General features: G+C 53.1%; 1 protein-coding gene across 3 annotated transcripts; it reads right to left on the bottom strand.

Moving 5' to 3' along the window:
* Nucleotides 1-4,940: 4,940 nt before the first annotated feature.
* TONSL (tonsoku like, DNA repair protein) lies at nucleotides 4,941-39,796 on the bottom strand. Of its 3 annotated transcripts, none has more exons than XM_075352786.1 (26): nucleotides 39,639-39,796; nucleotides 34,900-34,995; nucleotides 27,482-27,624; nucleotides 24,877-25,057; nucleotides 24,567-24,696; nucleotides 19,431-19,602; nucleotides 19,241-19,355; nucleotides 18,830-18,975; nucleotides 17,827-17,979; nucleotides 17,543-17,668; nucleotides 14,047-14,230; nucleotides 13,914-13,969; nucleotides 13,742-13,831; nucleotides 13,594-13,666; nucleotides 12,216-12,379; nucleotides 12,016-12,139; nucleotides 10,697-11,544; nucleotides 9,836-9,930; nucleotides 9,336-9,492; nucleotides 8,024-8,102; nucleotides 7,639-7,946; nucleotides 7,394-7,565; nucleotides 6,949-7,118; nucleotides 6,770-6,843; nucleotides 6,565-6,698; nucleotides 4,941-5,599 (listed from the first exon to the last, which is right to left on the bottom strand). In XM_075352786.1, exons 1-26 carry the CDS (start codon nucleotides 39,658-39,660, stop codon nucleotides 5,415-5,417), a joined length of 4,197 nt encoding a protein of 1,398 aa, XP_075208901.1. In that variant the 5' UTR covers nucleotides 39,661-39,796; the 3' UTR covers nucleotides 4,941-5,414. The 3 variants fall into 3 exon arrangements, with proteins under 3 accessions (XP_075208901.1, XP_075208903.1, XP_075208902.1); XM_075352788.1 differs by lacking the exon at nucleotides 39,639-39,796 and adding an exon at nucleotides 28,715-28,786 and having other exon boundaries at nucleotides 34,900-34,967; XM_075352787.1 differs by lacking the exons at nucleotides 34,900-34,995; nucleotides 39,639-39,796 and adding an exon at nucleotides 28,715-30,844.
* Nucleotides 39,797-64,694: the final 24,898 nt, after the last annotated feature.

Here is a 64,694-nt window from a genome sequence, read left to right as displayed (position 1 = left end):
GACTATGCAGGGATAGTATGGATGTCACAATGGTTTCCCAGTTTAGGAGATTTGTGACAGGTTATGGGGCCTGAGTCTCATTTTGCCATGTCAAACTCTTCATATGAAATGTGTTTCATTTCCTTTGTTGCATTAGTGGTTAGTGTCAGTTTTGCTGCTAGTAGCTCCTTTGTACTTCTGTTCAGGTGCAGCTGATCTATGACCACGCCCACCTCCTTAAAATAGTCACATGACCCATCACCTTACGCTGGTGAGAGAATTTCATTCGGTTCAGCCGCCTGGGTGGAAGGAGCTGTTGAGAGCACTAACTAGTGACTCAGAGTCTGGCTGCAGCCATGTTGCTGTTATACTTTTTGCCTTGTCTCTTTCCTTCCCTTTGTGTTTATTGGTGCAGTGGTGAGACTAGTGCTCTCGCTGGCCCTCACTAGTAAGGGTTAGCGAAAGCAAGGGTCAAGATACGTGATCGGCAATGGGGCGAAAGAACTTGTATAGGAAATGCTAGGGAGCTCAGGGTACGACTGCAGGTGAGTGCAGGAGATGTCCCATCACCCCTCTCCCTAGCGCCTGGACCTACCGTTGTTATAGTGTTCCTGGTGTACCCTTGCTTATTGTCTTGTGCCCCGGCCAGCCGTAGATCTGTGCACAACTGTTACGCGGTATATTCGGACATGTCATTCCAAGCATGGCAATGGAGTTGTAGGAGCATAGGGCAGTATAGACTTGTGTGAGCTTATGGGGGACAATATGGAGTTGTGGGAATGTGTGGGGCCATATGGAGTTGAGGAGGACAGTTTGGCACTATGGGAGCATGGAAAGACAATATGAAGTTGTGGGGGGGAAGCACGGTGTTGTGGGAGTGTGGGTGGAGAGTATGGAGTTGTGTGGGGATAACATGGTGTGGTGGGAGCATGGAAGGACAGTATAGAGTTATGGAAGGACAGTATGGAGAGGTAGGGGTTAGTGTGGAGTTGTTCGAGCGTGGGGAGACAGCACAGAGTGGTGGGAACATGGGGGCAGTATAGAGAGGTGGGAGAGTAGGGGGCCAAGAACAGAGGACAGTGTTGAGGTCAAAGTTCGCAAGGGGCTTTATGATACAATTACCTTAAAAATAAAAGTATCAGAAAGTGCATAAGAAAGAAGACCGGAGAAGAGGGAAGCCTGCAGAGATGAGCTCTGAGCAGAAATCTCATCATGGTGTTTTTACCATATGGAGACAAAAGGGATGGGCATGATTTCAATCAGAACATGTCACCTATAAGGTACCTGATAGTAAATGATTATTTATGATCCTGCCCGAGTCTCGTCAGTACTGTGGTTCCTGTATGGCAAGCAGTCTGATAATGGCTGGTAACAACTTGTAGTATCGCCTTACCATTGTTAAAAACATACTGGGAGTTGTAGGTTCATGTAATACAAAGCCATATGGAGCTGCCCTAACATTGCAATTGATCACTGTACTAAGCTTGTGATGATTCCTGTACTGATGGAAGGTTTGCTGCTATTTTCCTTTACTGACGATGGTTCTGGCAACGCACTCATGTACCGACGGTGGTCCTGGATCTATATTCATGCACTAACTGTGGTTCGAGAAATGTCTTCATGTGCTGGTGGTGGTTCTGGTGCTGCATTCATGTACTGAGGGTGGTGTTGGTGCTGCTCACATTCCTGGGGCGCCCTCCTAGGACATTGGCGGCAGCTTCAATCACCAACTTTTCATTTCCTTCCAGTGAAGTGAGAAGACGTCACTGCCTCAAGGGCAGAGCCTTAAAAGAAGAGTCGCAATTTTTATTTTTGTATTAATAATTACTGATATCACAAAATTAAATATCTTGTAACAGTTTTTTATCTTTTTTTGCAGCCACTGGGGGCTGCCATTTTTATTTGTTGCTGTATAAGGGTTTGAGCACATCAGACATGGCAGCCACCTGGCATAGACCGAGCATATCTCCTATACTGGGGCCGACTCCACTTATGAACTGGGCACATCGCAAAGGCTGTCCCATAACAGGTGTGGGGGGGGGGGGAGCCAGGTGCCATTTTGGTATAGCCCATAGAGATGCTTAGATGCACTTGTTATAGAGCTCTGCAGGACGGTTTGCTGGGGAAAAAGCGGTAGCGATCACCCCCAGCACAGCTCCTGCTCCTCCCTCTCTTTTTCACTCTCAGGAGCTGCAACTGCATGGAGGACATTACACAGCACAGCTGAGCGGTGCTGAGCAGAGTCCAGCTCTGCTGTGGACAATGACACTTGTTACAGAGCTTTGAAGGACAGTTTTCTGGGGAAGGAGCTGCAGAGATCGCCCCAAGCACAGAGGGGTCTCCTTCTGTTCCCCCACTTTTTGACTCTGAGGAGCTGCGGCTGCATGGAGGACATTATACAGCACAGCTGAGCGGTGCTGAGCAGAGTCCAGCTCTGCTGTGGACGATGACACTTGTTACAGAGCTTTGAAGGACAGTTTTCTGGGGAAGGAGTGTCCGAGATCGCCCCAAGCACAGAGGGGTCTCCTGCTGTTCCCCCACTTTTTGACTCTGAGGAGCTGCGGCTGCATGGAGGACATCATACAGCAGAGCTGAGCAGAGTCCAGCTCTGCCGTGGATGATGACACTTGTTATAGAGCTCTGCAGGACGGTTTCTGGCTGCCTCGGTCTGTCCATTTCCAGTTTCTCACTCCTCCCCATCCATGATGTCCATTGTTCACAATAACCCAGACGACATGGTAAATGACAAAATCTCATTGGGCGCAGCTGAAGGGCGAGGTGCTTTACGGCAACATGGCTCCCGACAATCTTGTGTCTTCCGCGGACCTCGGTGGAGGAGCTCTGCTAAGGCTGAGTCTACACCAGCTGATCAGCCAACCAGTGAGCATCTGTCAGTCAGGCCGACCGCACGTCCATGTGCACGGAATGATCATCGCAGAAAATACCGGCGCTCTCGGCACCATTTACACAGAACGAGGGGCTTCCGAGAGCGATGATTTCTAAGTGCGCTAAATGGTGCCCGTCACCACGGCAGAAGGGGGCGGTTTTTGTTCTTAATCCTGTTGCTCCGTAATATGGGAGTTTTTTTTACTTTTAAAACTGCCATTTGGCTCCAGACTCATTAACTAATGCTAATTTTTATGGTCTTAACCAAGGGGGCGGTGCTCACAGGGTAATAATGCAGAACAGCCTAAGGCCACACCCCCTTGGAAAGACCATTAAAAAGTAGTAACAAAAATAGCCAAATTTCTGGCTCCGTATTGTGGATATAAAAAATAAAACAAACATCGCTCCGGGGAATAAAAGAAGAGGAAAAACTGGACATTTGTGATGCAGTGACTGAGCATCTGTAGAAATAGTCTCACACAAAAGCTGAGTGCTGCACTCATGACTGCAGCCTCCTTGGAGAGGCCGCAGAGAGGAAGTGGTCGGGCAACAGGCAGAAAGGAAGTGGTCAGGCGAGACAGGCAGAGAGGAAGTGGTCGGGTGACAGAGGCAGAGAGGAAGTGGTCGGGCAACAGGCAGAAAGGAAGTGGTCGTGTGACACAGGCAGAAAAGAAGTGGTCAGGCGAGACAGGCAGAGAGGAAGTGGTCAGGCGAGAGAGGCAGAGAGGAAGTGGTCGGGTGACAGAGGCAGAGAGGAAGTGGTCGGGCAACAGGCAGAAAGGAAGTGGTCAGGCGAGACAGGCAGAGAGGAAGTGGTCAGGCGAGAGGCAGAGAGGAAGTGGTCGGGTGAAAGAGGCAGAGAGGAAGTGGTCGGGTGACAGAGGCAGAGAGGAAGTGGTCAGGCGAGAGAGGCAGAGAGGAAGTGGTCAGGCGAGGGAGGCAGAGGTCGGGTGACAGGCAGAAAGGAAGTGGTCAGGCGAGAGAGGCAGAGAGGAAGTGGTCAGGCGAGAAGGGCAGAGAGGAAGTGGTCGGGTGACAGAGGCAGAGAGGAAGTGGTCGGGTTACAGAGGCAGAGAGGAAGTGGTCAGGCGAGAGAGGCAGAGAGGAAGTGGTCGGGTGACAGAGGCAGAGAGGAAGTGGTCGGGCAACAGGCAGAGAGGAAGTGGTCGGGTGACGGAGGCAGAGAGGAAGTGGTCGGGCAACAGGCAGAGAGGAAGTGGTCGGGTGACGGAGGCAGAGAGGAAGTGGTCGGGCAACAGGCAGAGAGGAAGTGGTCAGGTGACACAGGCAGAAAGAAAGTGGTCAGACGAGAGAGGCAGAGAGGAAGTGGTCAGACGAGAGAGGAAGTGGTTGGGTGACAGAGGCAGAGAGGAAGTGGTCGGGTGACAGAGGCAGAGAGGAAGTGGTCAGGCGAGAGAGGCAGAGGAAGTGGTCAGGCGAGAGAGGAAGTGGTCAGGCAAGAGGCAGAGAGGAAGTGGTCGGGTGACGGAGGCAGAGAGGAAGTGGTCGGGCGACTGAGGCTGAAAGTAAGTGGTATGATGACAGAGAGGAAGTGGTCAGGGGACAGCAGGCGAGAAGTCCCACATCATTTCATTTCAGGAGAGAATCCTCCGGGCCCGTACACAGCACAAAGGGTGCTGTCCGGAGGGATTACCAATGTCATGGTGGAATGTTGTTCTGGTCTCTGTGGATGGAGCACACAGCACTCGCTCTTCCCCACCATCCTGGGGATTAGGCTCTGTGCTGCCTGCTGGACGGGTCCATCTACGTTTCGCCTCTAGAAGGAGTAGGTGGCTAGCGAGCGCAGGTGGCCTCCCACTCCCGGTCAGCGAGTGCAGGTCACCTCCCGCTCCCGGCCAGTGAGCGCAGGTCACCTTCCGCTCCCGGCCAGCCAGCACAGGTCATTATTCATCTCTCAGAAGCCACGCATCCTCTGCCTTTGGCTCCTCTTCTTTGTCCTCAGCCAGCCGTATCGTGTGTGGAGAAGACTCCTGGGATCTGTCAATGTGTGATGGGCAGTCATGGGACAATGTGACGTATCAGGGCCGACGCATAGATGACACCCCATCCCCCAATATCAGTTTATTTACAGTGAAAAAATAGACAATTCTGAGAACAGAGCCCAACGAGCATAAAAACAGCAAATGTAAAAGCGAATGTACAGAAGATTTACCCCGAGAGGGGGCAGAAGGCAGGACCGAATGTGACCCCTACATCAGGGCCGAATGCAGCACATGATCACCTGGGTCCTGTTCTCCTGTCATGGATGTACTCCCCCCAAAACATCACATATAGCAGCAGGACACGAGCCCTAAAGTGCCGTTGATCTCAGTCTACCCCCACCCATGAGGAAAGCCGGGAGCAGAGCACGTCCGGATATGAGGGGATTGGAAAGGTCGCCCCGTACAGAGGAGGCCCAGAAGGTGCAGCAGCTCGGGCCCGGAGCAGACATGAGCATCATGGCAGAGTATGGTGATCTCCTCGGGGACCATGGAGGATTCCAGCCTCACGTCCTCCCTTCGGAACACAGATGTCCCTGGTGGGATCCTTCACGTCATCCTCTTGATGAAGAGTTTGCTCCGTTGATCTACGATCAGCGAGTCCCCGCTCCAGGCCTGAGTCAATGCCGCTCTATCATTCTTGGATAGGCCGTGGGAGCCGAGCCGGAGCTCCTGGAGGACGGAGGACAGTGCTTCCAGGGTGCGGCCATGAAAGGGGCCCCGGATACTACAACCTGAAAAACAGAAGCTCTGGTCAATAGGCAACAAAGCTTCCCCTGCAGGACGAGCCGATGTCACCCCCTGCTGGTACCCATAGCCTCCACTCTGGCATTAGTGGAGCACGCGACACCTCTGTGCTCTCCAGTCTGCGACCTCCAGCAATCTCCAGCACCAAGAGCCACAGAGACAATGGTGTAGACGGTTCTGTCACTAACGTCCAGGGACGGGCAACCTGGAGCAGCTGGAAATCAGCAAAGGTCGGAGCTCAGGAACTCTCCGGAACGGATAGATATCTCTTCTAACATGACCACCCGGAGCAAGACCTGATCCGACTGCTCCAGACAAACCATAAGAATCCTCACAGAGAGGACAGACGCTGCGAGCCTCGTTCACGTAATGGCCCAACAAGTCATCCAGGACGGGGCAGGATCACAGGGTCCGGAGAACAAGCTCAGGGGTCCACCAGGAGCAGGGTGAGGGGTTTGTGTCACAGCCGGGGGTCGGCACACATTGAAGAGAAAGCCAAAACACATCACAGAAAAAGAAGCAGCCAAGACCAGGTCAGGACAACAAGGCACCACAGGGTAGGCAGACCCCCATGAAGAAGGCGGGGGCAGCACAGGTGCCCTGCTCACACCGACTATTCATGGGGGGCTGCCTGAGACTCACACCAACCATTGATGGGGAAGGCTGCCCGAGACCCCTGCTTACTATAACCATTCATAGGGGTCTGCCTGGTAAAAAGAGCACAGATGTGGCACGTCCACGGTCAGAGCCCTCACTGACGGGAACAGAGTCTATGGTGGGCACGTCCCGGGCTGAAGCTCTCACTAATGGGCCCAGAGTCTACAGTGGGACCGTCCCCGTCTGGAGCCCTCAGTGATGGGCACAGAGTCTACGGGGTGGCACGTCCCAGGTTGCAGCCCTCACTGATGGGCACAGAGTCTACAGTGGGAACGTCCCAGGCTGGAGCCCTCACCTGTCAGGCTTAGTTCTTGCATTTCTCCGTTTCGTTGCCGGATCCCATTCAACAGACAGTGAAATCCTTCAGCTCCAATTTTTGGATTTCCTGACAGATCGAGCGAAGTCAAAGAGCCGCAGACGGGGAGACACCTGCAGAGAGAGCACAAGATGTCACTGCCTCCCGCCGGCAGCCCCCAGTCACCGGAGTGACAGCCACTCACCTGGCCAGATCCCGCACACAGTCATCGCTCAGGTAGTTACAAGAGAGCGTCAGGTGGGACAAGGCGCAGCCGTCCTGCAGGGAGAGAGCAGAGCGGGTAAGAGGGTGGGGGATCGCGGGTGAGGGGACAGATCACGGGTCGGGGGGCACAGATCACGGGTCGGGGGGCTCTCTGCTTACCTGAGTAAGGTATCTTATTAGCGGTTCTGTGATAAGAGCGTCAGATGTGACCACCGCACCAAGCTCCAGGTGGGAGACTGTCTCATGGGGGAGGGTCTTCAGCACAAGCTCCACCCCCGTGGAACCCAGAGGATTGTGGGAAAGAGAGAGAGTCTTCAAATGAACCGCACCTGTCGGACAACACAAGAGAAGGGACTGATGTTCTCAGCAGGAGCAGATGGAGAGGAGGGGGATGAAGCTGCAGGTACTGGCCGAGTGCAGGACTCCTCCTGTGATACGGAGGCTCGGTGCTCACATAACACAGGTAACAGCCCACTGCCATTGCTCCTACCAAGATCCTTAAAGAGACGGGGTTCATGGTACGACCCATTATACATTGACATGCCCAGAGCAGGGGTCCGCTGGTGTCAGAACAGTGGGTGAGGATTATGGGACACAATCAAACCTCGAAAGGCGTCAGCCAAGAGAAGGCGGTGCTGCTGCAGGAACTTGGCGGAGAGCTGGCAGGCCTGCAGGCGCAGGGTGCTGAGCACCGGGCAGTGGAGCAGCAGCGCTGCCAGAGGCTGTGATAAGCCATCGCCCAGCGGGTTCATGCTCAGGTCCAGCTCCTCAAGGTTCTAGGAGAGCAGACAGGACATGGTTAATGAAGGGCATCGCCATCATCATCATCATCCACAGCCACAATCTCACCTCCATGGCCTTGTAGTCCGGTGTGCCCGCGGCCGGCACCAGCCTCCTGATGCCCTCATGTGTCAGCCGGTTAGAGGACAGGTCAAGGTGGGTGAGGTGCGGCATTGTCCCCAGCATGGACAGCAGCTCCTCCACCTCAGCGTCCCCCAAGAGGTTTCCGCTGAGATGCAGCTGGCGCAGAGAGCTCTGCAGCTTCAGAGCGCGGATCAGCGGGCAGAGGTGGCGTCCGGTCAGGGCCAGGCGGCAGAGCCACATGGACGAACCGGTGTCCTGCTGCTCCAGAGCCTTCCGCACCAGACGATTCTCCTCTACAAAACGAGTGGCCAGATATTAGAGGCATATGCAGAGGGGAATCAGCGGGGTATCAACGGGGTGCGGCCCTTACCCACAGCCAGGCTCTGGCAGGCCTTCTTGTAGCGGTCAGTGAGGGGCGGCAGGTCCCAGGAGTGCACCTCAGCCACAACCTGCAGAGAATCAGGAGGCGGAGGAGAGTCACCAACCAAGGTCCTGGAGCCAGAGCTCAACTCCGCATGGCTCCCCTCCTCATCACACCGCACCCCTCCTCGACGCACGGCTCCCCTCCTCGTCATCGTTGCGCCCCACGGCTGCCCTCCTTGTCGTCGTCGCCGCACCCCACAGCTGCCCTCCTTGTCGTCGCGCCCCACGGCTCCCCTCCTTGTCGTCGCGCCCCACGGCTCCCCTCCTCGTCGTCGCACCCCACGGCTGCCCTCCTCGTCGTCGCACCCCACGGCTGCCCTCCTCGTCGTCGCGCCCCACGGCTCCCCTCCTCGTCGTCGCGCCCCGCTGCTCTCCACCTCGACATCACGCCCCACGGCTCCCCTCCTCGACGCACGGCTCCCCTCCTCGTCATCGTTGTGCCCCACGGCTGCCCTCCTCGTCGTCGTCGCGCCCCACGGCTCCCCTTCTCGTCGTCGCACCCCACGGCTGCCCTCCTCGTCGTCGCGCCCCACGGCTCCCCTCCTCGTCGTCGCGCCCCGCTGCTCTCCACATCGACATCACGCCCCACGGCTCCCCTCCTCGACGCACGGCTCCCCTCCTCGTCATCGTTGTGCCCCACGGCTGCCCTCCTCGTCGTCGTCGCGCCCCACGGCTCCCCTTCTCGTCGTCGCACCCCACGGCTGCCCTCCTCGTCGTCGCGCCCCGCTGCTCTCCACCTCGACATCACGCCCCACGGCTCCCCTCCTCGACGCACGGCTCCCCTCCTCGTCATTGGTGCGCCCCACAGCTGCCCTCCTCCTCGTCGTCGCGCCCCACGGCTCCCCTCCTCGTCGTCGCGCCCCACGGCTCCCCTCCTCGACGTCACGCCCCACGGCTCCCCTCCTCGACGTCACGCCCCACGGCTCCCCTCCTCGACGTCACGCCCCACGGCTCCCCTCCTCGTCGTCGCGCCCCACGGCTCCCCTCCTCGACGTCGCGCCCCACGGCTCCCCTCCTCGTCGTCGCGCCCCACGGCTCCCCTCCTCGACGTCGCGCCCCACGGCTCCCCTCCTCGACGTCACGCCCCACGGCTCCCCTCCTCGACGTCACGCCCCACGGCTCCCCTCCTCGACGTCACGCCCCACGGCTCCCCTCCTCGACGTCGCGACTCACGGCTCCCCTCCTCGACGTCGCGCCCCACGGCTCCCCTCCTTGATGTCGTGCCCCACGGCTCCCCTCCTCGTCCTTGCTCCACTCACCTCCTCGTTGCTCTGCAGCACATGGAGGACAAGGTCCTCGGCAGCCAACAGGGCCCCCTCCTTCTTCAGGGTGAGGCGCGGCAGCAGTCCACAGCTCTGATAGTATCGCTGGGAGGCTTGTTCCGCCAACCAGGACACCTCCCGTGTGGCTCCGTCACTGACAAAGACCCAGAATGATGAGCGTTAGAGCACATAGAGCGCATCTGCCGCCGCCGATCGGGACGTGGCAGACCCTATACACAATCATTTCCCACCGCTGCCCCCAGTGAACGTTACACATTTACAGGATGAAAACCTTGTCTTGATTATTTCTGCTCACACAGCGGAGGGTTTGTTACACTGTATCGGTGCAGACAAACCTGTGAGGTGAAAAACAGCAGCACGAGTCCTCCTCCTGATCGCTCATCTGCGCAGAACACTGTAACGACCCTGCAGCTGTGCGAGCAATTAATATTCTGCGGAGACTGCAACAACTGAAGCAGCAGAGCGGCGAGTCCTACCTGTGCGGGATGGGGATGAGGAAGACGTCATCCTGAACTCTGACCCGCACTCTGATTGGTGGAGGCAACGAGGGGTTCACAGTCACAGAGGGGGGCTGGGGAAAAAAACAAAAATATACACAGACAGACAGGATCAGAGGACGGGGCGCGCTGGAGCAACGGAGAGACTGCGCAGTCTGACGAGGCGGCCGGAACACCCCACGGCATGGCAAGCGGGAAACCTGACAATCAGGAACTCCTCAGGCCATGCCTCTGTATCTATGCGGGATGTCCCGGGTCGGGGGATGGCGGCGGGTGAGGGTGCAGAATGGCAGCAGTGACTGTCAGCGGGTGAGGGATGTCGGCGGGCGAGGGCGCGAGATGTCAGCAAGTGAGGGATGAGGGCGCGGCCTGTCGGCGGGGGAGGCCCGTGATGGCGCGGCATGTCGGCGGGGGAGAGCGCGGGATGTTGGCTGGGGAGGGCGTGGGATGGTGGCGGGGGAGGCCCGTGATGGCGCGGGATGTCGGCGGGGGAGGGCGCGGGATGTCGGCAGGTGAGGGATGTCAGCGGGTGAGGGAAGGTGGTGGGTGAGGGCGCAGGAAGGTGGTGGGTGAGGGATGTCAGCGGGTGAGGGCGCAGGAAGATGATGGGTGAGGGATGTCAGCGGGTGAGGGCGCGGGAAGGTGGTGGGTGAGGGATGTCAGCGGGTGAGGGCGCAGGAAGGTGGTGGGTGAGGGATGTCAGCGGGTGAGGGCGCGGGAAGGTGGTGGGTGAGGGATGTCAGTGGGTAGGGCATGGGATCGCTGCTGGGTGAGGGATGTCAGCGGGTCGGGCACGGGATTGCTGCTAGTGAGGGCGAGGGATGGTGGTGGGTGACCCACCTGTGCAGAGCCCGGCAGAGCGCTGTCCACACTTGTGACGTGTGCTCTTGCGGCGTCCACAATGCGGGGGATGGCGACATTCTGGCAGCTGCTCTTCGTGCGCCCGACCACAGCTCTGTCCACAATCTGAGTCAGCTTAGTCTGGCGGGAGCGTTTCCGGCTGAGGGCGTTTCGGGCCGGCTTCTCTTTCCTGGGGGGCGCTTCCTCCTCTTCACTGTCCTCCTCGGCCTCCTGCGCCTCCAGGACATCTGAGGATCGGCGATTTCTCTTTCTGGAGTGAGACTCCATCATTAAATCATCTTCTAGCCAATCATCTCCAAGGTAATGGTCCGAGGAGAGCAGCGCCCCTGTAGATGTCGGCTCCTCGGGGGCGGGCTCAGGCTGCGCTAAGCTCTGGCTCAGGAGGCGGGACTTGGCACTGCCCAGGCCTTGCATGGCTTTCTGGTAGGCTTCTATCCCACCCTTGGAAAGCGCGATCTCTGCAGTTCTCTCCTTGGTGATGTCTGAATCAGAGGATGACCTCGGAGCCGCATGTCGTGGCCTCTTCTTCACCGGTCTCAGTGGAGTCAGCAGCTGCTCGGCCTCCTCTGTGGGCGGAGCCTCAGGGCAGGTTAGGGAGATTGAGCGGACCGGTGAGGAGTGATGAGACGTGAAGTCCTCGTCCTCTCGATCGGACAGACGCAGATTCCTGGACACTCGATGATCCGGACGACTCTTCACACGAGCAGAGTTTTCTGGCTGAGACTCAGAGGGGAAAGATGGCGGCACGATGAGCGACTCCGAGCCCTCCGCATCGAACAGCTCGCTGTCCTGAAGCTCCTTTGCCGGGCGGGGAGTGGAGGAGACGACTGAGGACAGAAAGAGACGGATCACAAGGGGCGGAGCGAGGCCAAAAGAGACCGGGCCCACGGGGCGGAGCGAGGACACAGGCAGCAGCATGGATGCCAAAACGCCTGGAATAGCGGCAGCCATGTGCAGACAGTGTTTCCACTGAGGAGCTGGTGCTACAAGCCCCTGCTCATGGGAGGAGCAGAGAGTCCGCTTACTGGCATGTAGCCCCTCTATCTGACTGACTCCGCCCTGCTGAGTTCCACCCCCGCTTTTAACTCCGCCCCTCATCCTTGGCGCTTACCCCTGCCTTGGCTTTTACCCTGTCCTGGAGCTTACCACTGCCCAGTCTCTTATCCTGCCCCTGGATCTCTCCCCCACCCCTTATGTTGCCCGTGGTGCTTCCCCCGCCTTGGCTCTTACCTTAGAGCTCAACCCCTGACTTGGCTCTCACCCTGCCCCCGGTGCTCACTCCTGCCTCTGGCTCTTACCCCGCCCCTCCAGAGCATCGCGCAGCATCTTCTCGGTCTCCTTACAATCCCGCCTCGTCTCGTGGTCCAGGTGCTTCCCGTACGTGTGGATCCAATCCTGCAGGCTGCCAAGAGGGGACACTCCCTGCAGGGGACACAGTGAAGATGAGCCTGACATGTTCTGCTGTCTCCTACTATGAGCGCAGCTCAGGGACACGCACCTTGGTGGTCTTCTGGGTGACAGACGCCCCTCTCCTAATCAACAGCTGAGCAACGTGGAAGTTACCGCTGGACAGAGCGTCATGGAGGGGGGTGATCCCTTCACATAACGGACCCCCCGGATCATTAATGTTCACTCCTCTGTCTAACAGGAACTGGACAATATCTGGGGATAATACAATTATCAGAGACGCCAAGAAAACAGAGGCCGCGGGAAGGCAGGGAGCAAAGATGGCAGAGGCTACGGGAAGCAAAGAGGCCAGAGGCCGCGGGAAGGCGGGGAGCAAAAAGGCCAGAGGCCGCGGGAAGGCGGGGAGCAAAGAGGACAGAGGCCGCGGGGAGCAAAGATGGCAGAGGCCACGGGAAGCAGAGAGGCCAGAGGCCGCGGGAAGGCGGGGAGCAAAGAGGACAGAGGCCACAGGGAGCAAAGACGGCAGAGGCCACGGGAAGCAAAGAGGCCAGAGGCCGCTGGAAGGCGGGGAGCAAAGAGGACAGAGGCCGCGGGGAGCAAAGAGGACAGAGACCGTGGGGAGCAAAGAGGTCAGAGGCCACGGGAAGGCGGGGAGCAAAGAGGACAGAGGCCGCGGGGAGAAAAGAGGACAGAGACCGTGGGGAGCAAAGAGGCCAGAGGCCACGGGAAGGCAGGGAGCAAAGAGGACAGAGGCCACGGGGAGCAAAGAGGACAGAGACCGTGGGGAGCAAAGAGGTCAGAGGCCACGGGAAGGCGGGGAGCAAAGAGGACAGAGGCCACGGGAAGCAAAGAGGCCAGAGGCCGCGGGAAGGCGGGGAGCAAAGATGGCAGAGGCCGCGGGAAGGCAAGGAGCAAAGATGGCAGAGGCTGCGGGAAGGCAAGGAGCAAAGATGGCAGAGGCCGCGGGAAGCAAAGGCGGCAGAGGCCGCGGGAAGCAAAGAGGCCAGAGGCCGCGGGATGCAAAGAGGCCAGAGGCCGCGGGATGCAAAGAGGCCAGAGGCCGCGGGAAGCAAAGAGACCAGAAGCCACGGGAAAGTGGGGAGCAAAGAGGACAGAGGCTGCGGAGAGCAAAGAGGGCAGAGGCCAAGGGAGGGGAGGAGCAAAGAAAGCAGAGGCCACGGGAAGCAAAGAGGCCAGAGGCCACGGGAAGCAAAGAGGCCAGAGGCCGCGGGAAGCAAAGAGGCCAGAGGCCACGGGAAGGCGGGGAGCAAAGAGGCCAGAGGCCACAGGAAGGGAGGAGAACAGAGGGCAGAGGCCACGGGGGGGTGAGGAACAAAGAGGACAGAGGCTGTGGGAATGCGAGGAGCAAAAAGGGCAGAACCCGTGGCATGATGAGGCACTAATCGGACAGGAGAATGCGATAGGCAGATGTGAATGAAGAGGATGCATACACCGGTTGGTGGTCTCACCTAGATGTCCGTGGTTGCAGGCTTCGTGAAGTGGTGTCCACCCGCAGTAATCTCGAGGGTTCAGGGGATGGCCCTAGAATAGAGGTCACATGGATAATACAACAATGCCCCCCGGTCCTCATGGCGCACAGAGGTGGTCCTTACTCACCTTTTCCAGAAGGCACTGCACCATCTTGGCGTTCCCGTCGATACAGGCGCGATGCAGAACCGTCTCCCCCTTCTCATTGCGGCGATTCCACTAATGAAGGACAGCGAGGGTTAATGGGTTGAACATGGAGGGTCCATACTTCTCTGGTCCCAGGAGTTTACACTCCACTCACCCGGGCGGCCTTCCTCCTCCCCGGCACTGACTTCTCGTATCCCTCCAGGTCGTCATCTTTTGTAAATCACAAGAGCCGCCGTCAGAAGGTGAAGAGATGGAGGAATGCAGTGCGGCGCTGCGCCGTTACCTACCGCTCGCGGACAGCTCCAGCTCGCTCTCCTGCAGGGGCTCGCTGTTCTCCATCTCCTCCTCCTCCTCCTCACTGCTCTCACCAGTGTCACCGCTGCACAGGTCATGTAACTCCGCCTCTGTGTCCCCCACGTCAGGGGCCCCCCACTTCTGCTGCACGGCGAGGAGCTGACGCAGAACTTTCCTCTGTATACGAAAAAAGAGGGGATCGGTGTAAAAGACTAGAGACCGTGTCCAGACAACATGGGACGCAGTACGGCGCCCCAGCCAGGGGCAAGCTCAACGTACGAGCTCACGAGTGATGACCACCCATCAGATCATCTCTGGTAAAGGGCATGAATGATAACGGTGGGCGGTGTGTTCTTGGGGGAGCACACGCACCCAGACACAGGATAGGGATGACGGTAGCGTGGATCACCGGTGTAGGGCAGTGATTGAGGACGGGGACACCCCATGAGCATCCAACATTTATGGCCACATTGGCTTCCGACTGTAATGACACCAGAATGCACCCAGGACCGTGGAAGAGACAAGACGTGTAAAAAGGTACGTGGCCGGCAACGCTAAAGTCTCCATACTTTACTTTTATGGATATAAATTACATTTTTTGTTATCATGAATGGTGAAAGCCGACAGCTGCCCCCAATCTCGCACTTAACTCTTTACAAGACAAACCATAATCTGAGTAGGCGTGATGGTATATCAGGCTCTACAGGCAACATCTTCACCAAAGATCCAACACGAATTACATACAGGATCAAAACTGAACTTCCTACACAGATCCAGAACCAAGCTTATTACATGGATGTGGAAAAATAACAGCCCTAACAGATACTGGAACAGAACCGAGCCTACTACATAGAAACACAAACAGAACTAAGTTTACTACACAGATACAGAACCAAGCTTATTACATAGATATGGGAAAAGAACCAAGCTTATTACATAGATGTGGAAACATAGCCACCCTTACTACATAGATACTGGAACAGAACCGAGCCTACGACACAGAAACACAAACAGAACTGAGCCTACTACATAGAAACATAAACAGAACTAAGCTTACTACACAAATACAGAACAAAGCTTGTTACATAGATATGGGAACAAAACCAAGCTTACTACATGGATGTGGAAAAATAAACGCCATTACTACATAGATACTGGAACACAACCGATCCTACTACATAAAAACACAAAAAGAACGAAGCTTACTAACCACAGACACAGCACCAAACTTATTAAATAGACGCAGAAACATAACTTAACATGTAGATACTGTAACAGAACAGAGTCTACTACATAGATACTGGAACAGAACCAAGCCTACTACATATAAACATAAATAGAACCAAGCTTACTACACATATCCATAACCAAGCTTACTACATAGACACGGGAATAGAACTGAACTTACTACATAGATACTGAAACAGATCCAAGCTTACTGAATATCTTACTACATAGATACAAGAACAGAATCAAACTACTACATAGATATGGGAACAGACCCATGCTACATAGATATGGGAACAGACTCATGCATACTACATAGATACAGCAACATAACCAAGCTTACTAAATAGATACAGATCCAAGTTTACTACATAGATCCAGAGCCAACCTTACGACAAAGCAAGAAGCAACCTTACTACATAAATACAGGACCGAGCTTACTACATAGATAACGGAAATAGACCCGTCTACACTACATATAGACACGCACCCCACATCACATACAGTATCACACACGAGGACTGGGGCAGATACACGCGTGATGACCACCCATCAGATCATCTCTGGTAAAGGGCATGAATGATAACGGTGGGCGCTGTGTTCTTGGGGGAGCACACGCACCCAGACACAGGATGGGGATGACGGTAGCGTGGATCACCAGTGTAGGACAGTGATTGAGGACGGGGACACCCCATGAGCATCCAACATTTATGGCCACGTTGGCTTCCGACTGTAATGACACCAGAATGCACCCAGGACCGTGGAAGAGACAAGACGTGTAAAAGGTACGTGGCCGGCAACGCTAAAGTCTCCATACTTTACTTTTATGGATATAAATTAAATTTTTTGTTATCATGAATGGTGAAAGCCGACAGCTGCCCCCAATCTCGCACTTAACTCTTTACAAGACAAACCATAATCTGAGTAGGCGTGATGGTATATCAGGCTCTACAGGCAACATCTTCACCAAAGATCCAACACGAATTACATACAGGATCAAAACTGAACTTCCTACACAGATCCAGAACCAAGCTTATTACATAGATATGGTAACAGAACCAAGCTTACTACATGGATGTGGAAAAATAACAGCCCTAACTACAGATACTGGAACAGAACCGAGCCTACTACATAGAAACACAAACAGAACTAAGTTTACTACACAGATACAGAACCAAGCTTATTACATAGATATGGGAATAGAACCAAGCTTATTACATAGATGTGGAAACATAGCCGCCCTTACTACATAGATACTGGAACAGAACCGAGCCTACAACACAGAAACACAAACAGAACTGAGCCTACTACATAGAAACATAAACAGAACTAAGCTTACTACACAGATACAGAACAAAGCTTGTTACATAGATATGGGAACAAAACCAAGCTTACTAAATGGATGTGGAAAAATAAACGCCATTACTACATAGATACTGGAACACAACCGATCCTACTACATAAAAACACAAAAAGAACGAAGCTTACTAACCACAGACACAGAACCAAACTTATTAAATAGACGCAGAAACATAACTGAACTTACTACATAGATACTGTAACAGAACCAAGCCTACTACATATAAACATAAATAGAACCAAGCTTACTACACATATCCAAAACCAAGCTTACTACATAGACACGGGAATAGAACTGAACTTGCTACATAGATACTGAAACAGATCCAAGCTTACTGAATATCTTACTACATAGATACAAGAACAGAATCAAACTACTACATAGATATGGGAACAGACTCATGCATACTACATAGATACAGCATCATAACCAAGCTTACTAAATAGATACAGATCCAAGTTTACTACATAGATCCAGAGCCAACCTTACGACAAAGCAAGAGGCAACCTTACTACATAAATACAGAACCGAGCTTACTACATAGATAACGGAAATAGACCCGTCTACACTACATAGAGACACGCACCCCACATCACATACAGTATCACACACAAGGACTGGGGCAGATACAGCACTCGCCTCTTGTGGGGCCCGTGTCCAGCCCAAATGTCTACATGACAACACTTCAGAAGACGCGGCAGCCATCACACCCACATTTAAGAGACACAGTGCAGATCTATGGACATAAACAGTCTGACCTGGAATAGGGACCTGCTGCTGCGCCCCGGTAAAGGGAAGTGGTGCTGTGCGCTAGTAAATGGAAGAACAGGACACAGCAGCACAGCCTCAGGTTACGCAGTGGGCCACATAACCATATAATGGGGTTCACACTATATTATTACCTGCAGGTGGGGGTCTCTGGTCTCTCGGGCGCACGTCATGGCACTGGACAGACAACTTTGCACCTCATGATACCCCTGTGTGTCCTCCTCCACCACCACCGCCATGTTCATCCACGTCTTACACTCCTGGAAGGGCAGAACATCCATCAGTCCTGACACGTGTGGCGGTGCTGGATGTCTCCCCAAAACATCAGACCACATTGTACATGATACCACCAGACACATCAGCCTGGAGAGTCTACAACCCCCCTATAGATATATCTTCCCCCTCCATCCCCCATCACCTCACGGGGGTTGCCCCTCCTGAATCCCAGCTCGGCTCGATAGTGCTCCATGGCCTGCCGGTAGTCCTTCAGGTCAGTGAACGTGGCAGCCAAAGACACGTGGATGACAGCGAGCTCCCGGTCCGGACGGCTCATGGATTCCGCGCAGTGAAGCTGCAAGAGATCATGGCGGTGGTCATCAGCAGGAAAACAAAGACCTGAGGTCAAGGATGGAGGTCACCTCAAGATCCAGCTAAACGTCAGAACAGAGCTGACCCAGACCACAGAGACTGCTCAGCCTGAAGAACAATATCCATCAGCTCCACAGTCCTACACCCTCCCATTGGCTGCATCACCCCCCTGCCGGCTCGATGGCCCCCTGCCTGTATGTCAGCTTTATGGCCTCTCCCACCCGTCAACTCCATCAAACCATCCTGGCCAGTCACCTCCACCAGTCTGATCCACCACACCCTTTCCCGCCAGTCATCTCCACTGCTTGTTCGTCAGCTGCACTGCCGCACCCATCTGTCGCCTTCACCGCTCCCCGCCTGTCTGCCCCACCATCCCCAGTCGGCTCCATTACACCCTGCCAGCTCTACCACACCCCACGCCGGTTCTATGGCCCCCGTCTGTCCGTCAGCTTTATAGCCCTCCCCCCACCTCCATCGACAACCCGCCACCGAGCAGTCACCTACACCCAACTGCTCTACCATCCCCATTTCCGCCAGTCATCTCCACCGCTTGTCCGTCAGAGCCAACATGCCCCACCATCTGTCGAATTCACTGCTCCCCGCCCCACCATTCCCAGTCAGCTCCAGCACCTCTTGCCCGTCCATTCCACCACCCCCCGATAGCTCTACCGGCCCCACACCCACAGCTGGAAAGTTGTAGTGTGAGAACAAGAATGGTGTTTCTGAAGACTACGCTGGAGCTCGGTGCAGCCGCCATTCACTATGGCCATGGTACAGGTTGCATTATACAGGACGCACCGCATCCCCCCAGTGATGCATATCTCCCCTCTCACCTGCAGCTTATAATGCTCCACAGCTTTACTGTAACAGCCGACCTTACAGTACAGATCTCCCAGCTGCTCATGCACGGACAGCGCCCCCTGCAGGTCACCCTCTGCCAGCTCCGACAACGCCTCCTCCAGCTGACAACCTTTAATGGCTGAAAGACACAGAGGGGAAGATATCAGTGGGGGGAGGGGATAGTGATGCGATATGATGTCAGGGGCCCCCATAAGGAATTAGGTGACTGTCCTGGGACCTCCTGCTGTCATATTTGGCAAATGTCATATCGGACCCCGGAGGGAGAGAAGTCTTGACCAGTGTGGTAGGAATTCTGGGGTCTCTAGAAAGAGATGAGTGGGCAATGTATGTCTGGCCTCAGGATGCAGCGGTATGCGGAGCTGCACACGTGGAGTGGCGCTCACCATGCTTCAGGCTGCGCCGCACTGTGTCGCGGTCGGACTCCTGCAGACTGCCCAGAGCGAAGGCTTTCTTCAGCGAGCGCTTCCCCGCAGAGAGGTCTCCGAGAGACAGCAGAGTCTGGAGAAGAAGAGACCGTGAGCAGAGGACAACGTCTTGACGGTGCATGTGACTGCCGCTCTCCAGCGCCCTCACCTGGCCGATACTGCAGTAACATTCACTCTCCATGTACTTGTCGCGCATGCGCTGTGCACACTCACGGGCGGCCTCCCAGCAGCGGATGGCTTTGGAGTGCTCGCCATTGCGCAGATGGATGCTGGCAAGGTTGGCATTGGCTCTGTACAGATCTTCGTGGAGCTGAGTCTGTCTGTGGAAGAAAGAAGGGAGCTGAGCAGAGGGCATAGGAGGGCGGGAGCGCAGGAAAAAGAAAGAGAGAAAAGGGGCAAAGGGAAGGGCGGCGCGCGGAAGGTCAGAGGGAGGGGCAGTGTGCGGAAGGTCAAAGGGAGGGGCGGCGCGCGGAAGGGCGGGGAGTAGAAGAGAGGGGTGGAGAGCGGGAAGAAGGGAGAAAGAAGAAGGGGCAGAGTGTGGAAGGGCAGAGGAAGAGGTGGAGAACAGAAGAGAGAGGGGTGAAGTGCGGGAAGAAGGAAGATTGAGAAGGGGCAGAGGAAAGGGAAGCCAGCAAGGCTGGGGGAGAGGCGGAGTGCGGAAGGACAGAAAGAGGAAGGGAGGGGTGGCGTGCGGAAGGTCAGAGGGAGGGGCAGCGCATAGAAGGTCAAAGGGAGGGGCGGCGTTCGGAAGGTCAAAGGGAGGGGCGGCGCAAGGCCAGAGGGAGGGACGGCGCGCGGAAGGTCAGAGGGAGGGGCGGCGCGCGGAAGGTCAGAGGGAAGGGTGGCGCGCGAAAGGTCAGAGGGAGGGGCGGCACGCGAAAGGTCAGAGGGAGGGGCGGCGCGCGAAAGGTCAGAGGGAGGGGCGGCGCGCGAAAGGTCAGAGGGAGGGGCGGCGCGCGAAAGGTCAGAGGGAGGGGCGGCGCGCGAAAGGTCAGAGGGAGGGGCGGCGCGCGAAAGGTCAGAGGGAGGGGCAGCGCGCGGAAGGTCAAAGGGAGGGGCAGCACGCGGAAGGGCGGAGAGTAGAAGAGGGGTGGAGAGCAGGAAGAAGGGAGAGAGACGGGGCAGAGTGTGGAAGGGCAGAGGAAGAGGTGGAGCACAAAAGGGAGGGGCGAAGTGCGGGAAGAAGGAAGATTGAGAAGGGGCAGAGGAAAAGGCGGACAGCAAGGCTGGGAGAGGGGCGGAGTGCGGAAGGGAAGGTTTGAGAGCAGGAAAAAAAGGGAGAGTGAGGAGGAGCAGAGCGCGGAAGGGCAGAGGGAGGGGTGGAGAGCAGAAGGTAAGGGGGGGCGGAGTGCGTAAGGGAGGCTTGGAGAGTGGGAAGAAGGGAGAATGAGAAGGAGCAGAGCATGGAAGGGCAGAGGAAGAGAGCGGAGCGCAGAAGAGAGGGGCGAAGCACAGAATGAACGGAGAGTGAAAAGGGGCAGAGCACGGAAGGGGCGGAGAGTGAGAAGGGGCAGAGGAAGGGGTGGAGAGCAGAAGAGAATGCAACTTTATTGGAATGAATTCTTGAGCAATTTAGTTTTCTCTTATAGAAGGCTGCAGATCTTCTCTGTGCAGCGTCCAGCAATCGTTCCCCATTATCTTGACATCAGATCTTCCTTGGTATCGTCCCCCATCACCTTTACCTTCCATCTTCCTTGGTATTGTCCCCCATCACCATCCATCTTCCTTGGTATCAACTCCCATCATCTTCACCTTCCATCTTCCTTGGTATCGTCCCCCATCATCTTCACCTTCCATCTTCCTTGGTATCGTCCCCCATCATCTTCACCTTCCATCTTCCTTGGTAACGTCCCCAATCATCTTCCATCTTCGTTGATATCGTCCACCATCATCTTCACCTTCCATCTACCTTGGTATCATCCCCCATCATCTTCACCTTCCATCTTCGTTGATATTGTCCCCCATCATCATCACCTTCCATCTACCTTGGTATCGTCCCACATCATCTTCACCTTCCGCCTTCCTTGGTATCGTCCCCCATCATCTTCACCTTCCATCTCCCTTGGTATCGTCCCACATCATCTTCACCTTCCGCCTTCCTTGGTATCGTCCCCCATCATCTTCACCTTCCATCTTCCTTGCTATCATCCCCCATCATCTTCACCTTCCATCTTCCTTGCTATCATCCCCCATCATCTTCACCTTCAATCTTCCTTGGTATCGTCTCCCATCATCTTCATCTTCCATCTTCTTTGGTATCGTCTCCCATCATCTTCACCTTCCATCTTCCTTGGTATCGTCCTCCAGCATCTTCACCTTCCATCTTCCCTGGTATCGCTCCCCATCATCTTCACCTTCCATCTTCCTTGGTATCGTCCCCCATCATCTTCACCTTCCATCTTCCTTGGTATTGTCCCCCATCATCTTCACCTTCCATCTACCTTGGTATCGTCCTCCAGCATCTTCACCTTCCATCTTCGTTGATATCGTCCACCATCATCTTCACCTTCCATCTACCTTGGTATTGTCCCCATCATCTTCACCTTCTATCTTCTTTGGTATCGTCCTCCAGCATCTTCACCTTCCATCTTCGTTGATATCGTCCACCATCATTTTCACCTTCTATCTTCCTTGGTATCATCCTCCAGCATCTTCATCTTCCATCTTCGTTGATATCGTCCTCCAGCATCTTCACACTCCATCTACCTTGCTATCGTCCCCCATCATCTTCATCTTCCATCTTCCTTGGTATCACTGTTCCATCTTGATATCCTGATGAAATCTCTCTCCTTGTTCTTCGCTATCAGCACTGACATTTTTAGGAAAATTGTCCAAATGGAATGTAAAAAAAAAAATATACCTTCAAATTCACCAGACACTCCAAGGTTTGAAAACGTTTCTACATGTTCTCCATGATGGACCTAAATTTTGGATCTTTGTTGTTACTTAGAAATTTCTTCATGACTTCCTGAAAAGATGCCCAACCACTTTTTCCACAGAAACATTTTTATTTCGATCATGTCGTTGTTCACGAGTTTTCGAATATGGGCCTTCCTTCAGACAGTCACTGAAACTTGGTACACAGGTAAAAGTTTCTCCTACTTTCAGTGGAGCTTTCACTAACGGCTTCATCAGTCCAAGCTTAATGTGAAGCGGTGGCCGGAGAACTTCAGTGGAATCAACTCAACTGTCAGCAACTATGTTCCTAAGGTCAAGGTCAAGGTTGTACAGATGTTCCTGTTGGTCAACTTTTTGGCTCCAGTGATGTCCTATCCCGGCTGACGCATCACATAGAAAGCATGGAGACTTTGTGTATCCTCCTCACTGACCAAGGTTCTTTTCCTTTAGTCTACAGCCTAGAAGTTCTGCAGAATGTTTAGGAATCTCCAACTCCCGGACTAAGTCATTTAATCTGAGGTGAGAGGAGGAGCATGGGAGAAGGAAAGGCGAGAAGAGGAGCGTGGGAGAAGGAAAGGCGAGAGGAGGAGCGTGGGAGAAGAAAAAGGCGAGAGGAGGAGCGTGGGAGAAGGAAAAGGCGAGAGGAGGAACGTGGGAGAAGGAAAAGGCGAGAGGAGGAGAGTGGGAGAAGGAAAGGTGAGAGGAGGAGCGTGGGAGAAGGAAAGGAGAGAGAGGAGGAGCGTGGGAGAAGGAAAGGTGAGAGGAGGAGCATGGGAGAAGGAAAGGTGAGAGGAGGAGCATGGGAGAAGGAAAGGTGAGAGGAGGAGCGTGGGAGAAGGAAAAGGCGAGAGGAGGAGCGTGGGAGAAGGAAAAGGCGAGAGGAGGAGCGTGGGAGAAGGAAAAGGCGAGAGGAGGAGCGTGGGAGAAGGAAAGGCGAGAGGAGGAGTGCTGGGTGCCGGAGGCAGAGAGAGGAGTGGAGCACTAGAAACAGAGGGGCAGCTGAACGAGGGAGAGGGGGAAGGAGAGGAGGAGCGTGGGGAGAAGGAGGAGTACTGGGCAGCAGTGGCAGAGGGAGGTGTGGAGCACCGGAGGCAGAGGGGGTAACCGAGTGCAGGAGAAGAGGGAGGGAGTTGAGGCAGAAGCAGAGGAGGAACATGGGGACAGGAAGAGGGTGGGGAGAAGGGGAAGTGTGAAGAGGAGCACTGGGCACCTGAAGCAGAGGGACGTGTGGAGCGCTGGAGGCAGAGGGGCGGCCAAAGGTGGGGAGAAAGGGGAGGGAGATGAGGAAGAGGATGAACATGGGGAGAGGAGGAAGTGACAGGAGGAGCACTGGAGGTGTTATGCGCTGAAGGCAAAAGGGCGGCTGAGCCCAAGGAGAGATGGAAGTGAGAGGAGGAACGCTGGAGGCAGAGGAAGGTGTGGAGCACTGGAGGCAGAAGGACAGCTAAGTAAGGGGAAAAGGAGGAGGGAGAAGAGAGTGGGAAGAAGGGGAAAGGACAGGAGGAGCGCTGGGTGCTGGAGGCATATGGAGGTATGGCGTACTGGAGGCAGCGGAGTACAGAGAAAAAGATGAGGGAGAGGAATAGGGCGGGAGAAGGGGAAGTGAGAGGAGGAGCGCTAGGTGCTGGAGGCAGATGGAGGTATGGAGCACTGGAGGCAAAGGGCATCTGAGCAGAGGCAGAAAGATGAGGGAGAGGAGGAGTGTGGGAGAAGAGGAAGTGAGAGGAGGCAGAGGGAGAGGTGGGGCAGAGGAAGGAGGACTGAGAGGAGGAGAGCTGGGTGCCGGAGGCAGAAGAAGGGGCAAAGTGCTGGGTGCCGGAGGCAGAAGAAAGAGCAAAGTGCTGGGTGCCGGAGGCAGAAGAAGGAGCAAAGTGCTGGGTGCCGGAGGCAGAAGAAGGGGCAAAGTGCTGGGTGCCGGAGGCAGAAGAAGGGGCAAAGTGCTGGGTGCCGGAGGCAGAAGAAGGGGCAAAGTGCTGGGTGCCGGAGGCAGAAGAAGGGGCAAAGTGCTGGGTGCCGGAGGCAGAAGAAGGGGCAAAGTGCTGGGTGCCGGAGGCAGAAGAAGGGGCAAAGTGCTGGGTGCCGGAGGCAGAAGAAGGGGCAAAGTGCTGGGTGCCGGAGGCAGAAGAAGGGGCAAAGTGCTGGGTGCCGGAGGCAGAAGGAGGAGCAGTAAGTGAAGGTAAAGGGAAGGGTTGAGCATACGGGAACAAGAGGCAGAAAGGCAACTGAGAGCGGGGAAGGGCTGAGCATAGGGAAAAGAGGGAGTGAGCGGAGGAAAAGGGAGAGGTTGAGTATAGCGGCGTCAGAGGCAGAGGGGCGGCTGAGTGAGGGGGATGGGTAGGAGGAGGAGGACTGAGGGGGGGAGATTTGGGGACCGCAGGCACATTACTCTGCTATGAAGATGCTCTTCTTGATGTAGAAGCTGCACTTTTCCGCTTGCGCCATGATGTCGTACAGAAAGCCGAGGTTCAGGAAGAGCCGAGCCCGCATCTCACTCAGGTCCCGCGACGATACCTTACCTGGGAGACACAAAGAATCAGCCGCTGACAACCAGCTACATATGAGGAGGTTGTCAGATTCCCACCACCACCAAACTACATGCGTTACACCGGAGCGTGGCTCGAGGTTCTCGACCCCTCAGCGTGGATCCGCGGGGCTCGGAGCGCTGCGGCATGATAACGACGGCACAACCTCCTCACCCTCCAGTTTGTCATCCACGATCTCCAGACTCCTCAAGAAGGACTCCTCCGCCGGCCGCCGAGCGCTCACATCCCCCGCCTCACACATGTACAGGTAAGTGCGGCCGATGGTGGCGAGAGCCCGCTGCTCCTCCACCTCCGAAGAGACCGACTGCGCCAAGTCCAGGTGAATGCGCTGGTGCTGGAGAGACAACCGGACAAAAATCAAAAGACAGAGGAGACAGAGAGCGGTCACACCCAGGATTCTCTACAGTGAAAGCAGCTCCCATCCCCAAGTAAAGAGCGGTCACACTATAGAGCTCTGTACTGTAGAGCGGTCACACTATAGAGCTCTGTACTGTAGAGCGGTCACACTATAGAGCTCTGTACTGTAGAGCGGTCACTATAGAGCTCTGTACTGTAGAACGGTCACACTATAGAGCTCTGTACTGTAGAGCGGTTACACTATAGAGCTCTGTACTGTAGAGCGGTCACACTATAGAGCTCTGTACTGTAGAGCGGTCACACTATAGAGCTCTGTACTGTAGACCGGTCACACTATAGAGCTCTGTACTGTAGAGCGGTCACACTATAGAGCTCTGTACTGTAGAGCGGTCACACTATAGAGCTCTGTACTGTAGACCGGTCACACTATAGAGCTCTGTACTGTAGACCGGTCACACTATAGAGCTCTGTACTATAGAGAGGTCACACTATAGAGCTCTGTACTGTAGAGCGGTCACACTATAGAGCTCTGTACTGTAGAGCGGTCACACTATAGAGCTCTGTACTGTAGAGCGGTCACACTATAGAGCTCTGTACTGTAGAGCGGTCACACTATAGAGCTCTGTACTGTAGAGCGGTCACGCTATAGAGCTCTGTACTGTAGAGAGGTCACACTATAGAGCCCTGTACTGTAGAGCGGTCACACTATAGAGCTCTGTACTGTAGAGCAGTCACACTATAGAGCTCTGTACTGTAGAGCGGTCACACTATAGAGCTCTGTACTGTAGAGCGGTCACACTATAGAGCTCTGTACTGTAGAGCGGTCACACTATAGAGCTCTGTACTGTAGAGCGGTCACACTATAGAGCTCTGTACTGTAGAGCGGTCACACTATAGAGCTCTGTACTGTAGACCGGTCACACTATAGAGCTCTGTACTATAGAGAGGTCACACTATAGAGCTCTGTACTGTAGAGCGGTCACACTATAGAGCTCTGTACTGTAGAGCGGTCACACTATAGAGCTCTGTACTGTAGAGCGGTCACACTATAGAGCTCTGTACTGTAGAGCGGTCACACTATAGAGCTCTGTACTGTAGAGCGGTCACGCTATAGAGCTCTGTACTGTAGAGAGGTCACACTATAGAGCCCTGTACTGTAGAGCGGTCACACTATAGAGCTCTGTACTGTAGAGCGGTCACACTATAGAGCTCTGTACTGTAGAGAGGTCACACTATAGAGCTCTGTACTGTAGAGAGGTCACACTATAGAGCCCTGTACTGTAGAGAGGTCACACTATAGAGCCCTGTACTGTAGAGCGGTCACACTATAGAGCTCTGTACTGTAGAGCAGTCACACTATAGAGCTCTGTACTGTAGAGAGGTCACACTATAGAGCCCTGTACTGTAGAGAGGTCACACTATAGAGCCCTGTACTGTAGAGAGGTCACACTATAGAGCCCTGTACTGTAGAGCGGTCACACTATAGAGCTCTGTACTGTAGAGCAGTCACACTATAGAGCTCTGTACTGTAGAGTGGTCACACTATAGAGCTCTGTACTGTAGAGAGGTCACACTATAGAGCTCTGTGCTGTAGAGCGGTCACACTATAGAGCTCTGTGCTGTAGAGTGGTCACACTATAGAGCTCTGTACTGTAGAGAGGTCACACTATAGAGCTCTGTACTGTAGAGAGGTCACACTATAGAGCTCTGTACTGTAGAGTGGTCACACTATAGAGCTCTGTACTGTAGAGAGGTCACACTATAGAGCTCTGTACTGTAGAGAGGTCACACTATAGAGCTCTGTGCTGTAGAGCGGTCACACTATAGAGCTCTGTACTGTAGAGAGGTCACACTATAGAGCTCTGTACTGTAGAGAGGTCACACTATAGAGCTCTGTGCTGTAGAGCGGTCACACTATAGAGCTCTGTACTGTAGACCGGTCACACTATAGAGCTCTGTACTGTAGACCGGTCACACTATAGAGCTCTGTACTATAGAGAGGTCACACTATAGAGCTCTGTACTGTAGAGCGGTCACACTATAGAGCTCTGTACTGTAGAGCGGTCACACTATAGAGCTCTGTACTGTAGAGCGGTCACACTATAGAGCTCTGTACTGTAGAGCGGTCACACTATAGAGCTCTGTACTGTACTGTAGAGCGGTCACACTATAGAGCTCTGTACTGTAGAGCGGTCACACTATAGAGCTCTGTACTGTAGAGCGGTCACACTATAGAGCTCTGTACTGTACTGTAGAGCGGTCACACTATAGAGCTCTGTACTGTAGAGCGGTCACACTATAGAGCTCTGTACTGTAGAGCGGTCACACTGCGGAGCTCTCCCTCCTTGTATATCACTTATCAGTCTGGACGAGGGTCTTACATCGCGAGGAGACCACCCACCTTAAGAGCGGCCTCATAATTCCCCATCTCGGCGTAGCACTCTCCGATCCTGCGGTTGGCGACGGCGCGGCCGATCACGTCCCCGAGCCCCTCGCAGATGGCCAACTCCTGCCGATGCTCCTCGATGGCATCCCTGAACCTCCCTGTGCAAGAAGAAGGGGCGAAGGTCAGGGACCCCACAACATACTGCAGACAGTGGCCCCCCAGACACCGAGGAGGAGCCCCCCGACCCCACAGCCGGACACCGAAGAGGAGCCCCCCGACCCCACAGCCAGACACTGAGGAGGAGCCCCCCGACCCCACAGCCAGACACTGAGGAGGAGCCCCCCGACCCCACAGCCAGACACTGAGGAGGAGCCCCCCGACCCCACAGCCAGACACTGAGGAGGAGCCCCCCGACCCCACAGCCAGACACCGAGGAGGATCCCCCCGACCCCACAGCCAGACACCGAGGAGGAGCCCCCCGACCCCACAGCCAGACACCGAGGAGGAGCCCCCCGACCCCACAGCCAGACACCGAGGAGGAGCCCCCCGACCCCACAGCCAGACACCGAGGAGGAGCCCCCCGACCCCACAGCCAGACACCGAGGAGGAGCCCCCCGACCCACAGCCAGACACCGAGGAGGAGCCCCCCGACCCCACAGCCGGACACAGAGGAGGAGACCCCCAACCCCACAGCCGGACACAGAGGAGGAGCCCCCCAACCCCACAGCCGGACACAGAGGAGGAGCCCCCCAACCCCACAGCCGGACACAGAGGAGGAGCCCCCCAACCCCACAGCCGGACACAGAGGAGGAGCCCCCCCGACCCCACAGCCAGACACAGAGGAGGAGCCCCCCCGACCCCACAGCCAGACACAGAGGAGGAGCCCCCCAACCCCACAGCCGGACACAGAGGAGGAGCCCCCCAACCCCACAGCCGGACACAGAGGAGGAGCCCCCCCGACCCCACAGCCAGACACAGAGGAGGAGCCCCCCCGACCCCACAGCCAGACACAGAGGAGGAGCCCCCCCGACCCCACAGCCAGACACAGATTAGGAGACCTCGTCAAGGTATATCTCTATATTGGGGTCCCTAGCTCTGTGACCCTAACTGTGTGTCATCTCATTGCAATTAAAAACTGCTGTGGGTGGAGAGGGGTAACTAAGGACTTTCTTATATAGGAGATGGAAAAAACATGGCCGAAAGGGGCGGAGCTGTGTTCACATTCAGAAAAAAGACTAAATTACTTACCGGTAATGGGATTTTCCTGAGTCCACGACAGCACCCACGAGAGAGGGATCCGCCCCCTTCAGGACAGGAAACCTACAGATAAAAAAGGGGCGGTCCCCCTCCCTCATCAGTTGGTTGCAGAGAAACGGGAGAGGAACCGCCAATGAATTAATACACAAAACAGACGAATCCCAGGACACCGAATGGTGAAAAACAAACAAGAAATGGCAGGGGTGTAAAGGGTGCTGTCGTGGACTCGGGAAAATCCCATTACCGGTAAGTAATTTAGTCTTTTCCTTTCGTCACGACAGCACCCACGAGAGACTTAGAGAGAATACACTCAGAGGGTGGGATAACCGCGTGAAGGGCCAAGCCTCCAACGGAAGATAGTGGAAGAACAAAGGCCAGCCGGCAGAGCCCGGAAAAGGCGGACGGAGAGGACCAGGGCGCAGCCGTACAAAAACCGTCGATGGAGACACCGGCCACAGTCACCCAAGGGGGAGGCCACCGCCCAGGAGAAGGATCCGTCACCGAGGAGGCCAGAGGAACTTGCTTCACCACAGATGAGACGGAAACAGCATCCCACAGCCATCGGGACAAGGGACGCAACGCCACGCGAGGACCACAGCCGGAATCCTGAAAGACAAAGAACAAAGACCAACCCCGCCGCCAGGGGGCCGACCGAGCGACATAGGCTAGGACAGAGCCCCCCACGATCAGGCAGAAAAACGAAGGAATGGAGAAAGCACCCAGCGCGGGAAAAAACCCGGACGCCATCCCGGGCAAGACACCCTGCTCGGCAGAAGAACAACCTGAACCGGAACACCCCAAGGAAGGGAGGACCAACGGACAGGGCCGGACGGGCGCTAACATGCCCGGCAGAAGCAAGGGCGACCAAGAGACAGAGGAACAGGGACAGCACCGCACCGGACGAGGAGGAGAAGAGAGGGCATCGTGACCACAGCAGGGGAGGAAGCAGGAAGGGAGGCAAGGAAAAACATCCACAGCCGACCAAAGGGCAAGTGGGGAGGGGCCGTCAACCAAGCAGCAAGGATGGGATGGCAGGAAAGTCCGTCAAAAGGCACGCCGGCAAGCGGGCCCCGTGACACGGCGAGGAAGGAAGACACAGGGACAGGAGGGCCGGCCGGGACAGAAGACCCCAGGGGCCCAGGACAGGCACGCGACGCAGGAGGGAGAACCAGGGATGCCCGGGCCCGAAGGGAGCAGGAAGGAACACCGGAGCCAGGCCCTCCCGCTGCCCCGAGAGAGGGAGCCGCCCCGGGAGGCCAGTCCGAAGAAAAGGGCGGCACAACACCCCCCCTCCTATGCCGGGACGCAAGACCAGAGACTCAGAGGCGAAGCAGGAAGCCCGAGGCGCCAGGCCAGGAGGAAGGTCAGGGAGGCGTAAGGCGTCAGAGGCGCAAGACAGGAGTGCCGCAAGGAGCAAGCACAAAAGCGCAAGGCCTAGAGACGCAGGACCAGAAACACAGGCCCACATGTCCAGGAGGCCCCGAGGCACAGAGGGCAAGAGGCACAGAGGTCAAGAGGCACAGAGGCCAAGAGGCCCAGAGGTCCAGAGGCCCAGAGGCACAGAGGCACAGAGGCCAAGAGGCACAGAGACCAAGAGGCACAGAGACCAAGAGGCCAAGAGGCACAGAGGCCAAGAGGCACAGAGGCCAAGAGGTCAAGAGGGACAGAGGCACAAGGGCCAAGAGGCACAAGGGCCAAGAGGCACAGAGGCCAAGAGGCACAAGGGCCAAGAGGCACAGAGGCCAAGAGGCACAGAGGCACAAGGGCCAAGAGGCACAAAGGCCAAGAGGCACAAAGGCCAAGAGGCCAAGAGGCACAGAAGCCAAGAGGCACAGAGGCCAAGAGGCACAGAGGCCAAGAGGTCAAGAGGGACAGAGGCACAAGGGCCAAGAGGCACAAGGGCCAAGAGGCACAGAGGCCAAGAGGCACAGAGGCCAAGAGGCACAAGGGCCAAGAGGCACAGAGGCCAAGAGGCACAGAGGCACAAGGGCCAAGAGGCACAAAGGCCAAGAGGCACAAAGGCACAGAGGCCGGAGCCAGGAGGCCCAGAGGCCAGGAAGGCCCAGAGGCCAGGAAGCCACAGAGGCCAGGAAGCCACAGAGGCCAGGAAGCCACAGAGGCCACAGAGGCCAGGAGGCCAGGAAGCCAGAGGCCAGGAGGCCACAGAGGCCAGGAAGCCACAGAGACCACAGCGGCCAGGAGGCCCAGAGACCAGGAAGCCCCGAGGCCAGGAAGTTACAGAGGCCAGGAAGCACAGAGACCAAGAAGCACAGAGACCAAGAAGCACAGAGGCCAGGAAGCACAGAGGCCAGGAAGCACAGAGGCAAGAGGCACGAGGCCAGGAGGCAACCGAGGCACGCGGCCAGGAAGCACAAGACACAGAGGCAGGACACACAGAGGCCCGAAGGCAGGAGGCACAGAGGCTCGAGGCCAGGAGGGATAGAGGCCCCAGGCCAGGAGGCACAAAGGCCCGAGGCCAAGAGGCACAAAGGCCCGAGGCCAAGAGGCACAAAGGCCCGAGGCCAGAAGGCACAGAGGTCCGAGGCCAGAAGGCACAGAGGCCCAAGGCCAGAAGGCACAGAGGCCCAAGGCCAGAAGGCACAGAGGCCCAAGGCCAGACGGCACAGCGGCCCAAGGCCAGGAGGCACCGAGGACCAAGGTCAGGAGGCACAGAGGACCAAGGCCAGGAGCACGAGGCCCGGAAGCACGAGGCGAGGAAGCACGAGGCCAAGAGACACAGAGGCCCGAGGCCAGGAGGCACAGGGACCAGGAGGTCAGGAGGCCCAGAGACTCAAAACCAGGAGGCGCAAAGGCCAGGAGGCTCAGAGGCCAAGAGGCCCAGAGGCCAGGAGGGCCAGAAGCCAGGAGGGCCAGAGGTCACAGAGGCCACAGAGGCCCAGAGGCTACAGAGGCCAGGAGGTCCAGAGTCCACAGAAGCCAAGAGGCCCAGAGGACGCAGAAGCCAAGAGGCCCAGAGGCCAGAAGGCTCAGAGGCCACAGAGGCCAGAAGGACACACACCGGCCACATGGGCCAGGGTACAGAGAGGCCAGAGGGGCCAGGATACACAGAGGCCACAGGGGCCCAGAGGCCACAGGGGCCCGGAGACCACAGAGGCCACAGGGGCCAGGAGACCACAGAGGCCACAGGGGCCAGGAGCCCACAGAGGCCACAGGGGCCAGGAGCCCACAGAGGCCACAGGGGCCAGGAGCCCACAGAGGCCAGGAGCCCACAGAGGCCACAGGGGCCAGGAGCCCACAGAGGCCACAGGGGCCAGGAGCCCACAGAGGCCACAGGGGCCAGGAGCCCACAGAGGCCACAGGGGCCAGGAGCCCAGAGGCCACAGGGGCCAGGAGCCCACAGAGGCCACAAGGGCCAGGAGCCCACAGAGGCCACAAGGGCCAGGAGCCCACAGAGGCCACAAGGGCCAGGAGCCCACAGAGGCCAGGAGTCCACAGAGGCCACAGGGGCCAGGAGTCCACAGAGGCCACAGGGGCCAGGAGTCCACAGAGGCCACAGGGGCCAGGAGTCCACAGGGGCCAGGAGTCCACAGGGGCCAGGAGTCCACACAGGGGCCACAGGGGCCAGGAGTCCACAGAGGCCACAGGGGCCAGGAGTCCACAGAGGCCACAGGGGCCAGGAGTCCACAGAGGCCACAGGGGCCAGGAGTCCACAGAGGCCACAGGGGCCAGGAGTCCACAGAGGCCACAGGGGCCAGGAGTCCACAGAGGCCACAGGGGCCCGGAGTCCACAGAGGCCCGGAGGCCACAGAGGCCGGGCCATAGAGGCCGGGCCATAGAGGCCGGGCCACAGAGGCCAGAAAAGGCCCCGAGGCCACAGGGGACACAGGGGCCAGGAGGCCCAGCCGCCGTCCATGCGGCAGAATCCTAGCTCCAAAGGCCCGCTCCCGGGCCTGAAGCAACGCACCGACCCCGGACGGGCGGCAGGGGGAAGGGCAGGCAGAGACTCTTTGATGATCCACCGTGCACTGCCGGGCCACCGTCGAGGAGACAGAGCGCGGACGCGGCCCCGGACACATCGCACACGCCGTGCAGCCGGAAGGCGCAGCCCGCGACACAGGGAGAGGCGCCGGCCTCCGTGCACTGCCGGCGACAGACAGCAACTTACCGACCATGCCGCGTACGGCTCAGGAAGGAGGGGTCCACGGGCTTCACTAGGAACCTTCCCGGTCCACTCCCCCGGAAGTGCTCCTGTGCACTTCCGGGACACGGCAGCAGAGAGCGCGCGCTGACGCGGCAGGGCCCCCCTTGCTGCGCACGAGCAGAGCAACCCGGAAGAAGCAGGCACGCGCATGTGCAGGCGTCATTTCCCTGGAGGCAAAGCCGGACCAAAGGAAAGAGGACGAGGTGCACCGGAGGACGGAGTCCACGAGGGGAGCTCCACCGACCGTGCTTCTGGACCCTGAGCTCCGCCGTTCCCTCGGAGACCGCACGGACTCGACCGCACGGACTCAACCGGACCCAGGTACTGTAGGTTCCTCTCCATGCAGGACAGGAAACCATCTGATGAGGGAGGGGGACTGCCCCTTTTTATCTGTAGGTTTCCTGTCCTGAAGGGGGCGGATCCCTCTCTCGTGGGTGCTGTCGTGACGAAAGGAAAAACTACATATAACTGAATAGCATAACTGAAGTGAGCACTAATATATATATATGAGTGCAAGCCAAAACTTACATACTATAGGAGGATAAGGCTGCACATCAAACTTAGATAATGGTATAATGCCTCAAGCATATGGAAAAATATTGGAATATACAATGAAAAATGCTACTTGCTAATTTGAACATGTGAATAATGAATTGCATACCTGCCATGAATATTAGGAAAAAGGAGATATTTAGCAATCGCATTGATCAATGTAACTGAGCCCCAAAACCTCGTCAAGGTATATCTCTATATTGGGGTCCCTAGCTCTGTGACCCTAACTGTGTGTCATCTCATTGCAATTAGAAAAAATTTTCTGAATGTGAACACAGCTCCGCCCCTTTCGGCCATGTTTTTTCCATCTCCTATATAAGAAAGTCCTTAGTTACCCCTCTCCACCCGCAGCAGTTTTTAATTGCAATGAGATGACACACAGTTAGGGTCACAGAGCTAGGGACCCCAATATAGAGATATGCCTTGACGAGGCCTTGGGGCTCAGTTACATTGATCAATGCGATTGCTAAATATCTCCTTTTTCCTAATATTCATGGCAGGTATGCAATTCATTATTCACATGTTCAAATTAGCAAGTAGCATTTTTCATTGTATATTCCAATATTTTTCCATATGCTTGAGGCATTATACCATTATCTAAGTTTGATGTGCAGCCTTATCCTCCTATAGTATGTAAGTTTTGGCTTGCACTCATATATATATATTAGTGCTCACTTCAGTTATCCTATTCAGTTATTTGGACACAGAGGAGGAGCCCCCGACCCCACAGCCGGACACAGAGGAGGAGCCCCCCGACCCCACAGCCGGACACAGAGGAGGAGCCCCCCGACCCCACAGCAGGACACAGAGGAGGAGCCCCCCGACCCCACAGCCGGACACAGAGGAGGAGCCCCCCGACCCCACAGCCGGACACAGAGGAGGAGCCCCCCGACCCCACAGCCGGACACAGAGGAGGAGCCCCCCGACCCCACAGCCGGACACAGAGGAGGAGCCCCCCGACCCCACAGCCGGACAAAAAGGAAGAGCCCCCCGACCCCACAGCCAGACACAGAGGAGGAGCCCCCCGACCCCACAGCCGGACAAAGAGGAGGAGCCCCCCGACCACACAGCCGGACACAGAGGAGGAGCCCCCCCGACCCCACAGCCGGACACAGAGGAGGAGCCCCCCCGACCCCACAGCCAGACACAGAGGAGGAGCCCCCCTGACCCCACAGCCAGACACAGAGGAGGAGCCCCCCGACCCCACAGCCAGACACAGAGGAGGAGCCCCCCGACCCCACAGCCGGACACAGAGGAGGAGCCCCCCGACCCCACAGCCAGACACAGAGGAGGAGCCCCCCGACCCCACAGCCAGACACAGAGGAGGAGCCCCCCGACCCCACAGCCGGACACAGAGGAGGAGCCCCCCGACCCCACAGCCGGACACAGAGGAGGAGCCCCCCGACCCCACAGCCGGACACAGAGGAGGAGCCCCCCGGGGGGCTGGTCAGGCTCCGCTCACCGGCTCGGCTCAGGAGCTCCCCCAGCTGGTTGCAGGCGGCGGCCTCGTCCCTCAGGTTGTGGCTTCTCTGAGCGCGACATTTGTCTTTCTCCAGCTCTGAAAAGAGAAAGAGAAGAAGAACTACAAATACCAGCACAATGTACAGTCATGGCCACAAGCTTTGAGAATGCTACAAATATTAATTTTTACAAGGTCTACTGCTTAGGTTTTTCTAATGGCAATTTGCATACACTCCAGAATGTCATAAAGAGTGATCAGCTGAACAGCAATTACTTGCAAAGTCAATATTGGTAAGAAAATGAACTTCAACCCCCAAAACACATTTCAACATCATTGCATTCCTGCCTTAAAAGGAGCAGCTACCATTGTTTTAGTGATTGTTCCAGTAACACAGGTGTGGGTGTTGATGAGGACAGGGCTGGCGATCAATCAGTCATGATTAAGTAAGCATGACACCACTGGACACTTTATAAGGAGGCTGGTGCTTGGTATCATTGTTTCTCTTCAGTTAACCATGGTTATCTCTAAGGAAACACGTGCAGCCATCATTGCTCTGCACAAAAATGGCCTAACAGGGAAGAGTATCGCAGCTACAAAGATTGCACCTCAGTCACCAATCTATCGCATCATCAAGAACTTCAAGGAGAGAGCTTCCATTGTTGCCAAAAAGGCTCCAGGGCGCCCAAGAAGGACCAGCAAACGCCAGGACCGTATCTTGAAACTGTTCCAGCTGCGGGATGGGACTACCAGCAGTGGCGAGCTAGCGCAGCAATGGCAGCGGCTGGTGTGAGGCTTCTGCACGCACTGTGAGGCGGAGACTGCTGGAGCAAGGCCTGGTTTCAAGGAGGGCAGCAAAGAAGCCACTTCTGTCCAGAAAAAACATCAGGGACCGACTGATATTCTGCAGAAGGTGCAGGGAGTGGACGCTGAGGACTGGGGTAAAGTCATTTTCTCAGATGAATCCCCTTTTCGATTGTTTGGGACATCTGGAAAACCACTTATTAGGAGAAGAAGAGGTGAGCGCTAGCACCAGTCTTGTCTCATGCCAACTGTTAAGCATCCGGAAACCATTCATGTGTGGGGCTGCTTCTCAGCCAAGGGAATCGCACCACTCACAATCTGGCCTAAAAACACCGCCATGAATAAAGAATGGCACCAGAATGTCCTCCAAGAGCAACTTCTCCAACTGTCCAAGAGCAGGCGCCCAACAATGCCTTTTCCAGCATGATGGAGCACCTTGCCATAAAGCAAAGGTGATCACTAAATGGCTCATGGAACAAAACATAGAGATTCTGGGTCCATGGCCTGGAAACTCCCCAGATCTTAATCCCATTGAGAACTTGTGGGCAATCATCAAGAGACGGGTGGACAAAGAAAAACCAACAAATTCTGGCAAAATGCAAGCATTGTTTATGCAAGAATGGACGGCGATCAGTCAGGATTTGCTCCAGAAGATGATTGACAGCTGCCCGGGAGAATTGCAGAGGTCCTGAAGAAGAAGGGGCAACACTGCAAATACTGACTTGCTGCAGTAACTCATTCTAATGTCAATAGAACCTTCTGGTCTCATAATATGACTGCAATTATATTTCTGTATGTGATGTAAACATCAGACAACACAATTATACACCAGAGGGCGACAGATCATGTGAAAATAGCATTGTGGTGTCATTCTCAAAACTTCTGGCCATGACTGTACAAATACCAGCACCATATACAGCGGAGGAGGCACGGCAAGGGGAAGGGGGTCTCTATTATTACAGATGGGGGAGGGGTCTCTATTATTACAGATATGGGGAGGGGTCTCTATTATTACAGATATGGGGAGGGGTCTCTATTATTACAGATGGGGGAGGGGTCTCTATTATTACAGATATGGGGAGGGGTCTCTATTATTACAGATGGGGAAGGGGGTCTCTATTATTACAGATATAGGGAGGGGTCTCTATTATTACAGATGGGGAAGGGGGTCTCTATTATTACAGATGGGGAAGGGGGTCTCTATTATTACAGATGGGGGAGGGGGTCTCTATTATTACAGATGGGGGAGGGGTCTCTATTATTACAGATGGGGGAGGGGTCTCTATTATTACAGATGGGGGAGGGGGGTCTCTATTATTACAGATGGGGGAGGGGTCTCTATTATTACAGATGGGGAAGGGGGTCTCTATTATTACAGATATAGGGAGGGGTCTCTATTATTACAGATGGGGGAGGGGTCTCTATTATTACAGATATAGGGAGGGGTCTCTATTATTACAGATGGGGAAGGGGGTCTCTATTATTACAGATGGGGAAGGGGGTCTCTATTATTACAGATATAGGGAGGGGTCTCTATTATTACAGATGGGGGAGGGGTCTCTATTATTACAGATATAGGGAGGGGTCTCTATTATTACAGATGGGGGAGGGGTCTCTATTATTACAGATGGGGAAGGGGGTCTCTATTATTACAGATGGGGGAGGGGTCTCTATTATTACAGATGGGGGAGGGGTCTCTATTATTACAGATGGGGGAGGGGTCTCTATTATTACAGATGGGGGAGGGGGTCTCTATTATTACAGATGGGGGAGGGGGTCTCTAGCGTTACAGATGGGGAGGGGTCTCTATTATTACAGATGGGGGAGGGGGTCTCTATTATTACAGATGGGGGAGGGGTCTCTATTATTACAGATGGGGAGGGGTCTCTATTATTACAGATGGGGAGGGGTCTCTATTATTACAGATGGGGGAGGGGTCTCTATTATTACAGATGGGGGAGGGGTCTCTATTATTACAGATGGGGGAGGGGGTCTCTATTATTACAGATGGGGGAGGGGTCTCTATTATTACAGATGGGGGAGGGGGTCTCTATTATTACAGATGGGGGAGGGGGTCTCTATTATTACAGATGGGGGAGGGGTCTCTATTATTACAGATGGGGGAGGGGTCTCTATTATTACAGATGGGGGAGGGGTCTCTATTATTACAGATGGGGGAGGGGGTCTCTATTATTACAGATGGGGGAGGGGGTCTCTAGCGTTACAGATGGGGAGGGGTCTCTATTATTACAGATGGGGAGGGGTCTCTATTATTACAGATGGGGGAGGGGTCTCTATTATTACAGATGGGGGAGGGGGTCTCTATTATTACAGATGGGGGAGGGGTCTCTATTATTACAGATGGGGAGGGGTCTCTTATTACAGATGGGGAGGGGTCTCTGTTATTACAGATGGGGGAGGGGTCTCTATTATTACAGATGGGGAGGGGTCTCTATTATTACAGATGGGGAGGGGTCTCTATTATTACAGATGGGGAGGGGTCTCTATTATTACAGATGGGGGAGGGGTCTCTATTATTACAGATGGGGGAGGGGGTCTCTATTATTACAGATGGGGAGGGGTCTCTTATTACAGATGGGGAGGGGTCTCTGTTATTACAGATGGGGAGGGGTCTCTATTATTACAGATGGGGGAGGGGTCTCTATTATTACAGATGGGGGAGGGGTCTCTATTATTACAGATGGGGGAGGGGTCTCTATTATTACAGATGGGGGAGGGGGTCTCTATTATTACAGATGGGGGAGGGGTCTCTATTATTACAGATGGGGAGGGGTCTCTATTATTACAGATGGGGAGGGGTCTCTATTATTACAGATGGGGGAGGGGGTCTCTATTATTACAGATGGGGAGGGGTCTCTATTATTACAGATGGGGAGGGGTCTCTATTATTACAGATGGGGGAGGGGGTCTCTATTATTACAGATGGGGGAGGGGTCTCTATTATTACAGATGGGGAGGGGTCTCTATTATTACAGATGGGGGAGGGGTCTCTATTATTACAGATGGGGGAGGGGGTCTCTATTATTACAGATGGGGGAGGGGTCTCTATTATTACAGATGGGGAGGGGTCTCTATTATTACAGATGGGGAGGGGTCTCTATTATTACAGATGGGGGAGGGGTCTCTATTATTACAGATGGGGAGGGGTCTCTATTATTACAGATGGGGGAGGGGTCTCTATTTATACAGATGGGGGAGGGGTCTCTATTATTACAGATCGGGGCGGGGCCTCTGTTATTACAGATCGGGGCGGGGCCTCTGTTATTACAGATGGGGGCGGGGCCTCTGTTATTACAGATCGGGGCGGGGCCTCTGTTATTACAGATCGGGGCGGGGCCTCTGTTATTACAGATCGGGGCGGGGCCTCTGTTATTACAGATCGGGGCGGGGCCTCTGTTATTACAGATCGGGGCGGGGCCTCTGTTATTACAGATCGGGGCGGGGCCTCTGTTATTACAGATCGGGGCCTCTGTTATTACAGATCGGGGCGGGGCCTCTGTTATTACAGATCGGGGCAGGGCCTCTGTTATTACAGATCAGGGCGGGGCCTCTGTTATTACAGATCGGGGCGGGGCCTCTGTTATTACAGATCGGGGCGGGGCCTCTGTTAGTACAGATCGGGGCGGGGCCTCTGTTAGTACAGATCGGGGCGGGGCCTCTGTTATTACAGATCAGGGCAGGGCCTCTGTTATTACAGATCAGGGCGGGGCCTCTGTTATTACAGATCGGGGCGGGGCCTCTGTTATTACAGATCGGGGCGGGGCCTCTGTTAGTACAGATCGGGGCGGGGCCTCTGTTATTACAGATCGGGGCGGGGCCTCTGTTATTACAGATCGGGGCGGGGTCTCTAGCATTACGGAGGGGGGCAGGGTCGCTATGGCAGTCGGGGTCTCGGCTCAGCAGCCCCCGATACTCACGCTTGATCTCCCGATCACTCATGCTCCGATCATCCGGTGATTCCTTTTCCCGCTCTGTCTTGTACGTAGCTCCGCCCACTCGCGAATACCGCTCCCTCTCATTGGAGAATGAGTGTGCAGCCTGGAGATCTATTGGTTTTTCTTGCTGCCAATGATCTTTGAATGCCCGCCCCTTCTGATATTTACTGGCCTTAAAGCGCATGCGCCTGACTCCGATGTTGATTTGTTTATTAGACACAGCCCTCCCATCACGTGACACCACGGGTGAAATACATGACAACTGTTACCAGGACGCCGATCAGATTATTACTCACATGACCTCAGAGAGCCACGTGACTCTCTGACCACGTGATTACAACGACTGGTGACCAAAGCAAGTCCATAACAACCGGGGCTAGCGGCCTGCGACCGGATAAAGGCGGCGAAAGGGGATGTGTGACAGGATGCATTATAGAGGGTGTGTGACAGGAGGCATTATAGAGGGTGTGTGACAGGAGGCATTATAGGGGATGTGTGACAGGAGGCATTATAGGAGATATGTGACAGGAGGCATTATAGAGGATGTGTGACAGGAGGCATTATAGAGGATGTGTGACAGGAGGCATTATAGAGGATGTGTGACAGGAGGCATTATAGAGGATGTGTGACAGGAGGCAGGGTGTGTGACAGGAGGCATTATAGAGGATGTGTGACAGGAGGCAGGGTGTGTGACAGGAGGCATTATAGAGGATGTGTGACAGGAGGCATTATAGGAGATTTGTGACAGGAAGCATTATAGGGGATGTGTGACAGGAGGCATTATAGAGGATGTGTGACAGGAGGCATTATAGGAGATTTGTGACAGGAAGCATTATAGAGGATGTGTGACAGGAGGCATTATAGAGGATGTGTGACAGGATGCATTATAGAGGGTGTGTGACAGGAGGCATTATAGAGGATGTGTGACAGGAGGCATTATAGAGGGTGTGTGACGGGAGGCATTATAGAGGATGTGTGACAGGAGGCATTATAGAGGATGTGTGACAGGAGGCATTATAGAGGGTGTGTGACAGGAGGCATTATAGAGGATGTGTGACAGGAGGCATTATAGAGGATGTGTGACAGGAGGCATTATAGAGGGTGTGTGACAGGAGGCATTATAGAGGGTGTGTGACAGGAGGCATTATAGAGGGTGTGTGACAGGAGGCATTATAGGAGATTTGTGACAGGAAGCATTATAGGGGATGTGTGACAGGAGGCATTATAGAGGATGTGTGACAGGAGGCATTATAGGAGATTTGTGACAGGAAGCATTATAGAGGATGTGTGACAGGAGGCATTATAGAGGATGTGTGACAGGAGGCATTATAGAGGGTGTGTGACAGGAGGCATTATAGAGGATGTGTGACAGGAGGCATTATAGAGGGTGTGTGACGGGAGGCATTATAGAGGATGTGTGACAGGAGGCATTATAGAGGGTGTGTGACAGGAGGCATTATAGAGGATGTGTGACAGGAGGCATTATAGAGGATGTGTGACAGGAGGCATTATAGAGGGTGTGTGACAGGAGGCATTATAGAGGGTGTGTGACAGGAGGCATTATAGAGGATATGTGACAGGAGGCATTATAGAGGATGTTTGACGGGAGGCATTATAGGGGATGTGTGACAGGAGGCATTATAGAGGATGTGTGACAGGAGGCATTATAGAGGATGTGTGACAGGAGGCATTATAGAGGATGTGTGACAGGAGGCATTATAGAGGGTGTGTGACAGGAGGCATTATAGAGGATGTGTGACAGGAGGCATTATAGAGGATGTGTGACAGGAGGCATTATAGAGGGTGTGTGACAGGAGGCATTATAGAGGGTGTGTGACAGGAGGCATTATAGAGGGTGTGTGACAGGAGGCATTATAGAGGGTGTGTGACGGGAGGCATTATAGAGGATGTGTGACGGGAGGCATTATAGAGGAGGTGTGACGGGAGGCATTATAGAGGATGTGTGACAGGAGGCATTATAGAGGATGTGTGACAGGAGGCATTATAGAGGGTGTGTGACAGGAGGCATTATAGAGGATGTGTGACAGGAGGCATTATAGGGGATGTGTGACAGGAGGCATTATAGAGGATGTGTGACGGGAGGCATTATAGAGGATGTGTGACGGGAGGCATTATAGAGGATGTGTGACGGGAGGCATTATAGAGGATGTGTGACGGGAGGCATTATAGAGGATGTGTGATGGGAGGCATTATAGAGGGTGTGTGACGGGAGGCATTATAGAGGGTGTGTGACAGGAGGCATTATACGGGACGTGTGACGGGAGGCATTATAGAGGACGTGTGACAGGAGGCATTATAGGGGATGTGTGACAGGAGGCATTATAGAGGGTGTGTGATGGGAGGCATTATAGAGAGTGTGTGATGGGAGGCATTATAGGGGACGTGTGACGGGAGGCATTATAGAGGACGTGTGACGGGAGGCATTATAGGGGACGTGTGACGGGAGGCATTATAGAGGAGGTGTGACGGGAGGCATTATAGAGGAGGTGTGATGGGAGGCATTATAGAGGATGTGTGACGGGAGGCATTATAGAGGACGTGTGACGGGAGGCATTATAGAGGACGTGTGACGGGAGGCATTATAGAGGATGTGTGACGGGAGGCATTATAGAGGACGTGTGACGGGAGGCATTATAGAGGGTGTGTGACGGGAGGCATTATAGAGGGTGTGTGACGGGAGGCATTATAGGGGACGTGTGAGAGGAGGCATTATACGGGACATGTGACGGGAGGCATTATAGAGGATGTGTGACAGGAGGCATTATAGAGGATGTGTGACAGGAGGCATTATAGAGGATGTGTGGCAGGAGGCAATATAGAGGATGTGTGGCAGGAGGCAATATAGAGGATGTGTGGCAGGAGGCATTATAGAGGACGTGTGACGGGAGGCATTATAGAGGGTGTGTGACAGGAGGCATTATAGAGGACGTGTGATGGGAGGCATTATAGGGGATGTGTGACGGGAGGCATTATAGAGGACGTGTGACGGGAGGCATTATAGGGGATGTGTGACGGGAGGCATTATAGAGGATGTGTGACAGGAGGCATTATAGAGGAGGTGTGACGGGAGGCATTATAGAGGATGTGTGACGGGAGGCATTATAGAGGAGGTGTGACGGGAGGCATTATAGAGGATGTGTGACGGGAGGCATTATAGAGGATGAGTGACGGGAGGCATTATAGAGGATGTGTGACGGGAGGCATTATAGAGGAGGTGTGACGGGAGGCATTATAGAGGATGTGTGACGGGAGGCATTATAGAGGATGAGTGACGGGAGGCATTATAGAGGATGTGTGACGGGAGGCATTATAGTGGGTGTGTGACTGGAGACATTATAGAGGACGTGTGACAGGAGGCATTATATAGAGGATGTGTGACAGGAGGCATTATAGAGGGTGTGTGACAGGAGGCATTATAGAGGAGGTGTGACAGGAGGCATTATAGAGGATGTGTGACAGGAGACATGAGGAAAAAGAGGAAAAGGATCAGTGAAACAGAGGAAGAGAACAAAGAGGCGTAGAAGGAGGAGGAATAGTAAAAGAAGAAAGAGAAGGAGGAGGAGGAGCAAATGGGGAGAACGAGGAGGAGGACGAGTAGCAGGAAGAGAAGAAGGAGTGCAAGGATGAGGAAAGGAAAAATAGGATAAGGAGTATGAGTTGGAGGATTACGATGCAAAGGATGGAAGAAAGGAGGAGTATAAAGAGGAGAAGAAGTATGAGGAAAGAAGGAGGATGAGGAAGAGGGGAAGGAAAAGCAGAAGTACAAGGAAAAGAAGGAGGAGGAGAAGGGCAAGAAAGAGGACAAGGAAATGGAGGAGGAAAATGAGAAAGAGGATAAGGAGGAGAAAAAGAAGGAATTTGAGGAAGAGAAGTAGGAGGATGAGAAAAAGGAGGAAGAGGAAAAAGAGGAATAGAAGGACAAGGAGGAGGAGGAGGAAAAAGAAGAATAGAAAGACGAGGAGGAGGAGGAGGAAGAGGTAAAAGAAGAATAGAAGGACAAGGAGGAGGAGGAGGAAGAGGAAAAAGAAAAATAGGAGGAGGAGGAAAAAGAAGAATAGAAAGACGAGGAGGAGGAGGAAGAGGTAAAAGAAGAATAGAAGGACAAGGAGGAGGAGGAGGAAGAAGAGAAAAAAGAAGAATAGGAGGAGGAGGAAAAAGAAGAATAGAAAGACGAGGAGGAGGAAGAGGTAAAAGAAGAATAGAAGGACAAGGAGGAGGAAGAGGAAAAAGAAGAATAGGAGGAGGAGGAAAAAGAAGAATAGAAAGACGAGGAGGAGGAGGAGGAAGAGGTAAAAGAAGAATAGAAGGACAAGGAGGAGGAAGAGGAAAAAGAAGAATAGGAGGAGGAGGAAAAAGAAGAATAGAAAGACGAGGAGGAGGAGGAAGAGGTAAAAGAAGAATAGAAGGACAAGGAGGAGGAGGAGGAAGAAGAGAAAAAAGAAGAATAGAAGGAGGAGGAAAAAGAAGAATAGAAGGACAAGGAGGAGGAGGAGGAGGAAGAAGAGGAAAAAGAAGAATAGGAGGAGGAGGAAAAAGAAGAATAGAAGGACAAGTAGGAGGATGAGGAGGATGAGGAGGAGTACTTTCTTATGTATGGACGCCGGATGATTTTTTCTTTCCTTTGTACCACATGATGGCACCAGTGAGAAGCGCAGCCAAGGCCGGGTCCTCACACGCCTCTGCCGAGGGGAAATGGTGAAACCCCCAGAACACAGCGACATAACGCACAGGATGTATTTGCACAGGAGCCAGAAACCACGGATCTGGTGTCATCGGGTTCGTTCTGGACCAAAGATTAAAGGCAAAGGTTTATTTCTGCAGCAGAAAAAAGATCGAGAAATTTAATGTGGATAAACCCCTCCGGATTGCGGTCGTCACTTTCCTTCCCATAAGTGATACGTGGCCCTCGTGTGACAAAAACCTAAAAGTGAGGCGTCCACGGCGGCCATTGCTTCTTCCTGCCTCCCTTATTACACATCCCCACCAGGGGGGGGGGGGTTCTGGGACGTGTTGTAGTTTTGATGATCGTGTATTTTACTGTAAAAGGGATAAAGCCTCCCGGGCTTTGTAAGTGACATTTCCGTTTTCGGTCGCCCTTTTCCGTAACGTTTTCTTTTGCGGTGACTGCGCCTTGTGACGCCCCTGAGGGCTTTATTGAGTCCATCTTGGGGAACATTCACTTTTATTTGCTTTTTCTCGTGAGGTTTTGACAAACAAAACTCAATTCTGCAGTTTTAATTTTACTTCCCGTTACAACTTTTACTGTTTGTATTAAGTAATTTTCTATACTGATACAGATCCGGCGATACGAAAAGGTTACTATTTAGTTCTTTCTTTTTTTTTATTACTTTTTTTATGCTTTTTCGATCACCTATACAATATACTGCAGTACAATACAATACAGTGAATAATGGACTCCTATGAAGCTCAGCCTGAGGATAGCTTCAGAGGAGTATTAAGATGGTAGTGATGGGGATTTCCACAGGACTCTGGCTGCAATGGTATCCCAATGAAACTTCACAATGTACATCACATCTGATGGTCTGTGAGTGGCATAGCCTCCTATCACCAGGACCAGGCTGGATAGAGAAACCAGGTCACACATCTGAGGGTCTCTGAGTTGCATAACCCCTTATTACCAGGACCAGGCTAAATAGAGAGGAGTCGGGTCAAACATATGAGGGTCTGTAAGTTGCATAGCCCCTCCTTTCACCAGTAATAGACTGGATAGAGAAGAGCCAGGTCACACATCTGAGGGTCTGTGAGTTGCATAGCCCCCTATCACCAGGACTAGGCTGGATAGAGAGGAACCAGGTCACACATCTGTGGAGAGTAGATGGTTAATAACAAAGAAGAAATATCCCAGACGTTGTTCATGGAGTAGATCTGGCTTATTTCGGAGTAAGGCTTGGAGACCAGAAGTCTTGGGCCCCACATATGGTTTACAGAACACGTGTGGAGCTCCTATGACAGTGGACAAATGGGGAAAGAAAAAGTCTAAACTTTGTTGTGCCAATGGTATGGGGAAAACCAAAAAACCACCATGACAATTGTTATTTTTGAGTTGTAAAGAATAAAGGCTTTAATCGTTCGAAGACAGGTCGGTGGGTTATCCTGATGTGATCAGCAAAACAACATATTCCACGTGGCGATGACGTTCCCAGGCCAGTGATTGCCAGACGACCTATTCCACATGGTGATGACGTTCCTAGGCCAGTGATTACCAGACGACCTATTCCACATGGTGATGACGTTCCCAGGCCAGTGATTGCCAGACGACCTATTCCACGTGGCGATGACGTTCCCAGACCAGTGATTACCAGACGACCTATTCCACATGGCGATGACGTTCCCAGACCAGTGATTGCCAGACGACCTATTCCACATGGCGATCACGTTCCCAGGCCAGTGATTACCAGACGACCTATTCCACATGGCGATCACGTTCCCAGGCCAGTGATTACCAGACGACCTATTCCACGTGGCGATGACGTTCCCAGACCAGTGATTACCAGACGACCTATTCCACATGGCGATGACGTTCCCAGACCAGTGATTACCAGACGACCTATTCCACATGGTGATGACGTTCCTAGGCCAGTGATTACCAGACGACCAATTCCACATGGCGATGACGTTCCTAGGCCAGTGATTACCAGACGACCTATTCCACATGGCGATGACGTTCCCAGGCCAGTGATTACCAGACGACCTATTCCACATGGCGATCACGTTCCCAGGCCAGTGATTACCAGACGACCTATTCCACATGGCGATGACGTTCCCAGGCCAGTGATTACCAGACGACCTATTCCACATGGCGATGACGTTCCCAGGCCAGTGATTACCAGACGACCTATTCCACATGGCGATGACGTTCCCAGGCCAGTGATTACCAGACGACCTATTCCACATGGCGATCACGTTCCCAGGCCAGTGATTACCAGACGACCTATTCCACATGGCGATCACGTTCCCAGGCCAGTGATTACCAGACGACCTATTCCACATGGCGGTCACGTTCCCAGGCCAATGATTACCAGACGACCTATTCCACGTGGCGATGACGTTCCCAGACCAGTGATTACCAGACGACCTATTCCACATGGCGATCACGTTCCCAGGCCAGTGATTACCAGACGACCTATTCCACATGGCGATGACGTTCCCAGGCCAGTGATTGCCAGACGACCTATTCCACATGGCGATGACGTTCCCAGGCCAGTGATTACCAGACGACCTATTCCATATGGCGATGATGTTCCCAGGCCAGTGATTACCAGACGACCTATTCCACATGGCGATCACGTTCCCAGGCCAGTGATTACCAGACGACCTATTCCACATGGCGATGACGTTCCTAGACCAGTGATTGCCAGACGACCTATTCCACATGGCGATCACGTTTCCAGGCCAGTGATTACCAGACGACCTATTCCACATGGTGATGACGTTCCCAGGCCAGTGATTGCCAGACGACCTATTCCACGTGGCGATGATGTTCCCAGGCCAGTGATTACCAGACGACCTATTCCACATGGTGATGACGTTCCTAGGCCAGTGATTACCAGACGACCTATTCCACATGGCGATGACGTTCCCAGACCAGTGATTGCCAGACGACCTATTCCACGTGGCGATGACGTTCCCAGGCCAGTGATTGCCAGACGACCTATTCCACATGGCGATCACGTTCCCAGGCCAGTGATTACCAGACGACCTATTCCACATGGCGATCACGTTCCCAGGCCAGTGATTACCAGACGACCTATTCCACGTGGCGATGACGTTCCCAGACCAGTGATTACCAGACGACCTATTCCACATGGCGATGACGTTCCCAGACCAGTGATTACCAGACGACCTATTCCACATGGTGATGACGTTCCTAGGCCAGTGATTACCAGACGACCTATTCCACATGGCGATGACGTTCCTAGGCCAGTGATTACCAGACGACCTATTCCACATGGCGATGACGTTCCCAGGCCAGTGATTACCAGACGACCTATTCCACATGGCGATCACGTTCCCAGGCCAGTGATTACCAGACGACCTATTCCACATGGCGATGACGTTCCCAGGCCAGTGATTACCAGACGACCTATTCCACATGGCGATCACGTTCCCAGGCCAGTGATTACCAGACGACCTATTCCACATGGCGATCACGTTCCCAGGCCAGTGATTACCAGACGACCTATTCCACATGGCGGTCACGTTCCCAGGCCAGTGATTACCAGACGACCTATTCCACGTGGCGATGACGTTCCCAGACCAGTGATTACCAGACGACCTATTCCACTTGGCGATCACGTTCCCAGGCCAGTGATTACCAGACGACCTATTCCACATGGCGATGACGTTCCCAGGCCAGTGATTGCCAGACGACCTATTCCACATGGCGATGACGTTCCCAGGCCAGTGATTACCAGACGACCTATTCCATATGGCGATGATGTTCCCAGGCCAGTGATTACCAGACGACCTATTCCACATGGCGATCACGTTCCCAGGCCAGTGATTACCAGACGACCTATTCCACATGGCGATGACGTTCCTAGACCAGTGATTGCCAGACGACCTATTCCACATGGCGATGATGTTCCCAGGCCAGTGATTGCCAGACGACCTATTCCACATGGCGATCACGTTTCCAGGCCAGTGATTACCAGACGACCTATTCCACATGGTGATGACGTTCCCAGGCCAGTGATTGCCAGACGACCTATTCCACGTGGCGATGATGTTCCCAGGCCAGTGATTACCAGACGACCTATTCCACATGGCGATCACGTTCCCAGGCCAGTGATTACCAGACGACCTATTCCACATGGCGATGACGTTCCCAGGCCAGTGATTGCCAGACGACCTATTCCACATGGCGATGACGTTCCCAGGCCAGTGATTGCCAGACGACCTATTCCATGTGGCGATAACGTTCCCAGGCCAATGATTGCCAGACGACCTATTCCACATGGCGATCACGTTCCCAGGCCAGTGATTGCCAGACGACCTATTCCACGTGGTGATGACGTTCCTAGACCAGTGATTGCCAGACGACCTATTCCACGTGGTGATGACGTTCCTAGACCAGTGATTACCAGACGACCTATTCCACATGGCGATCACGTTCCCAGGCCAGTGATTACCAGACGACCTATTCCACATGGTGATGACGTTCCCAGGCCAGTGATTGCCAGACGACCTATTCCACGTGGCGATGATGTTCCCAGGCCAGTGATTACCAGACGACCTATTCCACATGGCGATCACGTTCCCAGGCCAGTGATTACCAGACGACCTATTCCACATGGCGATGATGTTCCCAGGCCAGTGATTGCCAGACGACCTATTCCACATGGCGATGACGTTCCCAGGCCAGTGATTGCCAGACGACCTATTCCATGTGGCGATAACGTTCCCAGGCCAATGATTGCCAGACGACCTATTCCACATGGCGATGACGTTCCCAGGCCAGTGATTGCCAGACCACCTATTCCACGTGGCGATGACGTTCCTAGGCCAGTGAGTACCAGACAACCTATTCCACGTGGCGATGACGTTCCTAGGCCAGATGACCTATTCCATGTGGCGATGACGTTCCCAGACCAGATGACCTATTCCATGTGGCGATGATGTTCCCAGACCAGTGTTTACCAGACGACCTATTCCATGTGGCGATCAAGTTCCCAGGCCAGTGTTTACCAGACGACTTATTCCACATGGCGATGACGTTCCCAGGCCAATGATTGCCAGTTGACCTATTCCACATGGCGATGACGTTCCCAGGCCAGTGATTGCCAGTCGACCTATTCCACATGGCGATGACGTTCCCAGGCCAGTGATTGCCAGTCGACCTATTCCACATGGCGATGACGTTCCCAGGCCAGTGATTGCCAGTCGACCTATTCCACTTGGCGATGACGTTCCCAGGCCAGTGATTGCCAGTTGACCTATTCCACATGGTGATGACGTTCCCAGGCCAGTGATTGCCAGACGACCTATTCCACATGGCAATGACGTTCCCAGGCCAGTGATTACCAGACGACCTATTCCACATGGCGATGACGTTCCCAGGCCAGTGATTACCAGACGACCTATTCCACATGGCGATGACGTTCCCAGGCCAGTGATTGCCAGTTGACCTATTCCACATGGTGATGACGTTCCCAGGCCAGTGATTGCCAGACGACCTATTCCACATGGCAATGACGTTCCCAGGCCAGTGATTACCAGACGACCTATTCCACATGGCGATGACGTTCCCAGGCCAGTGATTACCAGACGACCTATTCCACATGGCGATGACGTTCCCAGGCCAGTGATTACCAGACGACCTATTCCACATGGCAATGACGTTCCCAGGCCAGTGATTACCAGACGACCTATTCCACATGGCGATGACGTTCCCAGGCCAGTGATTACCAGACGACCTATTCCACATGGTGATGACGTTCCCAGGCCAGTGATTGCCAGACGACCTATTCCACATGGCGATGACGTTCCCAGGCCAGTGATTGCCAGACGACCTATTCCACGTGGCGATGACGTTCCCAGGCCAGTGATTGCCAGACGGCCTATTCCATGTGGCGATGACAATCCCAGACCAGTGTTTACCAGATGACCTATTCCACATGGCGATGACGTTCCCAGACCAGTGTTTACCAGACGACCTATTCCACATGGTGATGATGTTCCCAGACCAGTGTTTACCAGACGACCTATTCCACATGGTGATGACGTTCCCAGGCCAGTGTTTACCAGACGACCTATTCCACATGGTGATGATGTTCCCAGACCAGTGTTTACCAGACGACCTATTCCATGTGGCGATGACGTTCCCAGGCCAGTGTTTACCAGACATCCGACCATCCATGGTCATACTCTGAAGAAGCTGGGATTGTAGTGGATGGCTGGCAGGAGCAGTGGAAGGGAATGTGAAGGAATCTCTTCCAGATCTCAACCATTAAGCCAAAAAAAACTCGGTGATCGGATTCCAGACTTAAATCTGTCCAAGCTTCTGAACTTTTAGGGCGGCTTTGCACGTGCGATGTCGATGGGGTCAAATCGAAAGTGACGCACATCCAGCGTCGCAGTCGATATCGCAACGTGCAAAACCTTTTTGATACGATAAACGAGCGCAAAAGCGTCGTTATCGTATCATCGCTGCAGCCCCCGACATTTCCATAATGCCGGTGCAGCGATAGGTACGATGTTGTTCCTCGCTCCTGCGGCAGCACACATCGCTGTGTATGAAGCCGCAGGAGCGAGGGTCATCACCTACCTGCCTCCCGGCTGCAATGAGAAGGACGGAGGTGGGCGGGATGTTTACATCCTGCTCATCTCCGCCCCTCCGCTTCAATTGGCCGCCTGCCGTGTGACGTCGCTGTGACGCCACACGACTCGCCCCCTTAGGAAGGAGGCGGGTCACCGGCCAGAGGGACGTCGCACGGCAGGTATGTGCGTGTGAAGCTGCTGTAGCGATAATAATCGCTACGGCAGCTTTCACTACATATTGCACGTGCGACGGGGGCGGGACTATCGCTGCAGCATCGGAAACACATTGTTACTGATGTCGCAGCGTGCAAAGCCCGCCTTAGCGTCCAGACTTGAGGAACGAAATCTTAAAGGCGGAAGTTAAAATTCCAGCCTATCAGACAAGAGAAGAGAGGTTTCTCCCATCTTTCAACCAACATTAAGAACTTGTATAATGCAATAATATCCCAGGAATTGTACTGGAGAAGGGATGAACGGAATATCGAGCAGAAGACTTTTTATAGACGGCTCCATTAGAAGCTTGAAATGCCTTCTCCTGCACAATGGTAACCGTCCTGCGTCTCTTCCCATTGCTCACTCAACAAAACTTATAGAAGAATAGGAAAATATCAAAATCCTGTGACAGAATCTAATCTGTTTTGAAGATCAGTCGTCAATTTGTGTGGATCTGAAGATGGTGAACGTCTTCCATGGACATCAATCTGGATGCAAAAAATACCCGTGCTTCCTGTGCCTCCGGGATAGCCAGCAAAGCAATCAGTGGAGGAAGTGTCATGGCCGACAAGGGAAGACCTGATTGTTAGCACTGCAAATATCATCAACAAGCCGCTGATGGACAAGAACAAAATTATTCCCCCACCACTTCGCATCATGCTAGGATTCATGGAGCGATTTTTTTTCGAGCTTTGGACAAATCGGGTAATTGCTTCAAGTACTGAATCTGGAAAACTAAAAGCTGGAATCTTTGATGATCCTCAGATTCGTAAACTCAAGAGCGATTCCAGTATTACCACATTCATCAATGACACCGAGGCTTCGGCCTGGAACAGTTTTGCCTCTGTTGTGAAGAACCACTTGGGTAATCACAGGGCAGACAGGTATGAAGAATTGGTGCAAGATATACTCACCAACTTCAAAAATGTGGGAGTGAATATGAGAAGAATATGCACGACCTCCATAGCCATTTACACAGATTTCCAGATAACCTTGGAGACTTCAGCGAGGACCAAGGCGAGAGGTTCCACCAGAATATGAAGGTGATGAATGAGAGATATCCAGGCAGATGGAACATACAAATGATGGCAGAAGGGACGTACACGTGACGGCAGATGGGACATACACATGATGGCAGACGGGAAGTACACGTGACGGCAGATGGAACATACAAATGATGGCAGAAGGGACGTACACGTGACGTCAGATGGGACATGGACTTGATGGCAGACGGGACGTACACATGATGGCAGACAGGACATACACTTGATGGCAGACGGGACGTACACATGATGGCAGACAGGACATACACTTGATGGCAGACGGGACATATACGTGATGTCACAGGGTGACAGGGGAAAACGGGACCGGCACTCCTAGTCTGGTCATCAGGCTAGGGGGGCCCTAGCTGTCCTTACTCCCAGAGATAGGTCTAATTGTGGTTTGCCTTCCTTGCCTTGCTCCTGGCCAGCCCTGATCTAATACCCCAAGAGGATGACTGGGACAGGAGTAGTGAATTCACAGATATGGACAAACAGGGAAAGCAAAACTTGATCACACACGGAGATATAAGACAATACATGATAAGGAGGAAATAAAGAGTAGGGAGGAAATAACCAGACAACAAGAGGATTTCCACAGCACACCAAGTAGCACACAGTATATCACTAGCAACTGGAACACAACAGCACACAGACCTGGTTAGCAAAAGCTATAGTCGGCATGGTTAGACAGATTCCTCCATCTTAAAAAGGAGAGAAGTACCTGTGATAGCTCTCCCACAACATGTGATCCAAAAGTTAACCAGCAGGCTTGCAGAAATTAACTTCTGCTAGCCCGATCACTAATGAGCACACAGCTGGTCAACGCCCGAGCCAGTCTGTCCAACTCAAAAGCATCAGAGAAAGCATAGTGTGGAGTCTCAGTCTGTAGTCTGAACAGCGTCTGATGCTGCCATGATACTCGGCGAGTTAAGAGCTAAACACTGTGTAACGTGTAATGGCGGATGGGATGTACACATGATGGCATACAGGACATGCACATGATGGAAGACGAGATGTCCACATGATGGTAGCTGGTACACATACTGTACGTGATGGCAGATGGAACATACACATGATAGCAGACGGGACATATACGTGATGGCAGATGGGACGCACATGATGGCAGACGGAACGTACACTGTCCTGGGTGTGTCTAGCTCTGGGGAGACCTCTTGTGAGTCTAGGGTAAGAAGGTCCCATCTTGTGTTTTGAGTGATCTCCTTTCTTTCGGTGCTGTAGGAGTTAAGGACTCTTTCCTATCTAGCTATCCCTTGTAGCCTTAATCTCAGGTGCAGCTCTTTGTAACCACTCCCATTCGCTATAAAAATGCACATGTCTTACCATCTGATGCCAGTTATAGAATCTTCATTCTTATGCTGACCTCTTTGGAAGGAGCCAGTCTCTGGAAGAAGCTGAAGAGTCGTGATAATTGCAGCTGTGGTGTTTACCTGCATTGAAAGAGCTGGAGTGTTTTCCTTTTGAGTCTATTTCCCCCGTTTGTCTCTTGTCCCTTGTGTTGTATTATTGCAGTAGTGAGACTAGTTCTCTCGCTGGCCTTCTCACTAGCCAGGGGGAATTCATAGCGAGCGCCTAGGCATGTCATTGGCAATGGGGTTAAGGACCCATATAAGATTTAGGGAGTGCAGGGTTCAGTCTCAGGTGAGTGGCAGGAGGTGACCTTGCTCCCCTCTCCCTAGTGCCAGGGTCTACCATTGGATCATGTTCCCTGTGTACGCTGTGTTGTGGTGCTTGCCGAGAGTTCCCTTATACCTGGCAGAACTCCGGTAATCGCTGCTTGACATTATAATTGGCCCAATATTTTTTTTCCCCGGACCTTAAATGGACCCTGTAGAGGCTCTTTCAGAACCAGCTTCTCCACCATGACAGAAAACAATCTCTCCACTCTACTCTCAAGATCACATCTAACCACCTGTGCACTGGACCCGCTCCCATCGCATCTCATCCCATCTCATCCCCAACATCACCGCAGTCCTCATCCCAGCCCTAACCCATCTCTTCAGTCTATCACTAACAAGTTGTGTATTCCCTTCATGCTTTAACCCCTTAACGACCGCCGATACGCCGGCGACAAATTAGGGTACTTCTTCCAATCCGCCGCTTTTTAACGGCGGTCGGAAAAAAGGGTCTAGCGCCCCCCAGAGTCAGAACATTTCCGGGGTCTCAGCTGCCGGGGGTAGCTGAGACCCTGGAGATCATGATTCTGGCCGTTTTTTCCGGTCCCCGCTCACCTGATGACCGGTATACACCGTATACCGATGATCAGGTTACAGTAAATGACCGCGCCAGTAAAAAATCATTTATCTCCCATCTGGCATAAACAAACATGTCAGATGGGAGATAAATCTCATCCCCCGGTCCTCTCCGGTCCCCCGGTGTCGCCAAAGTGTCCCCCCACCCCACCTTCCTCCCGAAAATCCAACATGGCGCCGCACATACCGGCGCGCACAGCAGCGCGCCGGCCGCATTTCCCCCTTTCCTATGGTTTCTGTCACATGTGCTATGACACATACGACAGAAACCTTCTCCCCAGGCCCTGCCAGGTCACCCCCTATTCCCACCTCGGTGTTCCCCGGTGTCCCCCGTACCTGTCGCAGCTCTGATCCCCCGCGGCCCCCTCCTCCTTCACAGTGCACGCCGGTCACATGTGCAGAGCGCGGCTGTCAGCTTCACCTTGGCTGGTGATCTAATTTGGGGGGACCCTATGTTTTTTTTTTTTTTAATTATTTATTTATTTATAAATAATTTTAAAAAAAAAACAGCTTGGGGAGCCCTCCAAATTGATTACCAGCCAAGGTGAAGCTGTCAGCTGTGGTTTGCAGGCTACAGCTGTCTGCTTTACCCTAGCTGGCTATCAAAAATAGGGGGGACCCCACGTCATTTATTTTAATTATTTTTTTTCTTTTTGGGCTAAATACAAGGCTAGGCACCCTTTAGTGCCACATGAAAGGCACTAAAGGGCGCCAGCTTAGAATATGCAGGGGGTGGGACGTTATATATATTTGACATCCATTCATCCATTGACGCTTTTTAGGCTGTGTGTCCACAATCAGGGTTTGCAGCGTTTTGGGCGCAGAGTGTTTTTCCTGCGTCCATGACGCTGCGTTGTGCAGTAGAAGCACAGTGGAAGGATTTTTAGAAATCCCATGCCCACTGTGCTTCTTTTCTCCGCAGCATAAACCGACCTGTGGCGCAGCTTCCCAAGCCTCAGCATGTCAATTTATGCTGCGGAGACAAGAGTGTTCTCTGCAGGTAGCATAGAGCTAAAGTCCACAGCAGCCTGAACCCAAATCGTGGGCATGGGCAGCTGCGTTCTCCCATGGACAACACTCACATCTCTGCAGGAGGCTGACACTGTGTACTAGACGCCGTGTCGCTGGATCATGGCCACATAGCCTAAGGCTATGTGCGCACGTTGCGTACTAGCCCTGCAGAAATTTCTGCAGCGATCTGAAGAGCACACGTGCGCTTCAAATCGCTGCAGAAAATTTCCGTAGAGAAAAAAAAAAAAGCCGATTCCATGCGCTCTGCCTGCAGCTCCTGCCATAGACAGAGCAGGAGCTGCCGGCAAATGTCACTTCTTAGAATGCAGCGCTTCGAGCAGCAGCCGAAGCGCTGCGCTCCAAGACGCCACGTGCGCACGGCCCCTGCACAATCTCCATAGACTGTGCAGGGGACGCAGGACGCATGCAGTTACGCTGCGCTACAAAGCGCAGCGTAACTGCATGTATTTACGCAACGTGCGCATATAGCCTAACAGTGAGAAATTTGTTGCACAGCAACATTTTTGTGAAGTACCTGTGGATTCAAAATGCTTACTATACTCCTGAATAAAATCCTTGAGAGGTCCAGTTTCCAAAATGGGGTCACTTGTGGGGGTTTACTGCTGTATAGGAACCCAAGAGGCCCTGCTAATGTGACAGGGTGCGCGCAATTTATTTCAACTTTTCCAAAATTCAAATGGTGCTCCTTCCATTCCAAGCCCTCCCATTAATCCAAACAGAGGTTTTTGGCCACATGTGGGGTATCCCTGCGCTAACAAGAAATTGGATAACAACCTGTGGGGTCCACGATTTGTTGTTGCCTCTTGAAAAAGAGAGGAATGTGATGCTAAAGAAACATTTTTGTGAAAAAAATGAAAATTTTCAATATGGCAACCTAAGCTTATCAAATTCTGTGAAGTATTCGTGGATTCAAAATGCTCAATATACACCTAGATAAAAGCCTTGAGGTGTCTTGTTTCCAGAATGGGGTCACTTGTGGGGGACCTCCACTGTTTAGGCACTTTAGGGGCTTTCCAAATGCGACATAGCGTCCACTAATTATTCCAGCCAAATGTTCAGTCAAATGGCACTTTTTCCCTTCCGAGCCCTGCTGTGCACCCAAACAGTTGATTTCCACCACACATAAGGTATCAGCATACTCAGGAGAAATTGCACAATAAATTTTATGCTCCTTTTTTTCCTTTTACTCTTGTTAAAAAAAAAGCTATGTGGTTGAAGTAACAATTTTGTGGTAAAAATGTATTTTTTTTATTTTCACAGCTCAACATTATAAACTTCTGTGAAGCACCTGGGGATTCAGGGTACTCACCAAACATCTAGATAAATTCCTTGAGGGGTCTATTTTCCAGAATGGGGTCACTTGTGGGGGACCTCCACTGCTTAGGCACCTCAGGGGCTCTCCTAATGCAACATGGTGTCCGCTATTGATTCCAGCCAATTTTGCAGTAAAATTGAACTCCTTCCCTTCCAAGACCTGCCGTGTGCCCAAACAGTTGATTTCCACCACATATTAGGTATCGCCAAACTCAGGAGAAATTGCACAATAAATTTCATGGTGATTTTTTTCTTGTTACCCTTGTGAAAAAAAAAGCTACCTGGTTGAAGTAACAATTTTGTGGTAAAATTTTATTTTTTTATTTTCATGGCTCAACGTTATAAACTTCTGTGAAGCACCTGGGGGTTCAGGGTACTCACCAATCATCTAGATAAATTCCTTGAGAGGCCTAGTTTCCAATATGGGGTCACTTGTGGTGTTTTTTTACTGTTTACGTACCTTAGGGGTCCTCCAAATGCGACATGGTGCCCGCAATCTTTTTCAGCCAAATTTCCTTTCCAAAATTCAAATATTGCTCCTTTCGTTCCAAGCCCTCCCATTTGTCCATACAAAGGTTTCAGACCACATGTGAGGTATCACCGCGCTCATAAAAAAGTGGGTAACAAACATTTGGGTCAAATTTTTGGAATTACCTCTTGAAAAAGTGAGAGAATTGATGCTAAAGCAACATTTTTGAGAAAAAAATGACAATGACAACGTTATCAAAATCTGTGAAGTACCTGTGGGTCCAAAATGCTCACTATACCTCTCGATAGAAGCCTTAAGGGGTCTAGTTTCCAAAATGGGGTCACTTGAGGGGGGTTCCTGCTGTTTAGGGAGCTTAGGGGATCTGTAAATGCAACATGGTGCCCGCAATCTGTTTCAGCCAACTTTGCTTTCCAAAATTCAAATATTGCTCCTTTCATTCCGAGCCCTCCCATTTACCCAAACAAAGGTTTCTGACCACATGTGGGGTATCAGCGCGCTCATAAGAAAGTGGGTAACAAAGTATGAGGTCCAATTTTTGGTGTTACCTCTTGAAAAAGTAAGAAAATTAGTGCTAAAGCAACATTTTTAGGTAAAAGGTTAATTTTTATTTTTTTTCATTCCACATTACTTTAGTTCCTGTGAAACATCTGAAGGGTTAATAAACTTCTTGGATGTGGTTTTGAGTACCTTGAGGGGTGCAGGTTTTAGAATTGTGTCACTTTTGGGTATTTTCTGTCACCTAGGCCTCTCAAAGTCACTTCAAATGGGATGTGGTCCCTAAAAAAATGTTTTTGTAAATTTTGTTGAAAAAATGGGAAATTGCTGATGAACTTTGAACCCTTCTAACTTCCTAACCCCAAAAAATGTTGTTTCAAAAATTGCGCTGATCTAAAGTAGACAAGTGGGAAATGTTATTTATTAACTATTTTGTGTGACATAACTCTCTGGTTTATGGGCATAAAAATTAAAAGTTTGAAAATTGCAACATTTTTAATTTTTTTGTCAAATTTCAGATTTTTTCACAAATAAAATAAAAAAATATCATCCTAAATTTACCTCTAACACGAAGCCCAATATGTCACGAAAAAACAATCTCAGAATCACCGGGATCCATTGAAGCGTTCCAGAGTTATAACCTTATAAAGTGACACTGGTCAAAATCGCAAAAAATGGCCTGGGCATTAAGTACAAAACTGGCTTCGTCCTTAAGGGGTTAAACATGCCTCCATTACACCCATCCTCAAAAAGCCCTCCCTTGACCCATCCTCTGTGTCAAACTATCGCCCCATATCCCTTCTCCCCTATGCCTCAAAACTACTGGAACAGCATGTACATCTTGAATTGTCCTCATACCTCTCCTCCTGCTCCCTCTTTGACCGGCTTCAATCTGGATTCCGACCTCATCACTCCACTGAAACTGCCCTAACCAAAGTCACCAATGATCTAGTAACCGCCAAAGCCAAGCGACACTACTCTATCCTCCTCCTCCTGGACCTGTCCTCCGCCTTCTACACTACTCTATCCTCCTCCTCCTGGACCTGTCCTCTGCCTTCGACACAGTAGACCATTCACTCCTACTACAGATTCTCTCATCTCTGGGCATCACAGACTTGGCCCTATCTTGGATTTCTTCATACCTAACCGACCGAACTTTCAGCGTCTCCCATTCTCACACCACTTCCTCATCTCGCCCCCTATCTGTCGGTGTCCCCCAAGACTCAGTTCTTGGACCCCTGCTGTTCTCCATCTACACCTTCAGCCTGGGACAGCTCATAGAGTCCCACGGCTTCCAGTATCATCTCTATGCCGATGACACACAGATCTACCTCTCTGGACCTGACATTACCTCTCTACTAACCAGAACCCCACAATGCCTGTCTGCTATTTCATCCTTCTTCTCTGCGCGATTCCTAAAGCTTAACATGGACAAAACAGAGTTCATTGTGTTTCCTCCTCCTCATCTCCTCCAACAAGCCTTTCCATCAAACTCGATGGTTGCTCGCTCTCCCCAGTCTCACAAGCTCGTTGCCTTGGAGTGACCCTCGACTCTGCTCTATCCTTCAAGCCACATATTCAAGCCCTCTTCACCTCATGCCGATTACAACTCAAAAATATCTCCCGGATCCGTGCTTTCCTTAACCAAAAATCAGCAAAAACATTAGTGCATGCCCTCATCATCTCCTGCCTCGACTACTGCAACCTCCTGCTCTCTGGCCTCCCTTCCAACACTCTTGCACCCCTCCAATCTATTTTATACTCTGCAGCCCGCTTAATCCACCTCTCTCCTTGCTATTCCCCTGCCTCGCCACTCTGCTAATCCCTTCACTGGCTTCCCATCACCCAACGACTCCAGTTCAAAACATTAACCATGACATACAAAGCCATCCACAACCTCTCTCCTCCTTACATATGTGACCTAGTCTCCCGGTACCTACCTGCACACAACCTCAGATCCTCACAATATCTCCTTCTCTGCTCCTCTCTTATCTCCTCTTCCCACAATCGCATACAAGATTTCTCCCGTGCCTCCCCCATACTCTGGAACGCTCTACCTCAGAATATCAGACTCTCCCCTACCGTGGAAAGCTTCAAGAGGAACCTCAAGACCCACCTCTTCCAACAAGCCTACAACCTACAATAGCCCTCAGTCCAGTAGACCACTGCGCAACCAGCTCTGTCCTCACCTATTGTACCATCACCCATTCCCTGTAGACTGTGAGCCCTTGCGGGCAGGGTCCTCTCTCCTCCTGTAGACTGTGAGCCCTCGCGGGCAGGGTTGTCTCTCCTCCTGTAGACTGTGAGCCCTCGCGGGCAGAGTCCTCTCTCCTCCTGTAGACTGTGAGCCCTCGTGGGCAGGGTCCTCTCTCCTCTTGTAGACTGTGAGCCCTCGCGGGCAGGGTCCGCTCTCCTCCTGTAGACTGTGAGCCCTCGCGGGCAGAGTCCTCTCTCCTCCTGTAGACTGTGAGCCCTCGCGGGCAGAGTCCTCTCTCCTCCTGTAGACTGTGAGCCCTCGCGGGCAGGGTCCTCTCTCCTCCTGTAGACTGTGAGCCCTCGCGGGCAGAGTCCTCTCTCCTCCTGTAGACTGTGAGCCCTCGCGGGCAGGGTCGTCTCTCCTCCTGTAGACTGTGAGCCCTCGCGGGCAAGGCCCTCTCTCCTCCTGTAGACTGTGAGCCCTCGCGGGCAGGGTTCTCTCTCCTCCTGTAGACTGTGAGCCCTCGCGGGCAGGGTCCTCTCTCCTCTTGTAGACTGAGCCCTCGCGGGCAGGGTCCTCTCTCCTCCTGTAGACTGTGAGCCCTCGCGGGCAGGGTCCTCTCTCCTCCTGTAGACTGTGAGCCCTCGCGGGCAGGGTCGTCTCTCCTCCTGTAGACTGTGAGCCCTCGCGGGCAGGGTCCTCTCTCCTCCTGTAGACTGTGAGCCCTTGAGGGCAGGGTCGTCTCTCCTCCTGTAGACTGTGAGCCCTCGCGGGCAGGGCTCTCTCTCCTCCTGTAGACTGTGAGCCCTCGCGGGCAGGGTCCTCTCTCCTCCTGTAGACTGAGCCCTCGCGGGCAGGGTCGTCTCTCCTCCTGTAGACTGTGAGCCCTCGCGGGCAGGGTCCTCTCTCCTCCTGTAGACTGAGCCCTCGCGGGCAGGGTCCTCTCTCCTCCTGTAGACTGTGAGCCCTCGTGGGCAGGGTCCTCTCTTCTCCTGTAGACTGTGAGCCCTCGCGAGCAGGGTCCTCTCTCCTCCTGTAGACTGTGAGCCCTCGTGGGCAGGGTCCTCTCTTCTCCTGTAGACTGTGAGCCCTCGCGAGCAGGGTCCTCTCTCCTCCTGTAGACTGTGAGCCCTCGCGGGCAGGGTCCTCTCTCCTCCTGTAGACTGTGAGCCCTCGCGGGCAGGGTCCTCTCTCTTCCTATACCAGTCTGTTTTGTACCGTTAATGATTGTTGTACGTATACCCTTTTTCACTTGTAAAGCGCCATGGAATAAATGGCGCTATAATAATAAAAATAAATAATATTAATAACCTGTCCCTTAATCTGGCAAACCTGCATTCCAGGGTTTTGCAATCACAACCACGGGCCACAGATCTGGCAGCCAGAAATAGTATACCTGAACCCAAGGTGGCGCTCCCAGATAGATTTTAGGGAGGTCAGGATAAGATTATTGTTCTTCATCAAGCATGCAAGCTTTATTTTAAGCTCCGCCCACACTCTTCCAGGAGTGAAGAACAATGTGTGGGGATTGTGATCTTCCTCCAGAGACCTGCAATCCTGGGCATTTTCTCTTCCAACCATCAGTCACTTTGGTCATTCGATGAGTTTTTTGCGGCCCTAGGCCTTGTGTATGATGACTAGGACCAGGACTCTCTTTCTGAGTCTCAGCTACGCAAGCTCCAGCATGGACATCGGCTGATACAGCTCTTTGTGATCACTCCCTTTCCCTATAAAAAGTCACGCGTCTTACCTTCTGACACCAGTTATAGAATCTTCATTCTTATACTTATCACTTAGAAGGAACCAGTCTCTGGACGAAGCTGAGGAGTTGTGACAATTGCAGCTGTGGTGTTTAGCTGCATTGGAGGAGCTTGGAGTGTTTTCCTTTTGTGTCTATTTCCCCCTGTCTGCCTCCCTTTTCTTGTGTTGTATTATTGCAGTGGCGAGACTAGTGCTTTTGCTGGTCTTCTCACTAGCCACGGTGAGTTCAGGGCAAGCGAGGGCCTAGGCACAAGATGGTGACAGGGGAAGGGGGGAGAGGGAGTACCATTAGAGGGATGTTAAGGGATTCAGGGATTAGCCTCAGGTGAGTGGCAGGAGATGACCTCCCTCCCCTTTCCCTAGCACCAGGGCTCACCGCTGTATAGTATTCACTGTACAACCTGTGTGTTGCGGCGCTCACCAGAAGTTCTCTTATACCTGATAGAACCTCGGTGGTCACTGCGTGATATACTCATGATGACAGATGGGACACACACATGATGACAGACGGGACGTACATGTGATGGCAGACAGGACGTATACATGATGGCAGACAGGACGTATACATGATGGCAGACAGGACGTATTCGTGATGGCAGACAGTACATACAGTGCCTACAAGTAGTCTTCAACCCCCTGCAGATTTAGCAGGTTTGATAAGATGCAAACTTCAAACAAGAGCAGGATTTATTAACAGATGCATAAATCTTACAAACCAACAAGTTATGTTGCTCAGTTAAATTTTAATAAATTTTCAACATAAAAGTGTGGGTCAATTATTATTCAACCCCTAGGTGTAATATTTTGTGGAATAACCCTTGTTTGCAATTACAGCTAATAATCGTCTTTTATAAGACCTGATCAGGCCGGCATAGGTCTCTGGAGTTATCTTGGCCCACTCCTCCATGCAGATCTTCTCCAAGTTATCTAGGTTCTTTGGGTGTCTCATGTGGACTTTAATCTTGAGCTCCTTCCACAAGTTTTCAATTGGGTTAAGGTCAGGAGACTGACTAGGTCACTGCAGCACCTTGATTTTTTCCCTCTTGAACCAGGCCTTGGTTTTCTTGGCTGTGTGCTTTGGGTCGTTGTCTTGTTGGAAGATGAAATGACGACCCATCTTAAGATCCTTGATGGAGGAGTGGAGGTTCTTGGCCAAAATCTCCAGGTAGGCCGTGCTATCCATCTTCCCATGGATGCGGACCAGATGGCCAGGCCCCTTGGCTGAGAAACAGCCCCACAGCATGATGCTGCCACCACCATGCTTGACTGTAGGGATGGTATTCTTGGGGTCGTATGCACTGCCATCCAGTCTCCAAACGTCACGTGTGTGGTTGGCACCAAAGATCTCGATCTTGGTCTCATCAGACCAGAGAACCTTGAACCAGTCTGTCTCAGAGTCCTCCAAGTGATCATGAGCAAACTGTAGACGAGCCTTGACATGACGCTTTGAAAGTAAAGGTACCTTACGGGCTCGTCTGGAACGGAGACCATTGCGGTGGAGTACGTTACTTATGGTATTGACTGAAACCAATGTCGCCACTGCCATGAGATCTTCCCGGAGCTCCTTCCTTGTTGTCCTTGGGTTAGCCTTGACTCTTCGGACAAGCCTGGCCTCGGCACGGGTGGAAACTTTCAAAGGCTGTCCAGGCCGTGGAAGGCTAACAGTAGTTCCATAAGCCTTCCACTTCCGGATGATGCTCCCAACAGTGGAGACAGGTAGGCCCAACTCCTTGGGAAGGGTTTTGTACCCCTTGCCAGCCTTGTGACCCTCCACGATCTTGTCTCTGATGGGCTTGGAATGCTCCTTTGTCTTTCCCATGTTGACCAAGTATGAGTGCTGTTCACAAGTTTGGGGAGGGTCTTAATTAGTCAGAAAAGGCTGGAAAAAGAGATAATTAATCCAAACATGTGAAGCTCATTGTTCTTTGTGCCTGAAATACTTCTTAATACTTTAGGGGAACCAAACAGAATTCTGGTGGTTTGAGGGGTTGAATAATAAATGACCTCTGAATGAACTTTTCTCAATTTAAAAAACAAAAACAAAAAAAAAAAGAAATAACATTCTTTTTTGCTGCATTTCACACTTCCAGGCTGATCTACAGTCCAAATGTCACAATGCCAAGTTAATTCCGAATGCGTAAACCTGCTAAATCTGCAGGGGGTTGAATACTACTTGTAGGCACTGTATACATGATGGCAGACAGGACGTATAAATGATGGCAGACGGGACGTACACATGACGGCAGACGGGACGTACACATGACGGCAGACAGGATGTACACATGACGGCAGATGAGATGTTCACGTGATGGCAGACGGGACGTACACATGACGGCAGACAGGATGTACACATGATGGCAGATGAGACGCACACATGATGGCAGACGGGATGTACACATGACGGCAGACGGGATGTACACATGACGGCAGATGAGATGTACACGTGATGGCAGACGGGATGTACACATGACGGCAGACGGGATGTACACATGATGGCAGATGAGACGTACACATGATGGCAGACGGGATGTACACATGACGGCAGATGAGACGTACACATGATGGCAGACGGGATGTACACATGACGGCAGATGAGATGTACACGTGATGGCAGACGGGATGTACACATGACGGCAGACGGGATGTACACATGATGGCAGATGAGACGCACACATGACGGCAGATGAGATGTACACATGATGGCAGACGGGACGTACACATGACGGCAGATGAGATGTACACGTGATGGCAGACGGGACGTACACATGACGGCAGATGAGATGTACACGTGATGGCAGACGGGATGTACACATGACGGCAGACGGGATGTACACATGATGGCAGATGAGACGCACACATGATGGCAGACGGGATGTACACATGATGGCAGACGGGATGTATACATGATGGCAGATGGGATGC

Source organism: Anomaloglossus baeobatrachus, chromosome 6, assembly GCF_048569485.1.
Source record: "Anomaloglossus baeobatrachus isolate aAnoBae1 chromosome 6, aAnoBae1.hap1, whole genome shotgun sequence".
NCBI classification, from domain to species: domain Eukaryota; kingdom Metazoa; phylum Chordata; class Amphibia; order Anura; family Aromobatidae; genus Anomaloglossus; species Anomaloglossus baeobatrachus.
The sequence above is the reverse complement of the archived record's forward strand: the minus strand, read 5'-3'. Positions and strand labels throughout refer to the sequence as shown.

What these genes read in the sequence shown, in the direction of transcription:
- TONSL (XM_075352786.1), bottom strand. Translation starts at nt 39,660, where the DNA reads ATGAGTGATCGGGAGATCAAGC. An exon ending in GGAGCTCCTGAGCCGAGCCG is followed by an intron (nt 27,625 to 34,899) that starts GTGAGCGGAGCC and finishes CTTCTTGCACAG; the next exon opens with GGAGGTTCAGGGATGCCATC. An exon ending in CTCATCCCCATCCCGCACAG is followed by an intron (nt 9,493 to 9,835) that starts GTAGGACTCGCC and finishes GGTCTTTGTCAG; the next exon opens with TGACGGAGCCACACGGGAGG.